General features: G+C 36.5%; 1 protein-coding gene and 3 long non-coding RNA genes across 8 annotated transcripts; 3 read left to right on the top strand and 1 right to left on the bottom strand.

Annotated features, from left to right (window-relative positions):
• Positions 1–2388: 2388 nt before the first annotated feature.
• LOC108194949 (elongator complex protein 3-like) lies at positions 2389–9475 on the bottom strand. 5 transcript variants are annotated; one of them, XM_064082133.1, is made up of 9 exons: positions 8884–9475; positions 6837–6906; positions 6540–6712; positions 4940–5111; positions 4475–4641; positions 3672–3891; positions 3483–3562; positions 2880–3032; positions 2389–2699 (listed from the first exon to the last, which is right to left on the bottom strand). In XM_064082133.1, exons 3-9 carry the CDS (start codon positions 6695–6697, stop codon positions 2681–2683), a joined length of 969 nt encoding a protein of 322 aa, XP_063938203.1. In that variant the 5' UTR covers positions 6698–6712; positions 6837–6906; positions 8884–9475; the 3' UTR covers positions 2389–2680. The 5 variants fall into 5 exon arrangements, with proteins under 5 accessions (XP_063938203.1, XP_063938200.1, XP_063938201.1 ...); XM_064082132.1 differs by having other exon boundaries at positions 2539–2699; positions 4940–5114; XM_064082130.1 differs by lacking the exon at positions 3483–3562 and having other exon boundaries at positions 4940–5114.
• Positions 9476–23858: 14383 nt separating this feature from the next.
• LOC135147656 (uncharacterized) lies at positions 23859–25195 on the top strand. The gene is made up of 3 exons (XR_010285362.1): positions 23859–24172; positions 24379–24424; positions 24963–25195. It is a non-coding gene; the product is annotated as an uncharacterized LOC135147656 (long non-coding RNA).
• Positions 25196–53096: 27901 nt separating this feature from the next.
• LOC135147692 (uncharacterized) lies at positions 53097–55400 on the top strand. The gene is made up of 2 exons (XR_010285431.1): positions 53097–54284; positions 55100–55400. It is a non-coding gene; the product is annotated as an uncharacterized LOC135147692 (long non-coding RNA).
• Positions 55401–59314: 3914 nt separating this feature from the next.
• Positions 59315–61618, top strand: LOC135147708 (uncharacterized). Its single transcript, XR_010285488.1, has 2 exons — positions 59315–60502; positions 61318–61618. It is a non-coding gene; the product is annotated as an uncharacterized LOC135147708 (long non-coding RNA).
• Positions 61619–67859: the final 6241 nt, after the last annotated feature.

Genomic DNA, 67859 nt, shown 5'->3' with positions numbered 1-67859 from the left:
GCACTTGTACAAAAAGATCCAAAGACATGGTGCAAGGCTTTTTTTGAGACTCATTCTTGCACTGATAATGTTGAAAATAATACGTCAGAGTCTTTTAATGCTTGGATTATCAATGAAAGGTATGTTTTGAAGTAATATAATTGATGCACTAAGATGCTTCGACGAAAAAATTGATGCACCGTCTTTTTTTATAGATTTTTACCCCTGCTTGACATGTTGCAAGAGATTCACTACAAGCTGATGGTTAGAATCAGAGAAAATAGGGAGTCCATGGAAGGCAGTGAGTTTCAAATTTGTCCGAGAATTAAAAAAAAGCTAGACATTGCAGTTACACAATCAAGGGAATGGAGGGCTAGTTGGGATGGCATGAGGACATTTGTGGTATGAATCTAGATTTAGACTCCTCAATTTTATGTTTTTTACGTATGTTTTATTGTGAAAAATTAGTACTCTCAATTATTATGTAGGTAAAAAATGGAAGTAGTACTTTGACTATGGACTTGGTTGATAGAAAATGTGATTGTAGAGTGTTTGATTTGACTGGCATACCGTGTGCTCATGCGGTGGCAGAGGATCCACAGGCTTATGTATCCAGGTATTATACTAGAGAAATGTACTTGACATCCTATAATCATCCTCTTGCTGCATTGAAAGGTGAAGAATTTTGGGAAAGTCACTCTACAGAGGAATTGTTGCCACCATACATACTAAAGAAATTAAGAGGAAGACCCAAGAAACAACGAAGAAGAGAAGAGTGGGAAGGTGGAAATAGAAGTAGAAGCAGCCAACCAATAATTCAAAGAGCACCATCAGGAAAGAAACAACATTGCAGCCTTTGCAGGCAGCCAGGACATAGGTGTACCAGATGTCCTCTGAAAAATGCACTTAATGTCAAAGAAGGTGCACCTAATAATGCACCAATTGTTGAAGAAAGTGCATCTAAAAATGCAAGTAATGTTGAAGAGAGTGGTACCACTGCAGAGGTGATTGAAGAACTGGCAGCCAAAACTTCAAAAAATCAACCAGTTAAGAGGCCAAAACTACCAGTAAGGAGAAAGGAGAAGGGAATTTTGATCAAGGAGCCAGAAGTATGCTCACAACATAAACGTCAAGAAACACAGTATGGTAAAGGCAAGGAAAAAGTTGTGGTGCAGCCTAAAGTCAAAACAAGGAGGCCTTATCTTAATCTTCAGAACTCACAGCTATCACAGGGAAGTGTTCGAGCTTCACAGCAATCACAGGTCTAGTGGCAGCAACAAATATGTTTGCCCTTTTGCAGTGGAACATCCACTGATTTCAATTTTCTTTTAAAACAATTATATTTACGTTTATGTTTGGTCAGGGAACCATAATGTTGAACAGACTAGTTTGCTTGTTCTTTTGAAACTGAAGTATTTATGCTTAATTTTAAATTTTATTCAAATTTTGCAACTCTCAATTTTTTCAATTCTGCTAGAAAGTAAATAAATCAAATACAAAAAAAAATCTATTAATAAAACTAGATAGTAAATAAAAAAATAAAATAAAATAAAATAAAAGATTTTCTATTAATAAAACTAGAAAGTAAATAAATTAGATACAAAAAATAAAATAAAAGATTTTCTATTAATAACACTGGAATGTAAATAAATCAAATACAAAATAAAATAAAATAAAAGATTGTCTATTAGTAAAACTAGAAAGTAAATAAATCAAATACAAAAAAATAAAATAAAGATTTTCTATTAATAAAACTAGAAAGTAAATGAATCAAATACAAAAAAATAAAAATAAAGATTTTCTATTAATAAAACTAGAAAGTAAATTTGTTTCAAAAAAAATTAGAAAGTAAATAAATCAAATACAAAAAATAATAAGATAAAAGATTTTATATTAATAACACTAAAAAGTAAATAAATCAAATAAAAAAAAAATAAAGAATTTCTATTAATAAAACTGGAAAGTAAATAAATTAAAAAAAATAAAAGATTTTATGGTAATAACCGTAGAAAGTTATTAAGCCCCTGATGCACACTTAAATCTACTCTGCAATAAATTAAGCGAATGAGAGTACACAGTCAACAGCCAGCTCACCTACCGTTAAGCCACCTCACCTTCCGTTAGCTTTCTTAATTTCATTTAACGGAATGTCACTGTTAGTCTGTTAAGTGGTTCATGTGAGACCAAAATTTTCACAGTGAAGTGATACAGATGATACATGAGGCCGGAATAAGTGATCCACTTTATAATTAACCCATAACAAAACTATCATACACTATACATATGTTGAATTAGAACAATAAGATCAGAGACAGCCCTGCCCTAAAGATAGCTTAGAAAACTTCAGCAATGATCTTGGGCCATTTGGGCAAACTTAAAAAAAGTGATTCCGAGTTTAAAGTAAAGAAGTGGATCAAAAGTCAGAAGTGGATAAGTTAATAAAGTGTTTGGAAAAGAAGCAGAAGCTCTGAGAGAAGCTAGCATGCTCAGCATTTTAAAAGTGCTTCTACTTATTTACACAAACAGGTCAAGAAAAGCAGAAGACAAACAGCCCCCTTATCTTATACAAGATACTTTACCATGTAAGGTCCTTCAAGTTCATAACCCAACTTCCTATAATAGTGCCGCGTTCCTACACCAGAAATAACAGCTATCTTTTTGGTCCTGTGCTCTCTACGAGCAATTCGTTCTGCCTCCTCCATTAGCAGTGTGCCATAACCCTGAGAATTCATCAACAAAGAATAAGCAAACAGGTTTCAGATAGCAATTTCCCGTATAAAATAATGGCAAACCTAGCTATTGGTGCATATCCGAGGGTCATACATGAATTTTGTAACAACCATATCTACTATACATGTATACATATTTTCTTTAACAGTTCCAATTGATAAAGCAATTACCTGATGTTGCAGGTTATTAGCATCACGGCCATGTACTGGAACTGCTGTACCATAAACATGAAGTTCACGAACAATAGAACATTTACCAAGGAGTTCAGGGCAAGTGGTGTTCCTTCCACATTTTCGCAGCCGCAGTAATCCAACAAGAATATCCTAAAATACAGATGCAAAAAGGATTATATCAAATTGAGCTAAGCTTGCTAAGCTACTACACACTAAATACCCTAAATAACCTTGTACTCCCCCTATCCCAAAACAAGTTCCTAAGACGGCAGGTAAAATGCGCAGAAAATATCTTTTTGGCAAAGAATTTGGTAGCTTAAGCATGATAGCACTGATCTTATATTACAAACTGAGTTAATGGAAATGGAAAAGTAATCTCAGGCTAGTACGCTTTTAACAGGTTAAACATAGAGAGAGAATTTTGTACAAGTCGAGTGAAATTTTTTAATTACATGTCATGATCTTTAATATAAGTGTCGTCCATTTTACTTTAATGAAAAGGAAGTAAAGAACTAGAATATACCGAATTGTAATTATCTTAAAACCACCCCCATAAAAGAACTATGGGATGTGGTACCAAGGGGAGACAATCTTGGTTACCTGGCGAGTATCTTCATACGAAAAGTTTCCCAACCCTCGTTCGCAGTATAATCACGGCGAACAAGCTCAACTTCTCCTGGCTTTATATGTGGTGAATGTCTTAAAAGAACAAAAATAGAGAATTGACTATGACAGTTATCACTAACCTACTTCGATGAATCCCAGGGAAGTATTACAGTGTTCATTTACCTGAATACCAGCTTCATGGGTCCGAACATCTCGGCATTTCAACCCCAAATCATCCATCCGAGCTAAAGCTAGTTCCCGAAGATTCCCTTTCTCAACTCCAGAAGTAACTAGTGGCATTGGAATATCCCGTTGGACTCTATAAACACGTGTCCAGGGGGGTACCATTGCTAAAATCCGAGATACAATGTCCACAAGCTGTTCAGGTGGATAGTTTCTATACCTGTATAGTACATATGTTAATTAGCTAACTTTCAGCCTTTTTAATAGATACCAATTAGTGGCAGATTTACTGATTTAGGCAGGGCAGGCGGGCCTACCCCACTAGGTTCAGGGGAAAAAAATTGTAACAAGTGTTAGTGTTATTTATCATCACATAGCTGTTGAATCTGATTGGCATCTTCACAGTCTGCCCCGTGCATGTTCTTTCAGGTACAATTCGACCTTTCTTTTATATAGATTGCCTTCCTTTTTCTCTAGTAGTCATTTATATTGTCTTTTCATTTTCTATCTACCTTGTCTGCCACTCAAAAGTGAACGAGATACTTATTTTTTAACAAGATTGCAAAATATATTCAAATGTCTAATTTATATTCTATGATCCTAAATTTCAATATTTTGTCTCAATTTAGTTTTTGCCTGCAATTTTTTTGTCTGGCAGGGTCGGAGTCTGGCTCCACCACTAATGTCAGTACCTTAAAAAGAGAGTATTTCTTAAAACCAGATATCCATTCATCAGATTATATAAGCAAACAACAAGAACCAAATATATCCTCCAGTAAATCTGAAATGACACAATTACATACCTTCCTGTTTTCCAAAGTTCATAAAGTCCAATTCCACGGATAACAAGTGTGGGGTAGATTTTGAGACCATCTGTTCTGAATAAAGGGCTTTCAAAAAATTCCTTAAAACTTTCCAAGTCCCTCTCAACACCAACATTTGGAAGATCAGGCATCATATGAGCAACAACCTAATACATGACTACTGTTAAATCAGATGCAATCATAACAATGAAAGAATGTTTACATGTAGGCTTGGAAGCTACATAGAAGGGGATATTTGGGGAAATTTCACTTCATAAAGGCCTATATCAACTTTATAGTCCCTTTTTAATGGTATCTTGAGTCCTAATGGATGAACCGTAAGTTGAAATACAAATATTAATGGTGTCTCACCCTAATGGTCGAGGTGCTTTGTATTCCAGAAAGTTAAAGAGTGTAAAACATACTTCTATATGTGATATTTGATAGACATTATAAAAAAAACACCTTAAACCCAGCATCTTTTGCGAGGCAAAAGCAATCAGCCACAGCAGCTACTGTGTGGCCTCTATTAGTGTCACGAGCCACATTTTCATATGTGCTCTGTCCTCCAATTTCCAGACGTGTACAGCCGTAAGAAAGCATCTGCCTTAAATGAGGCCCAAGGCAGTAATCTGGCCTCCAAAATTGACAACAAAATATTAATCATTATTTTGTTGAAAAAATGCTGCAGTTGAAATTAGCACACACAACTACTCTTTTACCTATCGTACTTGTACAGTCCTTAAGAACATATCATTATTATAGTGATTTAACCCCCTTAAGTTTTAACCCTGACCTCATGTTAAACGATCTCAGGCGGAAAAAGCACATGATCTAAATAATAGGTATCCCGAATTCATGCATTCAACACAACGAAAATCCAATTAAACAACCAAACTCACGGTTTTGACAGGCATGTGCAGAAAACTCAAAATGGAAACATACAATTTATAACCGACCAAAATTCTCTCACTGGAGGTTATACGTGTGACACAATGGTTTACATTTGTTTCTTTCCTAATTACTTTAGCCAAAATTAAAATGATCTACTAGGCTAGCATCTACATGTGGACTTGTGTGGAAGTGCTCAATACGTTTGTAAGTGTTGCACTTGACTACAGGATGAAAGAATTTGAACATTTCTGGCCAAAAATTAAGTCTTGAATGCATAACTACGTCCAAATTTGAGTGTAGAGTGTTCAGCGTGGGTACTTTAGGTGAAATAATGAATCGGGTAATAGAAGGCTAGGATTCTGTTCTCCAAAATCGAAAGTGAGAGTGTTGACTTATCTGCTGGGAATTACAATAAAGCCAACTTAAACACACTGAAACAGAAGAGAAATACTGGTACTCAAAATGCTCCAATAGAACTGAAATCCAGATAATGACAGGATATGAGTATATGACTATATTGATGAGCTATATATAACACAAGAACCCCAATACAGCCTCGCCAACCATTGATTGAACTCTCCTACAAGATAATGCTCAAAGACTCAACTTGCCTCTCAAGCTTGTCCTTTACTAAACAAATAATGTTTTCTCCTTTCCCAAACTTACTTCTATTTAAATTCCAACTAAGCCCCTGTATTTACTCTGTTTTCCCTTTATTGCCCTTGTACTTCTAGAGTATGCGAGCAGCAAATGTGGCCTATGTGGGGTCCCTGCATTCTCATCCTAATAATTTCAGTCATGATCTTATTTTCAGCTTGCCATTCTCCTATCCAGAAATATCATCAAGTAGTTCAATCTAGAATGTAGTATAAAACTGTTTCATTTCACCAGCAATTATTGTTGGGAAATAGAAAGCCTTAATACTCTTGCATCCAAAACTATTTCAAAGTCTCGTGAGATTTTATTTAACTTATTGTCATTACAGAAAACTTCAATAAAACAGAAATTCTACATAATTGTATCCCCCCCCCCCCCCCCCCCCCCCAATCCTGTTCTACAATGCTCCATAGTTTGATCACTGGACAAACCATGAAGTATCAATGAAAAATTGAAACTAATACATTTGATTTTATTAAAAATTGAATACATTAAAAAGTATAATTGAACTCACTTCTCAATAGTCATTCCAATACACTTTATTGCACTGTGTTCAGAGTAGGCAACTGCCTCTTCCACATTTGCAGATGTATGTCCTGATAAAGCATCATGAAGATTCCTTGTGAAGTAATCTCGATATTCTGCAGGCAATGACATGAAAGTACCACCCATCAAGATGAACTCGACCTGATCATAACACATCAATAAAATATAAAACCATTATGCTTTCCGATGTATAATCTAAACAAGTTTCACATAGTCGAACGGCTAAAACATAAATATTCTCAATGAATTAGCAGTTATCATATACCTTATCTATACTGTGGCCCAACCGCTTCAGCTGGTCAATCCTGCTTCTAGCTTGTACGTACGGGTTATATCTGGTGACATAAACGTAGACACCAAAATATTATTTATCAAACTAAATATTTCCAGCCTTAACATCCAATCTTAAAGATGTAGATTCAGTATCAGCATGCAAATATTGGGTTGTGCTATTTGCATTTTATCTTATCATCGTAGTAACCCAGGATAACTGTGAGCTAAAATTTTGAGAAAGGACTATTCACCCTTTACAACTTCTTTTGAAATGAATTGTGTTCAGGTTCATATACTGCATTTTCTAAGAGAATAATGGATCTTGAATTTAACTATTAACTGGATCAGCTATGGTAGGGCTGTCAAAATAATTCGAAAAATCCGATATCCGTTCGAAATATCTGTATTCGTATCCGGAAAAAAAAACGGATATTATCCGTATCCGACATCAGCCGGATATTATCCGTATCTGAATCTGAGTATTTAGGATACAGATACGGATATAGGCACATCCGAATCCGTAAATATCCGAATCCGAAAAATAAATAATAAATAAATAAATATTATGTATAATATAATATTTTATTTAGTTTAAAATATATTTATAATAATACTTATATTATAAAATCTACTAAGCATATGCATATTTTATTAAATTTAATTCTAAATTCAACTTTAAAAAGTAGAACATGTTATTTACTATTAAGAATATAACATCTTAATAAATCAAGCCATAGCAATGAGAATTGAAAAATAAAGATTAAAAGACCCCAAGAGGCCAGAACTCAGAAGCCAAACCCTCATCCCTCAGTCTTCGATTCTATCAGTCCCACAAAACCTCCTCACTTCGCCGCCGCAAAGACACAAAATCTTATCTCCCCGCGTTACTCTCAATTCTTATTAGGGTATGTTTGTCATCTGGGTTTCAATTTCTTATTAGTGTTGCTTGTTGCCAGATGGATAACGAACTTAGCATATACTGTATATCATTAGTCTTCTAAAATTGCACAGGATCTTTTGCTTGCTGCTATGTATGTGATCTTGATTAGAGTGTGTTCTTTTAGTATTATTAATTTCAATTTTTTAGCATATTTATTTTTCCCCCTAAAAAATACATTTTCATAAAATTTTAGCAATTTTTGAAAAATGGGTTCGGATTCGGATATTATCCGTATCCGGATAATATCCGCCGGACTCGGATTCGGATATTTTTCTTCCCGATAATTCCGGATTCGGATGCGAATTCGGATACGGTTTTAGGTTCCCGGATTCGGATTCGGATATAGCTGTATCCGTATCCTAAATATCCGTTTGACAGCCCTAAGCTATGGCCTGTACGTCCAAAGTCAAAGCTGCCTAATAGACTAAAACAAAAAATCTCAAGGACAGTAGCCAACAGCCTAACACAAGAATCTGAACCTCTTACATTGGTCATCAAAATGGACTCTTAGTTCTCGAGTCTCGACCAAGTAATGTACATCCAACTAACAAACTACATTAATCACATTATAAAGTTAAATTCATAACTTATTTAAAACCCTATCATTACACAAATAAAAAACAAACAGAATCAAACACAAAAAAGAAATTGCACAATCAATCCATTGAGTAAAAAGCATTACCAAGTGCGAATATCTCACATACTAATATAACTACACTAATTACTCAATGACGATATATTCATTCATAAATCATAATTATTATACAACATGTTGAAATATGTTCACATCTCTGCTATGTTCACATCTATGCTAGACACTAACAGCTATAGTTGGACTATTGCGGCAATATAGTTGGGAGCTTAGCAGATCATCTGTACTAGTAAATAGCACACGCTTTGTTTATGTAACTTAGACTTTCTGTGTATTATCTACTCTATAAAGCTGGCTCTTGAGCATGTAAAGGTCACACAACAGAAATACAAGAGTTCTGCCTTCTTAGATTCTCTTACATTACTCTGCATCACTATACTTTATGAACACACAACACACACAATAGTTGAGTGTTTCTACATGGTATCAGAGCTTTAAGCTCCTTACCTCAATTGCTTCCGCTAATCCTCATCTGTGCCTCATTGTTCTTGTTGCGCCAGTTCATTGAGACATTTTCACAAACAGGTTGTCAGCCAAATTCCTTGAGTTACACAACCACCCCTGTTGTTGGTTCCGTTGCCGGGACACCACAAACACCAGTCACATATAGCTATAGTCAAAACTCAGATTTCACACAGAAACTCGGTCCCAGTCAACTCCGTGAGCCGTCCAAATCCATACATCGAATTGACAAACTCGTCAAACTCCGTCTTGTATAAAATTGAGTCATCAAGTTCCTTCGTCCCTAGTTCCGCTGCACCCCAACGAACAAACTCCAAGTAAACCCAGCCAAGTAACGAGTCGACTCACTGACTCACTCAATTCAATCCTCCACAATTTCAAGTTGCTCCGAGTTGACTCAGTGCTTGTATCTCCCAGTAAAATAGCCGCCTTTTGAATCGTGTGTAATAGCAGCGATTTAAAAATATCAAAGTGATCAATTGTCTCTCGGGTGCTCTTGAATCGCGCTATCCTCGTCTTGGTGAAGTGAAGTGGGTACCCTGATTTAACCACACTAGTTTATCCCGTGCTTTGCACAAGGATAATGTATGTTTTTTATAATCTATATTAGGGGCGGAACCAAGGGGGCTAGCCCCGGCAGTCAGCTCTGGCTGAAAAAAAATAATAATAAGTATAATGTATTTATTTTTAGTTTTTTAGTCCGGGGACAAATTTAAAAATGATTATATATATAAAATAACCCACTTTAACATGGTGGTTTACATCGAAAATGCCATATTTAAAAACATAGGCGATGAAGTTAATCAATTAAGATATGCATATTTACTTTTAATTTTTTTGCTGAAATTTTAATAATAGTTTAGCCCGGGGTCGAAATTAATCCTGATTCCGCCACTGATATCTATTTATCTACTTCTATTCTATATATTATATGCCGACGAATAGGGTTAAAAATGAGGTGGGGAAAATGGGGAACCCGCTCTAACCCGCCCCGAATGGAGCAGCTCCGCCCCGCTAATATGGGAAATGGAGTAATGACGGAGAATAGTTTTCCGCCCCGCAAAAATATGGGGCAAGTATGGTATTTGTTAAATCCCCGCGGAGATTCCCCGCCCCGCCCCGCATATATTTGATTTAAATAAATAATTATATTTAATATAATATATTTATTATATTTTATATAAATATATTTATTATGTTAGTTTATGTCTCTTTTGATATTTTTATATGCAAAGCAATTATTATAAAAAATTGCATGATTATATTGTTATTTTAATTTGACATGCATGCATTATCTAGTTTTTTCTTTTAATATACATGTCTCGTATATTTTTATTAAATTTTGAAGAAAAAAATACTAAATTTTTAAGTAAATATCTAAAATGTAATATTATATATAGCAACGGGGCGGGGCGGGACGGGGCGGAGCGGAATTATATTAAATCCCCGGTGGGGCGGGGATGAGGATTAAAATTAAATACCTGCGGGGAATGGGACAAAAAAATATATATGGGGCGGGCTGGGAAATGAAGTCCCCGCCCCGAACCCGCCCCATTTTTAACCCTACCGACGAAGGGCAAAAAGAGATAAAAAAAAAAAGACACGCGAAATTACCAGCCTATCCCTAAATATTAGGTTATTAGAGCAAGTACAACAGCTGTCATATTTAGTGTCCTAAGTCATAATATAGGGTATTTGATGAAAAACTTGATTCAACAATGTCTTAGTTATGCTCTATATCACTAGGACAACCTATTCAAGCCCTATTTTAAGCCTCTCTCTTCTTGCCTTATCTCATATTTTATAATAAATTCTTACCGACACTCTTTTTCTCTCTCTATTTTATATTATGTTTTAATGATGAAAGTGAACTTTTAATAATAAAATATTAAACATATAGTGAAAATAAGGCACATTGTTGGAGTTGAAGTTAGTAGAATATGTCCTAAACTACTAGGATATAATTTTTTATATTATATTTAGGGCTCCAACTAGGACACTGTTGGACTTGTTGTTAAAAAAAAGGGCAATGCTAGAGACCCCAAATTTTTTCCCCAAAATTTGTTACCAAATGACGTGGATAATAAGTGGCGAAATTTGATTGGGTGATTGATGAATCTGCAGGGGGCCTCATTAATATGGGAATGAATGCAACCAATGAAATTTCGCCACGTCATTTGGGAAAAAAATTTGGGATAAATATTTGGGGTACCTAGCATTTTCCTAAAAAAAATACCATGCCCTGCAGTATAAGCGTAACGGTCCGGATAAATGACAGCTGGGAAAGGAATCGGGCATGCTTGAGAGTTGAGACAATCAAAGGCGTACAGATAATATGATTTCGCTGCTTATTGAATTCAATTGTGGAAAAACACGAGTTACAGAATTTGAGGGGGCAAAATAGGTGCTCAAGGTTTATCAATTTATCATTATAGTTGTGCTCAAGGTTTATCAATTTATCATTATAGTTGATGAATGTATATTCGGCGGTAATGAGTTTCCGTCATTACAAATTTTGTCTTCTCATTGTAATTCAGATTTCTTTTGTTATATTTGTTGCTAAGTAGATTTTGAATTATGTGTTCTATTGTGTATTGCCTATGTTTTTTTTGTGTTATATGTTTGGGAGCTTAGTCTCCACCTCAGTTTTGATGGGTGATGTATACGATAAGTCCAATAGTGGAATGACAGTACCAAAGGGAGGTTCGCGCCCTGCCGAGTGATAGAGTATAACCCGACTAAACCACACCCGGGTCCCGTAAAGGAGCCTCTACCCTGGATAACCACCACCCCCCACAGGGCACCTCCTAGGCTTACCAGGTCATGCAACCCGGACAGGATACCTTACTCGGGTAGGAAAGATTGCTACTCACCCGGGTACATATGTACCAGCCGACACTCGCTGCACAAGGCACAGACTGACACGATAAAGACAAAACATAACGGTCAACTACTGGCGATAGAGACAAGCCAGGGAACATTCCAAAATACTACTCCTACGCTGACACCTGGACACGTGTAGGGGATCAAACCCCTACACGTGTAGGACCAGGATCCAGGTACGCATCCTTGAACCCTAATCCTTGGCCTATAAATAGACCAAGGATCAAGAGTTCAAGGGTAACTTCACTCTCTACACTCACTCTTTGCACACACTCAAGCACTCAGTTTAAATACAAACACATACAGCCACCATACAGCCATCACACAGCCACCATACACCACCTTCACCCACCACACATAGATAGCTTATTTCCCGTTCATTTATTCCGATACCTGCACTCATTCTCACGCCGGAGGCGCCGCGGGGCTCAAACCCCCCTCCGGTGTTGTTTTGCAGACACCCATCCAGCAGCTACACCGCAAGACACCAGTGCACGGCGGAGGAGCTACCGGAACGGGATTCGGAGTTATCATTTGGCGCTAGAAGGAGGGGAAGGTGTCCTCTGTCCTGTGGTCACGGTGCCACTGGACTCATCTTCTACAACAAGCCCCCAAAACGGGGGTCCAAATCACACCTGTAAGCTTTCATAAACACCCAGCTTCCCAAAACCCTCAGCCATGGCTTTTCTTGATATGTGCATGATAGAAAACCTTACCTGAACAAAACCCTAAATTTGTCTGTAGTAGAGCATGATAGCAAACCCTGTCTGAGCAAAACCCTAATCTTGTCTGTAGCACATAAAATCTTTTTGTCTCACACCTGCACACATTTTGTCACTTAACTATTTGTGATGCTTCTGAAAATAGTAAGTTGACTACTTGTGCACACTATTTCTGTCATCCTGTCACCACCTATACTGTCCACGTACACTGTCATCGAAACAGCAACCATATACCCTGTGTGAATTCTGGAAACCATGAAGAAAAGAACCCGCTCCCACCTGGGTCTCCCCCTGAACCCGGATAACCCTCAGACAGACCAGGACAACCCGAACCAGGATCATGCCTCAGGACCCCTTTTCACCACCGTAAACCCGGACAAGAACCAAACAATCAACCCTAATGATGCCCGGGTTACGATCGAAATGAACCAATACAAGTACACCGATGTCCTGGTCACCACCCACCACCTATCCCAGCTCACTAGTGTGGAATTGGCTGAAGCCATCCGACAGTACCATGATCGCCGGGAAAGCAACCGCAGGCTTGAGCACATCGACGAGTCTGAGGACTCCGGGAACAGTCGTCAATCCCGGGGTTCCGTCTTCGACCGGCTCGGAGAAAAAGCAAAGAAAAAGAAACAAAAAGAAAGTGAAGAAACCCGACAGAGAATCCTGGCCGAAAGGAAAGAACAGATCCGAAAAGAAGAGGAGGAGAAGCTAGAACAAAAAATTGCTCTCCGGGAGAAGTTGACAAAAGGATCCGGTCCAAACGATACCGGAAGGAAACAACACCCGAACTCATCTCTGATGACGAGAATGAGGGACCAGGGCAAACCAATCTCAGAGACATGATCAACGAACTCAACAGGAAAATTGGGAATGAGTCTGGGCTCGAAATAGGAGGAACCCTGACTCCCTTCAGCCACTCCTTGGAATCCATTCCCCGACAAAAGGGCATGAAACACTACAACTTTGAATCCTTCAATGGACTAGGTGACCCGGAGGAACACCTGCACTATTTTGAACAGATAGCCCTGATCTACTACTACAATGATCTGACCAAATGCCGCTTCTTCGCGTCCACATTCAAGGGAGGGCCCCAGAGATGGTTCAGCCGGATCCCCTCCCGGAGCATCGGGTCCTGGAAAGACTTCAGGGAAGCCTTCCTCAGAAGGTTCCGAGCAAACAAGACACATGAACTTCATATGTGTCACCTGGAAACGGTTCGCCAATATGACAACGAGGCACTTTCAAACTACATGAAACGTTTCCAGGAAGCAATCAATAAGATTTCCAACCTAGATGAGCGTGAGGCTTTAAGCATCTTCAGGAGAAACCTGGACCCAGAACAAAATGAGAGATACGTGGTCGAGTTAATCAACAAAGAACCCCAGAGCCTAGCAGCTGCCTATGCCATGGCCGCAAAATTCATTAAGGAAACCGACGTTCTCCAAGCCATGAGAATGACCAGACAGGGTAGCTCAAGAGGAAAACAGGTCGAGGACAGACCCAAAAAAGAATATCATCAGGATAAGAAATTCAAGCCAGATAGACAAACCAACTTCATCCAGCATTCAGGTTCTAAGAGAACCAGCCAACCAGGATGCGGGTCCAGAAGTGACCCCGGTCCAAACAAAGCAACCAGAGAGCCAAAACCAAAACCTGATTGGACTCCGTTAAACAGATCTCGTGAGGATATACTCAAAGAAGTCAGAGACAAACCCTTCTACTACCCGCCAAAACCCATGCAGACTCCTCCTGAAAGCAGGCCCACCAACATACACTGTGACTATCACGGCACTCATGGTTTCAAAACTGAAAACTGTATATCCCTCAAGTACTTCATTGAAGAGCAGATCAGTAAAGGAAACATGGGACAATATGTAGCCCGGAACACGGCTGACAATACAGGAGGATCCGGGAAACATAAAAACATTGTCAACGTAGTACTGGGCGGATCCTGTTCCCCTCCTCCCAGCCCGGGTTCCTGTCAAGAAGTCATGTCCATCCAAGCCTTCCCCGAACAAGTCATTTCCTTCAGCAGCAAGGACTTTGAGGGAGTCACCCGGGGTCACAATCAGGCCCTGGTGGTAACCCTGGATATAGCCGAGAACGAGGTCAGACGGATCCTAGTCGACAACGGCTCTTCAGCAAACATCTTGTTCAAACATACCATGGACCGGATGCAACTAGGGAACATCCGGATGAACGACTACAGGGAGGACCCCTTATACGGATTCGGGAACAGCATTGTCCCGGTCCTGGGAACCCTTTACCTCCCGGTTCGTTTTGGTACACCCCCAACCCAGGTCGTCCATATGATCAAATTCTACGTCACAGACACTCCTTCCTCTTACAATGTGATCATTGGCCGTCCGGGTCTAAACAAAATCGAAGCCATCACTTCTGTCACGCACCTGAAATTCAAATTCCCAACTCCGTTTGGGGTAGGGGAAGTCAAAGGAGATTCGGAAACAGCCGGGGTATGTTACAGCCAAGCCTTAGTTATGGCGGAAACCCATATGGACAACAAGAGAAAGGCTACTGTCTTCCAAAAACAGAGAAGTAACAAAAAACATCGACCTTACCCGAGAACAAACCCTAAGGGTGAAGTCCAGGTCATCGACCTAGACCCGGGCAGTCAGAACCCGGGAGCAACCAACCGTGGTCCTGAACAAAGCAACCAGAAAGCAACCATGAGCCCAGCTCAAAATTTCGTTGAAAAGAACACTGATGCCCGGATCCAACAAATGATCTCGGCACAAGAATTGACTAAGGTCGAAGCTGCGGTCGAAACCGAGTCTGTCCTGATCGAGAAAGACAACCCGACAAGAAAGGTCAAGATTGGAAAAGGCCTGGATACCGTTTTTAAAGAAGAACTCATCCAACTACTTCGGAGCTACGCAGATGTTTTTGCCTGGAGCCCGGACGACATGCCCGGGTTGGATGAGTCCCTAGCAATGCACAGCCTGGATGTAGACCCCAAGAAGAAACCGGTCAAACAAAAACGAAGAAATTTCGCCCCAGAAAGGCAGAAGGCGATAGATGAGGAAGTTGGCAAATTAATGGAAGCAGACTTCATCTGCGAGATCAAATACCCGGAGTGGCTAGCTAACGTAGTCATGGTAAAGAAAGCAAACGGCAAGTGGAGGATGTGTGTTGACTACACGGATCTGAATGCGGCATGCCCCAAGGACCCCTATCCTCTACCAAGCATAGACCAGCTCATTGATGCCACATCAGGACACCTGATGTTAAGCTTTATGGATGCATTCTCCGGGTACAATCAGGTTAAGATGAACCCAGCAGACATAGCCAAAACAGCCTTCATAATCCACCGGGCAGTATATGCCTACAAACTGATGCCTTTCGGGTTAAGGAACGCCGGGTCTACGTACCAGAAGGCAATGAATGAAATTTTCAAAGACCAACTTGGAAGGAACTTAGAATGCTATGTTGGCGACATCATCTCCAAATCCACATCGGTCCCGGGTCACATAGCAGATCTCAAAGAATGTTTTGAGAACATGAGAAGGACTAAACTAAAACTCAACCCGGACAAATGCACCTTCGGAGTAGAAGCTGGAAAATTTCTGGGTTTTATGGTAAGCAACCGGGGTATCGAGGCCAACCCGGAGAAGATCAAGGCAGTCCAAGAAATGCAACCACCCCGGACTCAGAGGGAAGTTCAGAAGCTAGCAGGGTCCTTAGCAGCACTTCGAAGGTTTGTCTCAAAACTTGCTGAAAGATGTCTACCATTCTTTGAATTGTTAAAAGGGGCGAAAAATCAGAAGTGAGTAGAATGGAGCCCGGATTGTCAAAAGGCCCTTGAAGAAATCAAAGCATATTTGTCCAAACCCCCAATCCTGACAAAAGCCTTACCCGAAGAACCCCTATACCTATACCTGTCAGCTGGTCCCTTTGCTGTCGGGGCAGCCTTGATCAGGGAAGAAGCCGGACAACAGAAACCTGTCTACTATGTTAGCCAAGTCTTGAAGGATGCGGAGACCAGATATCCCAACTTAGAAAAATTTGCATTTGCGCTGATCACCGCATCCATGAAACTCAGACACTACTTTCAAAGAAGAGAAATCAGGATTGTCACAGACCAACCTTTGAGGAAAATCATTCACAAACCAGACATCTCCGGGAGACTAGTGAACTGGGCAATCGAACTTAGCCAGTTCAGCCTAACATTCCTACCCCGGACAGCAGTCAAAGCCCAGGTCCTAGCAGATTTCGTGGTGGAATGCAACTTCTCAGAAAATCAGACAATACCTATGGAAACTGACCCGGAAGCCCCTGAAGAGCCTAACCCGGAGTCTTGGATACTCCACGTTGATGGCTCCTCAACAACCGAAAGGTCAGGAGCCGGACTCATCCTAAAAAGCCCGGACGGGTTCACCATCAAAACAGCAATCTCTTTCAACTTTGCAGCAACCAACAATCAAGCAGAATATGAAGCCCTATTAGCAGGATTGAGGTTGGTCCGAACCTTGTCAATCCGAAACCTCACCATCTACAGTGATTCCCAGATCGTGGTCAGGCAGACCAATGGAGAATACCTTGCCAAAGACCCGATCCTGACCAAGTATCAAGCCTTGGTGAAAAGCTACCTCACTCTGATCCCCGGGTGCAAGATCTTGCAAGTCAACAGGGAAGAAAATGCTGAAGCAGACAACCTCTCCAGGTTAGTCCAAAATTCAGCAGACCTGGATAGCTCAGTCTATTTCGAAGAATTGCACAAGCCAACAATAGAACATGAAGAAATTTTCGAAATCAACAACGACCCTACCTGGATGACTCCCCTGATCAACTACATAGAAAAAGGAGGGTTACCCGAAGACAAAGGAAAAGCTCAAAGACTAAAGGTTAAGGCAGCAAAAAGAACACACATACGCCCGGGTTTAAACAAACCCCGGGTAAATATTCAAATCCGAGCAGAACTGAATTCAGGTTTACAAAAGATTGTTTCGAAAAACATATTTAGAACAAAGGAAAATAAGAGCTAATTGGGAGGAGGGTCTTTCGCTGGGGAATTGTTGGCCTAAGAATCCGGGTCGACAGGAGCGTCTGAAGCAGTTGGAACAACCGGGTTAGCCGGGGCAATGAAGCTCGGAGAAGGACCCTCGAAAGGTTTAGGTTCACCCTTGCCGGCAGCAACACCATTCTTAGCCTCAATATAAAGGTCGATGAAACTCTTCAGGCTAGCCACCGGGTCAGTCTTGATGTGCTTCTCGGCAACATTCCAGCAACGGACAACCTCAGCGGCAGCTGCTTTAGCCAGGGCACCCTTATACTCATCGGACTCCTTGAAGTCAGCAATCACAGCTCCCGGCTCCTTTTGGTCTTCAAGCTGCTTCTTCAACCCCTCGATCTCCCTCTCAAACCCGGACGCCCTTTCCTCAGCATCAGTGACCCGGGCTTCAGCATCATCAACCTTTCGCTTCCATTCAGCCTGAATCCGGGTCTCAGCATCCTTCACTCGCTTCTCCAACTCGGACTCCAACTTCCCCTTGGCCGACCTCTCCAGGGCCAAGTCCGACTCAGCTTTCCGGGCTCTCGCCCCAAAAGTATCAGCAGTGTCCCTTTCTGACTTTATCAAGTTGAAAGCGATGGTATTAAACCCGGCTAAACGAGACCCCAGCTGCAAACACCGGATTCACAGGGTCAGAAACATACATAATAAGAAGCATACAAAAGACAAGATGAAAGTTAAGACATACTCACCTGACCCCAAAGACTCCCTAGCTCCCTGAAAGTATTCACCATCCCGGAGTCATCCATCTTAACCCAGTCTTCCTCGGTCGGAATCCCCGACATTATCTTAATTATCTCCCTGGCAGAGTACCTCCCGGCACCAAGGGGAACCCGGGCACCTTCCCCGTCATCATCTTCATCATCGTAATCCGAGTCAGAATCCAGCAAAATCCCTTTCCCCCGGCCAGCTTTGGGAACTTTAGCAGGGGCCTTCTGCGCCGAGACCTGTTTCCTCTTCCTCCCCCGGGTCACCAACTCTTGGCTACCGGCTTCCACAACCTCCTCAGTCCCTCCCAAGGCAATTTTCTCCATCACAGCGCTAGATTCCCCGCCGGTTGCCTCTTGCCTAGAGGACCCGGATTCATCATTCTTCCCAGCTCCGGTCTTAGGCTTTGGAGTAGGCTTGGGAATCGAATGGATTCCCCCCAGGTTCCTTAAAGCAGCAGCAAAATGTTCGTCAGCCATACTCTTCCACAGATTTTTGTCGAAATACGGCAAACCTGCAGAGAAACGATACCCGGGTTAGAAAGCGAAGCAGATAAGGATAACGCAGATATATAAGTAACAGACAACCCGGGCTACTTAACAGTTCTGGAAAGCGAAAAAGCGCAAGACAAATACAAGTACACAAAACAAATGAAGACAACCCGGGTGAGAGGATTACCCGAGCTACTTAACGATTCTAGGGAACAAACAAGAGGAAAGAAAAACACAAGTATGGAGGGATTTTAATTAGGCAATCCGGATTGTACTTACATCCCCATTCGTGCAGTTTATCAAATTGCATAAAGGTATCCCGGGTCAACTGCTGCCCGAGACACTCACAGAACTCCCTAAGCTGATCCCGGAACTTCCCAGATGCACCCGGGGCGTCGAAATTCGTCTTAACTAATTTATCATCCGTAACAAGATGTGGCATATAGTGGATATCCAAACCTTTCAACATCAACACTTCACGATTCCAGTTCTTCAAAGAAGACTGGTGCATCACTGGTTTCAGGAACCCGGGTCCAAAACCGCATTCTTTAGACCGGAAGCGAAGCTCATACAGTGGTTTCTCCCCGGACTTCTTGAACTGGAAGAGAATGTGGAACAGCTTGAACGTAGGTTGGTACCCCATCTTGTTACAAGCACACAAAAACCAGGTCATCCACTTAATTGCGTTCGGAGTGATCTGCATCGGGGAGCATTTATACTCGTACTTACAGAGGTGCCTGAAAAACAAGTGCCACCTCGGGTTCCACCCGGACCTCAAATGCTCCATCCACACCGGGATGAATCCGTCAGCGGGCCGGTGGAAAATCCTCTCCCCGGGCTCAGGAAACCTCCACTCGACCGCATCCGGAAGTTGGAAGGCAACCCGGATCAAACGATCCTGAACTTCCCACGGCAACTCCCTAAAAGAACTCTTCACGGCGTAAGGAGCCCGGGAAACAACATACTCCTTAAACCGCCCCTCGAACTCCTCCTTATTATAAGGGCCCAGACGACCATTCGGATGCTTATATTTGTAAAAAGACGCTATTCCCCGGTAGAACTCCCTCTCGTCGACCAGGGGCGCCTTGGCAATGAAATAAGATTTCGTATCCATCCACATACCCTCCGGGGTCATAATCACTTGCTTTCCCTCGGCCGGAGACACCTTCTGAAACTCCGACACCACCCCGGACACGGCTACCTCTCTCTCGGCCATTTTCTCACGAGCACGCTCCGCAAGAGATTGACGTTCGTCTGTCTCACTATCACTTGAGTATTGCCCCGGTACACCAGAGAAAGCAACAATCTCTCTCCTGGCCTTCTTATGGATCCGGACCATAAACCTAAAGGAAAAGGAGAACCCGGGTCAATTCAACATTCAACCAATTTTATTACAAATTTTATATTGGTCCGGATCCCGTCCTAAGTCTACGTGAAAAGCAACAAGTCAAAGAACTACTAGAATACGACTACAGCTACCCGGGTCTCTCCTCCTTCAAAGTTATGCGGGGAAGAGGTTACCTGGGTCCCGAACTTATGACTACATCACAGTGAAAAAAGTTTACAAGTATTGAGAAACAAATACCCACTACAAGAAAAACGCAATCAGACAACACTCATCAGACAACGCTCGGTCGAAAAAGTGTTGCATGAAAAAGACAGACAACTGTTAATTCTCAGCATTCAGAAAGTATTGTCTGAACCATGATTCTTACAAGAGTTTTAAAACCATTGTCTGGAAAATCAAAACAGACAAGTGTTTTTCTAACAGTGGTGTTGTCTAAACCCAACGCTCAGACGACGGTTTACGTTGTATTGAGTGACAATCATTCAGACAATAGTTTCTAACCCGTTGTCTAAATTTTTTGGTCAGACAACTATTTTTAGTAGTGGTGTTGTGTTTGGGTGAACGATTACACAACGGTTTTAGTTAGTATTGTGAGAATCAAAAGGAGACAATGGTTTTGGAAACCGTTGTTGTAATCAGACAAGTGTTTTATGTGTAATGTTGTTGAAGATGAGTTCAAATAACGCTCTATCTTGGTCATCTAGACAAGTTCTTAGTAATAAAACCATTGTGTCCCTATTACTCATGCAACACATGTTTGTTAAAAAGCTCTTGTCTATTAAACACTAGAGGACAAAAAATGACCTTTTTATAATAAGACAAAATTATGATTATGACTAGTTTTGTTATAAAAAGCATATAAATAAGCATAAAGAATTTTGAAACAAATTGTACATAACTAATAATGATATATACTGACATCCATACAAATAGATCATCGAAAAAAATATTTAAAAATTAATACGGAGCAAATCGTATAGATAACAAAAGTTCTATTTAGTACGTCCGATATTGTAAGCGTAAAAGACATACTAATACTCACGTTCGAGTCGCAAAATTATCTTTTTATTACAAATGAATAATACACATTCACGTATATGCATAATGTAAGATATTTCTTAAGACAAATAGTAAGAAAATTAGAATTGATCAAGAAAATGAGTATTTTTAACTCTTGAAAAGGAAAATTAAGCACACAAGGGTTTTTTTCCCATAAATTGTTGTCTATGCTACTTACATACAACAGGTTTTCAACAAACCGTTGTGTGAGCCTATTTTAGACATTGGCTCTCTTACAAGTTCATTATGACGTAACCGTTGTGTCACTTCTACTCATGCAACACGTGTGTGTTAAAAAACCGTTGTCTATTAAACACTTGAGGACAAAAATGACCTTTTTATAATAAGATAAAATTATGATTATGACTAGTTTTGTTAGAAAAAGCATATAAATAAGCATAAAGAATTTTGAAAAAAATTGTACATGACTAATATTGATATATATATTAACATCCGTACGGTTGGATAATCGAAAAATATATTTAAAATTTAATACGGAGCAAATTGTATAGATAACAAAAGTTCTATTCAGCACGTCCTACGTTGTAAGCATAAAAGATATATTAATACTATTGTTCGAGCCGCAAATTTATCTTCTTATTATAAATGAATAATACACATTCACATATATCTATAATGTAGTATATTTCTTAAGACAAATAGTACAAAAATTAGAATTGATCAAGGAAATGAGAATTTTTAACTCTTGAAAAGGAAAATTAAGTATACAACGGTTTCCTTCCCATAAATTGTTGTCTATACTACTTACATACAACAACGGGTTTCCAACAAACCGTTGTGGGAGCCTTTTTTAGACAATGACTCTCTTACAAGTGCATTATAACGTAACAGTTGTGTCAATTCTACTCATGCAACACATGCGTGTTGAAAAACCGTTGTCTATTAAACACTAGAGGACAAAAATGACCTTTTTATAATAAGACGAAATTATGATTATGACTAGTTTTGTTAGAAAAAGCATATAAATAAGCATAAAGAATTTTGAAAAAAATTGTACATGACTAATATTGATATATATTAACATCCGTACGGTTGGATAATCGAAAAAAATATTTAAAATTTAATACGGAGCAAATTGTATAGATAACAAAAGTTCTATTCAGCACTTCCTATGTTGTAAGCATAAAAGATATACTAATACTCATGTTCGAGCCGCAAAATTATCTTCTTATTATAAATGAAGAATACACATTCACATATATCCATAATGTAATATATTTCTTAAGACAAATAGTACAAAAATTAGAATTGATCAAGGAAATGAGAATTTTTAACTCTTGAAAAGGAAAATTAAGTATACAACGGTTTTCCTCCCATAAATTGTTGTCTATGTTACTTACATACGACGGGTTTCCAACAAACTGTTGTGGGAGCCTTTTTTAGACAATGACTCTCTTACAAGTGCATTATGACGTAACAGTTGTGTCAATTCTACTCATGCAACACATGTGTGTTGAAAAACCGTTGTCTATTAAACACTAGAGGACAAAAATGACCTTTTTATAATAAGACGAAAATTATGATCAAACTAGTTTTGTTATAAAAAGCATATAAATAAATATAATGAATTTTAAAAAAATTGTACATGACTAATATTGATATATATTAATATCCGTACAGTTAGATCATCGGAAAAAATATTTAAAAATTAATACGGAACAAATCGTATAGATAACAAAATTTCTATTCATTACTTCCTATATTGTAAGCATAAAAGATATAGAAATAGTCACGTTCGAGCCACAAAATTATCTTCTTATTACAAATGAATTAAAAATATATTGATTACAAAATTACCTTCTTATTACAAATGAATTAAAAAGATCCAACCGTACTGATGTCAAGATATGTTGATTTTAGTGTTGTGAAAAAATAATTAAAAATTTACAAATTTATTTTGCATGACTTTATAAGAGAAATCCATCAAAAGTGCTACTCCCTTAAACGAGCTTAGTTCCCGATTGATAACATAATTTATTAAACAATTTTTTGGACCATTCAACCGTACGGATGTCAAGATATATTAATTTTAATCTTGTTAAAAAATAATTAATAATTTACAAATTTATCTTGAATGACTTTATAAGAGAAATCCAAGAAAAATGCTACTCCCTTAAACGAGATCAGTTTCCAATTAACAACAAAAATATTTTAAATGATTTTTTGAATGATCCAACTGTACGGATGTCAAGATATATTAATTTTAGTCTTGTGAAAAAATAATTAAAAGTCTACAAATTTATAGTGCATAATTTTATAAGGGAAAACCCGATAATCTGGCAAACGTCCCGTTTCATGGTGTACTACTTTTACTAGATTTTTGTTAAAAAGTTTTACAAGAATAATTTTTATTTTTTCAATATTATAACCCAACACTAAAATAAGTATATATTAACATCAGTATGGTCTGATCGTCCAAAAAATTGTTTGAAACTATATTTCAAGTAATCGGTCAGGAGCCCGTCCTAGAGAGTATTATTTTTACTAGATTTTTGTTAAAAAGTCTTACAAACTTAATTTTATTTTTATTTTTTCAATATTTTCACATATCACTAAAATATAATTTAAAAATTATTATATCATAAATTGTTTAAATTTTTTTTAAAAAAATCATTTATCCATGTTCCAACTACTCAAATATTACTCTTAACAGTGCTTTTCGTTTCCCCCTAACTTGATAATCCAAATTTTAGTTTTCCCTCTTCTTCTTCTCTACCCAAAATTTTCGTTTTCCCACTAACCTCTTATCTTATCTCTGCCTCTCTCCCCTGATCTCTCTTTATTCTCTACTTGTCTTCTTTTGTTACTTGAATGGAAGTTTTCATTACACCTTCTTAGTTATCAGAGCTTCAATTTGAAGCTTTAATTATTGGCTTTCCAATCCACTTTCTCTATCTAAACCCTATTCGTTTTTAGGGTTTTTTAGAGACCGCTCATTCTTCTTCAACCCCGTTTATACCCCTCTCTTTTACTCACAGATCCGTGTATCTATCTCATCATATGGGTAAATCTTCTACGAAATCAGCTTTTAAGCTCTGTTTTATTTGTTAATTAGACCATTCTTTTTGTTTCATTTAATTCGATATTTATCTATGTATATATGTATGTGTGTGTGTGTTTTTGTATCTGGGTTTTTGTGTATGTGTATGTATCTATATGGGTTTTGAGTTTGTATGTGTAATTAGGCTGATGGGTTTGGTTTGATTATAGGTGAAAGTAGCTTCACCTGTTGCTGCTACTATGCCATTGAAGAAAGGTGTGATTTTGCCTGTTTTTTGAATTGGTTATGATGAATTATGAGTGATTACATATTTTGTTTGTGTTATATAATGTAAACTAAGTAGATGTTTTGTTGTATGAATTATCAGGCTAAGCCTGTTGCTAAGAAACCTCGGAATACAAATGTGTAATTAAATTAATTATTGATTTTGTATTTTTAAGTGAATCCTTCAAAACCTGATAACAAAAGTATTAGACTTTTGTTAGCTACTTAAATGGCCATCTGGATGTTATTTACTCATATCAAGCCAGATTTTGTTACCCCGGTCTTTTGCTATGTGCTCGTTTGTAAATTGTAACTTGAGAATTGTTTGGAATCAATAGGTAAACATATAAATCGTGGTCCTTGCAGCAGAGGGAAAAAGCTTGCATGTATAAAATATTTCATGTAAAATAATATTTTAGATGTTAAAATTATTAGAGAATTTGACTAGAACCAGATATATTTTCTAAATAAATTTTGGGTGATGGTGATTCTTTGTTAACTCCATGTGCTTTTCCAATTATTTATGCAGATTATTCAAGGAGCAAGTGAAGCACAGCTCAGCCTGGTATAGATGCCAACAAAAAAAAATGCAATATTAACATGCTAAATGAAATACACCGAAAGGTTACAGAGTTTTTTTACAGTACGTATATCTTGTCTAATTTTATCAACTTTATAATCATTAAGATTTGCTCTTCATGCTACATTTAGAAGGTTACAGAGTTTTTTACAGAGTTGATTATTTTCTTTGTTGTAACTATATATTGTTGGTGACCAAGAATTGGATTTGTTATGTGATGTGATATTTTACTTTGGACTTAAGTGACTTGGTAATGCTTTATCTAGTAGGTCTAGTTTAGAAGTTTGATATATGTAGTAGTAGTTGTCCATGAAACCCCCCCCTCTCAAAAAACTCCTCCAGGGAGACTATTAAGATGCTATATGTTTTTATATGATAGGCTTAGCAGTTGCTGTTTTTTTCTTTATGGAATCATGTACTGAACATCGTTTATATGGCCTGTGCAGGAGCTAAGGAAAAAAGCTGTGTCGCGTAGTCCTTGCAGCTTCCTAGTTTTGTTACTAGTCATGTCATAAATATCTTTATTTTCAACGTTCTTGTTCTCATTTTTCTTTCCCTTCTCCTTTTATTTGTTATTTGTATTGTTGTTCTCGGTCTTGGTATTGCTATATTTGTCATGATATTGAGGCTCAAGCAGCTGTTATATATGATTAGAAGTTGTCGGAACTAATAAACTCTTTCACTTGCAGAAAAAACTAAATATAGCTCTGTCGGAGCTAGTACAATTGCTTCTGGTGCAATAAACACATAGGCTTCAATAAGGATTCTTATAAAGCTTGAAACTGATGCTACTGTGGAAGGTCTTTGTGCTGCTGTTACTGGACTTGAGTTGGACCAGGCAACATTTGACAAAATGGTGCAGAACATACATTCCTGGCATAGAGGTTTGGTGGAATAGAAAGCAATGGATGAAGCACGAAAAATTATTTAAAATTATTTAATAGTAGCTTCACATGATCAAACTACTTTTGTGTCTAGTTTTTAGTATTTGGTATTTTGTAAATGCTTTGATATTGTGGACTATTTATATATAAAAATTATGAATTATATATGAGAAATGAAAACCATTGTATTAATGAAGTTGAAATAATGAAAAATTATTGTCTACAACTTATTGACACAACATTTTAAGGAACTTAAGACCATTGTCCAAGATTAGTCACACAAAAGGTTAGGTCCCAATAAACCATTGTCCTACAAGTTCAACCACAATAGGAACAAAATGTGTAAGGTTGAATGCAATAGACTATGACAACATGATTTTAGTTCAAAACCGTTGTCCATAAGACATTAAAACAACAGCCACTACTTAAAAGACCCTTGTACAAAGCCACAAAAAAACAAGCATTTGTTAAACCAAACCGTTGTGCAAACAAGTTTACATCGAGTGTTTTCTTTACGAAAACAGTTGTGTAAATACATTATTACAACGGTTCTTATTTTACAAAACAATTGTTAAAAGGTCTAAAGGACAAGAGTTTCTCATATAAAGAAACTGTTGTCTTCTTCGGCTAACAACAACAGCATGTTTATAAGAAAGGCTTGATACAGAGGTATTGTTACAAGACTTTCTTTCCAATATGTTGTGGTTTCTGGATATCACACAACACGAACTTATAACACGACTGTAGACTGAAGCAGCTTGCACAACGGATTTCGTGCCGTTGTCTGATACGCGTAAGAGACGGCGGCTGGGTAGACAACGGGAAAACAGGGCATTAGACAACGGGCAAAAACCGTTGTCTGATTCGTTTTTCCTCATACCCGGGTCAACACCAACTGCCATACATACCCAACTTACAAACACGCCAGAACAGCTATCTCAAACTACCCAACCCGGGCATAGTGACAACCACAACCACCCGGACTCACCAAGAGAACCTACCCGGGTCCCACTCTCATATCTACGAGGAGAGAAGACTACTAGCCACTGAAACGCTACCCGGGTCCCGAGCCTATAACCACACTATCATGGAAAAGTTTACAAGTGCCAAGAAACAAGAAGACCTCTACCCGAGGACAAAACCCCTACCCGGGCATTGCCCATATCTAAGGAATCATCATACTACCTACCCAACCTGGGCAGGAAAACCTACCCGGGTTCAGTTCAAAACCCCGAGGATCCCCCAAAGCCACAAACAGCTTCTACACAATTTCAAACCAAAATCACGGATCAAAACCACAAACCCCACGAATACACACAAAGATATATACAAACACAAAACCAAGAACATTCATATTCAACCCAGAAAAAACGAAGTCAAAACCCCAAAACCCCCACTCCAAACACAGATCATCAACCCAAAACCCACCAAAAACGCGCATAAACATAAACACGCTTATAAACTAACACTCCACAAACAAATCCAAGCATAAACACAACATCCAGATTCGAAAAATCTACAAGCAATAATGATCAAGCAGGTTCATGCATATATACATTCACAAGGGAGAAGCGGCCGAAAAGAAGAAAGAGAGAGACAAAACGCGGAAACTTACGCGAATAAAAGCCGAGAACAGAAAGCTCCGACAACAACAAGTGCAGCGCCGGTGAAACTCCGGTGAAAACCGCAAACTCAAAAGCACGGATGCAAACTCCAGAGAGAAACAAGCAAAAGAAAAGCAAAGAGAAGGTAAAAAATGAAATGGGAGGTTAGACCCCCTACTTATAGCCAGTACCGCCTACGTGGCAGAAACCCATTGGTTGGACTGCAATTATTACAGCCGTAATAATTCAATTCCTCAAAAGGCGCGACGTTCCAATTCTCGAGAACGGACAGTTGTGAAAACCTTTTCGTATTACAAACACTTCACGTACTCCGAACCCGGGCATCAAAAATCGAACAAGGCACGACCCCCCCCCCCCCCGACAAAGACGAAAGAAAGCAAAAACCCTCGGTCCCTACCCGGGTCTACCCAGGCAACGGAGCAAACACCAATTACCCGGATACACTCAAGGTGGCAAACATTGAAATTTTATCTTTGACCGGGTCTAACCGGACGGGGAGGCAAAACTACTATCCTTACACGGATACCCGGATAGCAAAGCCAAAAACTCCTCTCTACTCCCTCACATAGAGAATCTATATAAGGGAGTGGGGGGCAAATGATAGAGTATAACCCGACTAAACCACACCCGGGTCCCGTAAAGGAGCCTCTACCCCGGATAACCACCACCCCCCACAGGGCACCTCCTAGGCTTACCAGGTCATGCAACCCGGACAGGATACCTTACTCGGGTAGGAGAGATTGCTACTCACCCGGGTACATATGTACCATCCGACACTCGCTGCACAAGGCACAGACTGACACGATAAAGACAAAACATAACGGTCAACTACTGGCGATAGAGACAAGCCAGGGAACATTCCAAAATACTACTCCTACGCTGACACCTGGACACGTGTAGGGGATCAAACCCCTACACGTGTAGGACCAGGATCCAGGTACGCATCCTTGAACCCTAATCCTTGGCCTATAAATAGACCAAGGATCAAGAGTTCAAGGGTAACTTCACTCTCTACACTCACTCTTTGCACACACTCAAGCACTCAGTTTAAATACAAACACATACAGCCACCATACAGCCATCACACAGCCACCATACACCACTTTCACCCACCACACATAGATAGCTTATTTCCCGTTCATTTATTCCGATACCTGCACTCATTCTCACGCCGGAGGCGCCGCGGGGCTCAAACCCCCCTCCGGTGTTGTTTTGCAGACACCCATCCAGCAGCTGCACCGCAAGACACCAGTGCACGGCGGAGGAGCTACCGGAACGGGATTCGGAGTTATCACCGAGTTGATCGGTCCAAACCATATGGCTATTGAAGGGTACAGGTTCAAAGTGAGATGGTGATTGAGGGTTTCGATCGGTTGATCACGGGACGGAAAGAGAGACAAGAATCAAGAGGGTGTGCACCTGAGCCTGAATAGTATGGTAAATGTGCAGTTATATTTTTTAGCAATATGGTTTCCCACTATGTTTGTAGTACTTTGTTTTTAATTTTTGGAGATGGGACTTATGAAGATGTTATTGTGACTGCATTGAAAGATTATATAAATAATGATTATGGGATAAAAACGTTTTTTAGAATCTAAAATGCTTGATTGTGCAGGTTTGTGGTTTCAGACCTCAGGAGCTTCTTTCATTTACAAACCTAAATATGCTGATTAGTGATTACAGTGGCCGGTTAGATGTAATTAGTTTGTGAGTGCACTTTTTGTGTGTCTCAATGTAGTTTGCTTACAGAATTGTCCAAATCTGCTCTCATTCCTCTACCTATTTCATCTTCTTGTATCTAGCATTTTTTCTCATGCTTCCTCCATCCTTAGTTGGATGGAAGATTAGTTCCTATAATCCATTTAAAATATTGCAAACAATTTTAAGAAAGACCTTAAGTTCTAGAATCGTTTGAGCTGAATTTGTTGTGTTTAAAATTATTTTTTATTATTTGTTTGACATTTTAGAACCCTTTGCAGCTTTCATCTCTTGAGTCAATATATATCTAAGATTATTTGAATACAATGGAAAGATAGACAAAATAAAGTAGACATCATTAATTAATACTTCTCGAAGTATGATGCTAGGCACACAATCTGCTCAATGGTGGATATGTGCAAGGCAGGTGGGGGACTGGACCCACTCAAATTCTTGATAATAATTGTATATATTGCAAGTTCATATTTTATAATTTATATGTATATTATTACTATTACAATATAAATCGGCATACTAGGTTAATTTTGTGACCCTTTCTGCATTGAATCTCATAAAAAATACACTTTGTAGCAGTATGGAAGCTATAATATTAAAAGAGGTTTAGTGGCATACGTTAAAATGGAGATCTTCAGAATGATGAAATTTAAACTTTAATCAAGGTAAATATTAGAGTGATATGTAGAATGTGTCAATTTTTAAGGATGCACAGCCTTTCATTTCATACATAATACCTTTGCATTATTTCTCGGATCTATCTTTACATCTCTTCTGGCTCCCCACATGCTTCTGGTGCTAGCAGTTTCCCGAAAGTTCATTTCATTCTTGTCTAAGAACCGAGTCTATTTGTAAGCTAAACATCCTTAGATTTTTCCTATTTTCTTATACAAGTATATGGGTAAAAGGTGTTGTTCTAATATTAAAATCAAATTATTAATCCTAATTTAGTAGATGCCTGTAGTCCTAGCTACAAAAAGAAAAGTAAAATATATCTACTGATTAAAATGTTAAGTTTTAAAGGTCTCGCAAGGACTACTGCAATAGAATCTGAAATGCGGTAGAATCTGACTAGACTGTCGGTGAGTTTCTGCAGCAGTTGTGGGAAAAATATGTAAAGGGTGAAATTGAAGATATATTAGGGGAAGTTGCATGGACTAGGAGTCCAAATGCCATACAGTGAGTTCTTGTTTACTTAAGATTGCAATTAAATACCAAATGACTTGTTTGACCACTTCACTGGTAGGACATTGGACAAAACTATATCAAATTAAGGAGTGGAGCTCGCTGCTGAGCAGCGCAGGAGTCTATTTTAAGTGGTTCTCCTCTATCAGAAGACTTCAATAAGACTGATGATCAGCCACTCGGTAGAAGAAAATACCTTAATGTAGTAGGAATTAATATGAAAGTAATATCCAATTAGTGTATTGTACTGTGATTGGTTAGGTTTTTTGTGGTGTTATGTTCAGATTCAGGGCATTACTAGACTAGTGAATGTTGCATGTTCTGTCAAAAAAAAAGAAAGTGAATGTTGCATGTGATTAGTTTACTAATTTCCTGCTTAACTTTATTTATATGTTCATTTTTGCTTCTTGGCAGGGTTGGGGTTGTGCTTACCGGCACTACAGACCATCATTTCTTGGTTTAGGCTCCAGCATTACACGTCCATTGATGTTCCTTCACACAGGTACTTGAGAGTCCTTTTAACTTTGCTAAAGTGTGCTTTTTTAAAACATCTATAGTAATATATTTGGGTTCATTTTTTCTGTAATTGATATATTCTACATGAACCTGTGCCTTGATCCCAACTACCTTTGTTGTACTCTATAGACGAGCAGTTCTGTAGTTATATGCTGTGTTTTTTGGTTACTTCCTAAATTCTAGATAAATAGTTTTCTTAAGAAATGGAAATATTTATCGAGATATGAAATGCTTTCAATTTATAGATTCCAAAATAAGAGAATTGGTGTAATACCAACAGATTTGATTAGGAAAAAACTAATGTGACTAGAATTGTCTATTGTGAATTACAGATTAATTTTATTACTTGTTCCTATATGAAAACAATAATTTAATGTAGCAAGCTTAAGAAAAATCATTAGATTAACACTGGCAATGGCCACGAGATGCAATTTAATCTTTTAAAACAGATTAAAACATCTTCACACTTTATAAGATATTTAAGGTACAGGAGTAACTGTTAAGTCATAATTACCTTCCGGAATCCATGTCATTCTCCTTCATACTCGACCAAAGCAACAGGTAATCTCTTTTTTCTTTAATGTCAGATGAATTTTACAAGCTTGCTCAGGATTCACAACCTGCCAACAAAATTCACAAACATAACACTTTAAACAAAATAAAAAGTGATGGCTTCTAATTGGTAATTCTGCTTTTTATATGAAGGCATTACATGTAGGATTAATGTATACATTGTCTCAAACAGGTGAGCTGTAAAGTTATAAATGTAGGATCAGGAGATGAAATTCCTGAAAAATGTCGTGAGCTAGCCTTGCCTTTGAAACCCAGGGAACTCCCATAATGATTGGCAAGTCAGATTCAATATCAGCTGGTGTCGCCGTCTGATAACAAGAAAGCAGAATACAAAGATGATGAAATATCAGCTGACGTCAAATATCCAGTGAAGCATGCACTCTCTCGTGAGCTACAGGTATCATGTATTCATGTTGATTGCATCGACATTATGTCCCCTATACCTCCCTTGCTTCTTTACAACTGCAAATGCATTTTTCTGGTTCCCAGGAACCGCATCGGAGAATTTATCGCCAGTATCTCTTTTTGCGAGCCAATCTTAATGCCAAAGATCAACAAATTCAATGTCTTAGCTCTTAGGGTTTGTGACCACACGCTCTTAATTGTTCTATTCGTTTTCTCTCTTTGTATTTCTTGGATGATGATGATTATTAGTCAAATTATATATCTTGGATTCGATTGTATCGTTTTCCATATCTTACGATCATCTTCTTGTAGGCTCTCTGTTGTCTTTGTGTATTGTATATTAAAATTATGCCCATTGCTTTGCTATAATACTCTGTCGTTTTCGTCTTTCGAGTCAGTGTCATAATAATAGCCGCTACTCTCTTGCTTTCTTTAATTTTAGGTTATGACTTTGTTTCTAATACTAGGGAAATAGGTGGACAAATTTTCATTTATATACTTGCTAATGTTGCACACATAATGATAGTAGCAGGATGGTTTCTTTATTAAAAATAAATGATATTATTAATGATTTGCTTGTATTTCCTAGAAAATGTTATAATATATCATCGGTCTTCTTTCATTCATGTCATTGTCCCTTTCATGCTGGCTGTTGTGTAGTCTTTTGCTTTGTTCTTAGTCCACTGATTTTATGATTATTAGGCTGTGTCGAGTATGAATGCCCAGGCTGTGAAGAAATTTGTAGAAGAAAACCAGAAATTGACTATGGAATGCTCAAAACTTACTTTCTCAGTGTAAGAAGTGGGAGCGAGGGTGAATCAGTTTAATCTTTACATAGTAATCTGGTTAAAAGAACTTAGAAACTTTTGAAGTTGATCAAATAATGTGTAATAGATTTACAAGATGGTACTAATTGTGGCCTTTTCTTTTTGTGACATTTGTCAGGTAATGAGTAATTCAAAGAGTTCCCCTCTTTTATTTGCTTTGAAGGGAGGTGGGGGAGTGCCAGTGCTTATTCTGATCAAGATCGAACTGCGGTTGCAGCAACGACAAAGATACATGGGAGGTGGCTAAAACTCCTACGTGATTTGAGTAACTATGCAAGGAAAATGTTAAAAGCTCATACTTTTTTTTTTATGTATATAGAAACCTTGAATTCATAAAGATATTTAGCTTAATTACGTGTGAAATCTTGATCGACACCTTTTCCTTAAATTATAAGCGTTGGTATTTTTCATGACCGACGTAACTAACGTTTATTCCTATATTTATAGTGTCGGCAGTTTAGGTATTCAGCGTTTATGCTCATACCAATGGCGTCGGTATTTCAGGTAACCGATGCTTATACTCATAAAATTTTGTGATTTTTGTGATTTGCAGAATGTCATACTTAGTTTCAAGTTGAACTGGGTGCTTTATGCATTAAAATTTTGTGATTTTTGTGATTTGTAGAATATAATACTTAGTTTTTTTGTAATTGTTAGTATTATGAAGATGCATTAAATTTTGTTTAGCTTCTAATTTTTTATAATTCTTATTCGAACTGAATTTTAGCCATTTTTCAGATTTTTTTTCCGGAGCTGGTGTTCAAATATAATATTGTAGGCAAAACCGTATATATAAAAAAGATGTTATTCATAAGACTCGAACTCACGACCTCCCCGATAGAAATACATCACTCAAACCACATGAACTACACAAACAATTAATTTGTTATACAAAATCATTCACCACATACTTTAAAACGTTTGTATTTATATTCGTTTTAATATCTTATTTATTTGAGATAAGTTATTATTTCATTTAAGTCTCATATATTGTTTACATGATAGATTAATATCTATAAATTAATTATTTACATAAATAAATTTAAAATTGAAAAAGAATATGAATAATCGGGTTCGAGCTATGATTCAGATTACTAAAAATAGATATAATTCATATTCGAATAAAAATGAACGAATTCAAATCTAACTTAATAGTTTAAACGAGTACCGATACAATATTATAGAAAATTTAAGTCATGAATGTGAGAAATAAGCACAAAAACTGAGATTTAAGCGAGCATCTTTGAAAAGAAAAATTGATGGACTTTCAACATGGATTATATCATATTAATTTCTTTTATTATAAAAGGCAATTTATAATGAGATTACAATATTTTGGAGAACACGAAATAAGGTAACTGAAAGAATATTCTTATTTAGAATATTTTTTATTTTAAACTTATGAATTCAGAATTTGATGTGTAACTAAATCTTTTTTTTAAAAAAAATTACAGATGTAGGAATAGTGACAATACATCAAATTTGGTGTTAGAAAAAATATCTAAATAATGTAATTTTGATGATATATGTATTTGAAACACTATAACTTGTGATATGAAGGTGAATTTAAGGAAATTCTATATTGTTAATCAAAAGTCAACCATATAATAATAAAACTTGTTTACAAGAAATACTAAAAAGAATTGAGTTATAAATTTTACTTGGTTAAATAAAATAACACATATAAATAAGTTATATATATTAAAGTCTTAAAATTATAATTTTTAATATGCCATCATTCAATATATAACATACCAGTTAAATAAAATGATTCAAACTATAATTAAATTAATCATATACAAATTAAACTAATAAAATATAATTATTTTTGAACCGGATAATCTGACGCGATACGGTGAAAACTAATATCTGATTAAACAGAATTAGAACAAGAATAGTTTTTTCATAATTCAAAATATTGAATACATGACTTGATCTTTAACAATTGAACATGATATGCTACATTGATCACTCTTAATAAATATGAGTATCAAAATATTTAAAAATGTGAGTTTGCACAAAGCTTAAAAAGTAACTACACGACTAATTGAACTAAATATTTCATGATTTTATGAACTTTATGATGCCTAACTCATATCTACTCTTTTTTTGCTATTTGAAATTCCAAAAAATCATTTGTTTGGGATCTGGTTTATAACGATTACATGAAAAATCATTAAAAGTCTCAATCGACAAGCTCAAAAAACTAATTATAAACAATTAAAATTTTATAACGAGATAATATTATAACATATTGTATCAAAGTAATAATCATCTAATATTTTTAAATTAACAAAAAAATATAATACGTTGAAGTACTATATAATTGGTATGAAAAATAAAAGGATAAGACACATCAAAAGTGTCAGAAATGTTTGGGGTGCAGTTATACGGTTAGTAGTTCAATTGATGCTTTTATAATAAAATAAGGTATGTGTCTTTTTACATACAACATATGTTTCAATTTCTATTAATTTCTGTTTATACAAAATGTGTGCAACATATGCTAAAAAGAATGTGTTGATGATCTGTTCCATCATGTATGACTTTAACAATTATGCAAACATACGCTCAAAAAAGAAGAAATAAATGTAGGATAACGCGGACCACACACCTTCATTTAATCATGATTTAGGATATCGTAATTCACATATGTAGAACAAGTTCAAAATCATGGTTTATTAGATGAAATAATTTAATAATTTCATCAATAAATTACAGATACATTTAATGAGGTATAATATATTTAAAATCTAAAAGTTTCAGTATTAATTTCGAATATAATTTTGAACATAGATAATATGATAATGGTCTCTATATCCTAACGAATTTGAATATAGAAATATCAGTTCAAATGTAGTTTTTGATCCATAATTTTTTTTTTAAAATATACTCCCTTCGTCCCATTTTAAGTTACCATATTTGACTTTCACAGAATTTAAGAAAAAGATAGTAAAAAAGAGTAAATTTAGTTGGAAAGTGGGTAATGTGGTGGAACATATCAAAATTTAATAATAAATTTGAGATAGTTGAGGTAAGTAGTGAGTGTAATAGTGTTTATTTAATAAAAAAAGAGTATAGAATAGAGAAGTAGTGGGTGTAACAATGAAAAGTAGTGTTCAAAAATAGTAAGTATAATAAGTTCATTATTTTAGAGATGTTCCAAAAAAGAATAAGGGTCATATAAGATGGGACGGAGGGAATAGTACTTATTATTACTACTATGCTATTAGGTTGCAAATATTACATTTTTCATATTTACACATTTTGTCAAAAAATAAAACGTGACAGTTACGCTCGAAACAATATAATGACAGATGATATTATTTAAAACACAATACAAACTCAAGGTCAGTACGAGAACAATATGATGACAAATGAATATTACTTAAAACACAGTAAAAACTAGAGGCCCGTGCCTCGCACGGGCGGCACGGGCTTTTATTGTTACGTGTCTTTTTTTCAAACTCTATGATTCCACAATTTTACAAAACGTACATCGCATAGTTGTGTTATTAGATCGACATCTAAATCTTTTTAGGAATTCATCAAAAAAACGCTATCTCAAAAAGACATTGAATCCAAAGACTTCTTATTTTGAAAACTTTAAAACCTGAATACTCCAATCAAATGGAACTTCCTAACAATAATAGAAATTCTTAGACAAACACCGATAAGTTTAATAATATCCATTGAGTAGCGAATAATAATAAAAACTGGAATGCAGAAATAAAAGTGGAGAATTTAAAGGAGAGCTCCTCATGCAAATCGTGAGACGCAGCAAATGAAACCACCTTTTATTAACAGCAGTGTAACTCACGGTTCCTGCAATTTTACAGAGTGGATGTAATCGGCTAAATTTTAAACACAAACACATGCGTGTAATGAATGAGGGAATATTAGGCATCAAGAATAAACTCTGCAAGTAAAATTTTTTGGAAGAAGATTTTCAAGTTGATGGTGTGTCATTCTCTTTTGAAAGCTTGACGGCAGAACTCTGCAAGTAAAATTTTTATCCCAGGAAATCATATTATAATGTCTTGTATGGAGTATTTTGCATATTAAAATGCTTCCTCTAGTTTATCGAAAGCACTTGCATTGCCAATAGAAGATGTTGTGCTGGATACACCGAACAAATAACAAAGACATGAGCACCTGCATCAATGGCATCAACAGCAAAAAACAACCTATTATTCAGCTTAACATTATCTTCATTGATCAATAACTTAAGCTTGAGTTAAAGACCACCAAACACGTGCATAATAAAATTAATAATCTTAACCAAGATTAACAATGTTGAAGTATAATTGACTTATTTAAACATTAAAAATTGATCAAAGTTTCACAAAATGAAGAACACACTTCAGCCGTCACGTGCTTCAAATACTTGTATGCACTTAAATAATTAATTTACCACATATCCTAAGATGATAAAAATAGAAGTCAATAAGAATCCTGAATAAAAAACAAAAGAATATAAACTATAGTTTGAGCCAAAAAAATCTATAATGAAAATTTATTGTTCTTAGTCACTTGTAAAAAAGTCAACCTTTTATTTTTGAAAGTTCGAAACAAAATAAGATCCAAAAAAGTATTATTTAATAATCGGCATTTTGATAAAATAGTTATTTTAATTTCTAATTTCTTGCTAAAATTGTTATTTTAATTTATAATTTATAATTAAATTTAATATTTTTTTTCTAATTTGTTCTGAAGAAAAAACAATAAGTTATAAATTTTAGAGTTGAGAAAATAATTTTTTTTAAATAATGAGAAATTATATTTCTTTTTAGTGACCTTAAATTATGTGTAAGAAAATCAATCTTTTATTTTTTTTTTAAAGTTCGGAACAAAATGTGATCCAAAACGACATTGTATAATTTTTTTTTATAACTTATTGCTTAATGCAATTTTGTGTGTACGACTACGCACATAGATAATTTTTTTCTATACAATAATATTTAAAAAAATTCAAAATTTAATAGCTTCTTAAAATATAAAACACTATCATTTATTATTTGGTATTGCAAATGTTAAAAAAATTTAATAAGACAAAATTAATTTAGACATTTGTAAATTGGATATCTAGCTACATCATATATTAACACCTTTCGTAAATCAAGTAATTTCATGCTTATGGCTAGAAACTTTCAAATAAGAGACAGATTAATTTAAAATGAATAATGCAAGCAACTGAAAATTCTTATAATTATAGCCCAAGCCTGCATTTGAACTGAAGAAATAAACACTCTATAATTTATAACAATATAAAATTACAAATCAGAGATAACCACAACCTCTTTATGCAAAATCTGGTCATTCGTATGACCAAGACAGTTGCAATATACAGTGGTGTGCTACGAATTTCAGTTCAGTGAGCATCCCCAGTGGCATTAGTTTCTGGGGCCGAGCAAGTCATTTCGGCTTGTTCATTTCAGCAAACTTCGATCAGGGATACACCTTCTCTTGCACCACTTTCGGCAGCCCTTGTTTATCCAAGACTGACCGTATATGCCCAGAAGTAATAGAATGTTGGGCAGTTGTGCCAAAAGGATCTGAAGAAGAAGCACATAATGGTCTCAAAGGTTCTGTATTAATTAGAGAGATTTAAGGAAGAACGTAACATGCTCAACTTGGTTGGACTTGCAATATCAAGCCAGTAATTTATAAATCGCCCGAGCCCCTCCAAACATTAATCTTATAGATATGTATAATGTCCTGAATTATGAGAGTTGTAGCCTTTTATGTGTAAAAATAATAATTAAGCCGTAGCTTTATCTATATAAAACAGAAGTGTGTTGTGTATCTTGTTTTCAATCAAAGTTATAGACGGCATACATACGTTTCCAACAAAGTCATACAACCAACTATCTTCTTCCAGGGATAGAAGAATTAACATATAGATCATTACAAAAAGGGAAATAAAATGTTACCTAGATGGTATCCAAGTTGATAGTAAGACTCCTGGCAGTACCAAGTCCATGATATGTAATGTGAGATTCTGCAGACTAACAAAGACAGATAAAAAGTCAGTCATACTCTGAGGAAAATTTATATCACCAAGTTCTAGACTCAATAAAGTTGGAAAATCCCAAGGTCTTTTAGGAATCTTGCAGTCCATGATACAAAAATCTTAAAGCAGGCAGGCTTAAATCACCAAAAGATTCTGGCAAACGGATATTTTTAAAACTCAAAGTTGTTAAAGTAGGTAAACAAATCAAACATGATACCGGAAGTTCACAGGTTTCCATGTGATAATGGATTTTCAGACAGAGAGGCTCTAAAGCAGGTAAATCCCAAGACAGTAATCCCCTTATCTCATCTGTATCAAAGTCCATGGTCAGTTTAAGATTCTTTAAGTACCAGGGTTGAAAAGCGAGAACTCGGCAAACTGACAATTAGCATCCAGCTCTTCCACTGTGGGAACCGGCATGGGCTTATTAATCAAACAAGTTAGGTACTCAACATTCGCTTAGTAAGATCTTGACCACATATTTCTCACATATTGGATGCCTAGCTAAAAAGTGTGAACCAACAAAAAACTTGAATGTCTGAGGCATTTGATTTCCTTTGATATATCAACATATACCTATATGAATATTGTTTGCTAATAGAAATATATTAATGTCAATACATATTTGTTGCCTTTGATATTATACTAGCCTTTAAGCCGTGCGAAGCACGGGCGGGTATATAGTTCGTAATTTATTATTTATAATTTAAAATTTAACATCATTTTATTAGTATTTTAGTATTAACGGATTGAATTTTAATTAAATTATATTATTCAACTGACTATATTTTCACCCGATTACTTGAAAATGGACAAACCGTAATACACACACACACACACAGGATTTTAGTACATTTAATACGAATTTAGTAACATAGATTTAAAAATAAAAAAATCAGAAAATTCAAATCTTTTCCGAACATCGAAGATTTAGTAAATCAATCAAATTTCAACATAATTTTGTAATTTTGGTTTTTTGACAACAATAACTTTTAAGATTAGAGTTAGAAAGAGTTATATAATAGTTCGTGTTTATATTGAGATTAAACACGTTAAAGTTAAAAAGAGTTATATGAAGGTTTTTGTTAAAAGAAGATATTCAAAATTGTATATTTATAATTTTATTTATAGCATCATTATAATTTTTTTAATGAAATATTATATGATAATGGATTGTTATGAGTGTTTTTAGGATTTGAAACTGTTTAACAATATAATACTAATAGACTCCACATTTGTAGACTTGTAGTGCCAAAAGGAGAGTACCAAACCAAAAAAATATAACTAAAACCTTGGACTACAAATTATACTCATGTTGGCTTATTATAGTATAGTATAGATGATATACCAACATATACATATATGAATATTATAGACTGCTAATAGAAATTCAACAAATTACTAAGCAAATAAGTTACTTATTGAATAAGGACGCATCTCAAATTCTCAACTGCTTGCTGTGGAAATAGAACTCCAACAAATCAATAATTAGCCATTGTCTAGTGTCAATATCTGAGTAGTCTCAAACCCTGCAATACAGACACCACACACAATCAAATAGGATATCTAGCTATGTGTTGTATTAGCACCTTTTGTGAATCAAGTAATTTCATGACTATGGCAGTAACTTTCAAATAAAAGACAGATTAATTAATTCAAAGTCACTTTTAAATAACAAACAATTTGATTCAAAAGAATAATGCAAGCAACTGAAGATCCTTGTAATTGGAGCTGAATAAATAAACACTTTGTAATTTATAAAGAAGATATAAAATTGCAGATCAAGATAACTACAACCTCTTTATGCAAAATCTGGTCAGTCATATGACCAAGCCAGTTGCAATGACTTACTGCTGGTTACACGCCCCTCTGGTTACATAATTGAACCATTCAAAATATAAACCAAGAATATTTATCATGTTAGTATCCAATAGAATGTTCAGAACTATCCAAATTGCCTCTTTGACGAAACTCCTCATATAAACTATTTGTATATGTAAACAACACGCATGACCAAATTTGAAAACACTATCCAAATTTGAAATTGAAGGAGGAAGTAGTGGCTGAAATCATGACTCCCGTTACCTATGGTAAGAGTACCGTAAAAAAAAGTCATGACAAAAAGCAATGAATTCGGAAAGAGACAAATACCTTGTGTCTGTGATGGGAGCTTGAATGCATCACTCTGACTAATGGATTTGGACCATGTTTCATGTCTAATGCCAGAATCTAAGATTTCAGTCAAATATAAATAACATCATAGTGAGGAAAGATCCGTCAGAATGTTGTGTATGTGGTGCATTTCGGTGTCCAAACTCCAAATACACCACTTTGTTCAAAGAGAACGTGACAACTGATAGAATACAGGCTTCACAGAGAAGATATTTTAACCTGGCTTATCCTGCTAGCGAAAAGAGTGTTAATGCTATAGTTTCAGTTTCTAGTGTATTATTAGTTCTAGTTAGCTAGCTGGACAGTCAATTTGAAACACTACATGGTCTCACTCAAAGATAAATAAATTATGAGTGAGAAATTCACATGCTAAGAAGCATCAGGAGGCCAGAATCCCCTACAAAAGCTTACAAATGGCTACATGATTGATGCAAACATATTTATCTAAATACGAAAATGTGAAAAGATTATATCACTTAAAAAAGTACACTTCAATTTTTTTATGTTGTACATTCGGTCAAAGGTGTAGTACACCACAAATGGATGGAAGATTCACAATACCATAAGGCTGAATAAATATCCTGTTCTAAGTTCTGTTATATCCGTCAAGTCCTAACCGTCCAATCTCAAACAAAAATTCAACTCTTAAATTAAAAAGTATAGATTAACAGAGTATGGTCGGTACCTGGCGTCTGCACATGACTTTGCTCGTTACAGAGCACGTAGGTGGAAAAATAGTTGGATTCCTGAAACATGTGTTGTCATGCTTTTAAGACACATAATGAGCCAGTGTTGTTCTGCCTACACCTCCATAATATACATGAAATGTGTTTTCATTAAGTAAAAGTGTCAATACATCAACTAATAATTCTTATTTAGATGGAACATACCAATCTGTCCACTGGGAGACTGAATGATATTAGGATCATTGTTTTCACCCGAATGAGAAGTCGGAGACATCCAAACATCTTGTATGCATTCATCCAAACACTATCAAATCAACCAATTGACACATGAGAGTATTTGAGAAAATATCAATATATATTACAAATTACATTAAATAAGTCACTCGGCGTATTTCAGAAATAATACATAGAACTCTGAACCAATCCTATAAAATCAAATTAAATCACGAAGAAAATAAATACCATGAACCTTATTTCCGATACAAATATTGGAAAAAAACATATCTAAGCACTATCGATGTTAAATTTCATATGCACAAATTGACAACCATTGAAACTTCTGATTTCTTATTGGACCGTACCAAAGAAGGAGAAACAGATCTAAAGAAACGTGTTTATGATCTGCTGGACAAAATTAAACACAAATAAAATCACCGTTAAGACAATGATACAAATAAATGACTCACTCAGTGTGAAAGAAAAAAAAACGTACAATACAAACCTATGTTTTCCATTAATTGCAAAGAAAAAATATATGTTTTACTGACAATGATTGTTTTAAAATTCAAAAAGAGGGAGGAAGGGTATTGCAATAGATTTTAGAATCACATAGCAGAAATCATGGCTATAACGAAGGAGAACTGGTATGATTATTGATTGATATGGTTATAACACTTACTTCCAGGGTTAAATGGCGTTTTGGTCACTCAACTGATCGGAAATTTGCAATTGGGTCATCCAACTCAAAAAGCTGTCAGTCACATCACTATAGTCTTAAAAATTTTCATTCAGGTCACTGGCCGTTACACTCCGTTAAAAATTTGACGGAAAGCTGACTAAGCGTCGTGACTTGGCTCAAATAAATCCAACCTGGCATGTACAGTTAGCTGAAGTGGCATTTTGGTCACTCAACTGACTACAAACTTGCAATCAGGTCATCGAACTCAAAAAAATTTCATTTAGGTCACTTATCATAATATCCGTTAAAAATTGAAAAAAGAAAGAATTAAAAGCTATCATGCAACACCTTTTTTTCACTCTTGAAAATTTCGAAACTTATTAACAAATGAAACAAATACACACACATAAAAGCTATAGCTTCACCCACAAAAACTTAATCTTTGTTTATCTCTTATCGTTGTATATATCTTGAGGCCATTTTGAAAAAACTCATTAAATTTATGATGGACTTTTTCACAATGACCAAAAATGACAATAGATTTATAAGTATGAAATTTTTCCAAAATGGCCTTAATATATAAAACGATAAGTGATAAACAAAGATTAAGTTTTTGTGGGTGAAACTATTGATTTTTTTTTGTGTGTCTGTTTCATTTGTTAATAAGTTTTGAAATTTTTAAGAGAGAAAAAAAAGAGTTGCATGATAGCTTTTAATTCTTTCTTTTTTCAATTTTTAACGGATATTATGATAAGTGACCTAAATGAAAGTTTTTTCAGTTTGATGACCCGATTGTAAGTTTGTAGTCAGTTGAGTGATCAAAATGCTACTTTAGGTGACTGTACATGCCACACTGGATTTATTTAAGCCAAGTCACGACGCTTAGTCAGCTTTCCGTCAAATTTTTAACGGAGTGTAACGGTCAGTGACCTAAATGAAAATTTTTAAGAGTATAATGATGTGACTGACAGTTTTTTGAGTTGGATGACCCAATTGCAAGTTTCCGGTCAGTTGAGTGACCAAAATGCCATTTAACCCCTTACTTCCATGGTTTGAAGAAGGCGAGACAGGACAAAGAGCAGATCTTTCCCTACCTGATTGTTAACTACATGTGAATATTATGGAAGACATGAACACAAAGAAACATTGACAAAGTTGTTTAAGCATACCAGATGCATCCATGGAATTTGCTTATCCTCGGACGAAAAGAGATGATGGCTTCAGTTCGAATTGGGTTGGACTTTACAGGTTGCATCACGACTTTACCACGGGTTTGTCTCACGACTTTACAGGTGTTGGACTATGCTATACACAAATACCACAAAGCTATATATAAACTGGTGTACCTCCGGGACTACAGGTTTGCGCTTTCCGAATTGGGTTCTGGTTCTTTTTGCAAAGTATGCTTCCGTTGCCATCGCTGGACTCGTTAGCAGCACAACATCTCCTCTGCCCTGCAAGCACGCAAAATGGTGAGGATTCAAACTATAATTCAAATTGATCACGGATCAAAGATTCTCACTTTCTCGTAGAGAGGATGGTGACAGCGGAGAAAGAGGAGGCCACTTCAAACCTGCGACAATTGGCAAAGATTAGAAAGGGGATGATTCAAAACATGATTTTCATTAGCAGCGGTTAGTACAAACCTAACGGATCCATCACAAAATGATGCTTCACCGATATCACCTTGTCCACAGTAATAGCAATAGTGGGAGGCCATTAACTTCCAAATTTGAAATTTGAAGATAACCAAATCGCACGCCTTATTTCGTGGAATAGATTGTGAACTGATTGTGTAAAACTTTCCCAGGCTGTTCGACCACGTACGCTTGCGTGATTTTGTGCGAACAATTAGACCAGACACATACTTGGGATCTTGTTATTTTACCTCTTGGTAAAACAGCAGTAGGTTGTCGATGGATCTACAAAATTAAAACAAAATCTGATGGTTCTATTGAAAGATATAAAGCTCGTCTAGTTGCTAGAGGCTTTACTCAAGAGTATGGCATTGATTACGAGGAAACTTTCGCACCAGTTGCTCGTCTCACATCTGTTCGAAGTCTACTAGTTGTTGGAGCATTAAAACACTAGGATATGTGTAAAATGGATGTCAAGAATGCCTTTCTCAATGGAGACCTTCACGAAGAAGTTTATCTCAAACCTCCTACAGGTTTCTCGCACTCTCCAAATCAAGTATTCAAGCTTAACAAGGCTCTTTATGGTCTTAAACAATCACCTCGAGCTTGGTTTGAAAAATTCAGCAATTGAGGTTTTCTTCAAGCCTATATGACCATGCCCTTTTTATACGACGGTCTGAACGAGAAAGTGTCTTACTTCTTGTATATGTCGATGACATGATCATTACTGGAGATGACACAAAAGGCATTTCTAAACTTAAACTGTTTCTCAGCCAACAATTTGAAATGAAGGATCTTGTTTCATTGAGCTACATCTTGGGTCTTGAGGTTTCTTCAGTCCCTACTGGCTACACTCTTCCACAAGTAAAGTATGCATATGACCTCTTATTAAAATCTGGAATCAGTGACACCAAGATTGCCTCTACTCCTTTGGAATACGAGGTTAAACTTAATGCAGGAGATGGTGAATTACTTTCCAATGCTACATTGTATCGCCAGTTGGTTGGGAGTTTAATTTATCTCACTGTAACTCGCTCTGATATTGCTCATGTCGTGCACATTGTAAGTCAGTTCATGGCAGCACCTCAAACTCCCCACTTCTCAGCTGTTCTCACATACTTCGTTATATCAAAGGTAGTATATTTCAGGGATTACATTATTCATTTGACTCTTCTCTTGAGTTACATGCCTACTCAGATGTTGGTTGGGGTGGTGATCTTACTACAAGATGCTCTACTACGGGATTTTGTTTCTTTCTTGGAAATTCTCTTATCTCCTGGCGTAGTAAGAAACAATCTCTTTCTTCTCGATCAAGCGCTGAGTTAGAATATCGGGCTCTTGCCGACACCACAAAAGAACTAATTTGGCTACGATGGTTACTTGAAGATATGAGTGTCACCCATTCTCTAACCTCTTCTATTTACTGTGACAGTAAAAGTGCTATAGACATTGCTACACAATGATGTTTTTCACGAGCGCACTAAACATATAGAAATTGATTGTCACTTCACACGTCAACAAGTTGCAAAAGGCATAGTTCGTCTATATGGTGTCCCTAGTGCTGATAATTCTGCAGATTTATTCGCAAAAAGTCATCCTCCTGGAAGTTTTCGTAATTTTGTTTCCAAACTCAAGCTGATTTTACAACCATCTTCATTTTGAGGTAGGGTGAGCAAAAAAACGAATAAATCCGAAACTGAAACCGTTAAAAACCGCTAAAAACCGAACCGAGACCGAAACCGAAAATTTAAACGCCGAATCCGAAACCGATTCTTCGGTTGCGGTTATAGTTAGGAACCGATCCGGAAAAACTGAACCGATCCGATTTTTATAATAAATATTATATATATATATAGGCTCATGATCCAATGGAAACCACTCTTAAAATAAAAACTAGAAACCAGTTTCCCTGCCACTATTTATAACTACGGGTATCACTAAATTATACCGCACTAATCACTGTTTTTATACAGTATGTAAACAGCAATTTTTATTATCAAAATTGAGAAAATCTACTTATCTAAACTATTGATAATCGATTATAGATGATCAGTTTCATCCGTAGAGAGGTTCTTGGTGGTAGGAAGCCGCAAGAGAAGTTGTATGATGATGGTAAGTAGTCGCTAGTTTTGTAAATTATGATGGAAAGTGTATGTGACTATTGGTGATGATAGACATTGGTGGCAAGTCATAGAAACGTCTGGTAATGGTGGTAAGAGTTCTATTATTACGGTTTGGGTGAAGATGATGGTCATATACGTTGCATATATGTGTATATATATGTATTTATATTCGCGAGATATACTATATATAAATTAGTGATATGTTATGTACAAATTAGTGATTTCTGTAGTTAAAAATAGTGATAAAAAACTATCCAGAAACTGGTTATTAGTTTTTAGGCTAATTTGGTTTCTATTGGAGTAGGACTATATATATATATATATATATATATATATATATATATGTATATATATATATATATATATAGTATATTATTGTAATAAGAACTTATACGTTATATGTATATTAATTATTCTAATTAGACTTTCTTTAACTGAATAACTTACATGAGCTAATTCTTAAATAGTTAGAAAATAAGTATGAAAAGTACTTATGATGATTGTTGTTTCTCTACCTTCAAAGCTGTTAGTTTAAGATTCTGAGCTAAATGTCTGAAGATGACCTTGTCAATGTAAAACAATATAAATCATAATCAGGGATGTTTAATCCCACATCCATGTAAACTGCTACTCTTTGTTTTTTTCCTCTTTACACACTTTATTTGTCCAGAAACATATTTGCAATTACAGTCTACAAAGACCACAAATATTGTCTTCCACATTAGTACCAGAATTTTGCAAAAGAGCAAAAAATTAGGCAAGTACTTCGATGAAAAATGGTCACTACATGCATAATTATTCTCTTTTTTTCATGCGGTTTTTTAACCGAAACCGAACCGATAGAAACCGAATCCGAGATTTTGAAACCAAAACCGACGACAGGGTTGCGGTTGAGGTTTTCGATTTTTAAAACCGAGGACATGCGGTTCCGATTACGGTTTTATCCAAAAATTGCACCGAAACTGCATCCGCTCTCCCCTAATTGGGGGGGGGGGGTTTAAAATATGTCCACATCTCTGCTATGTTCACATCTATGCTAGACACTAACAGCTATAGTTGGACTATTGTGGCAATATAGTTGGGAGCTTAGCAGATCATCTGTAATAGTAAATAGCACACGCTTTGTTTATGTAACTTAGACTTTCTTTGTATTACCTACTCTATAAAGCTGGCTCTTGAGCATGTAAAGGTCACACAACAGAAATACAAGAGTTCTACCTTCTTAGATTCTCTTACATAAGAAAATATCGTAAGAAACAAATTAATTCTCATCAGTAGCTTTTAGTACCACCTCTTCCCTGACTTCACGTCTCAGCCGTAAACCAAAAAGGCGTATTGCCAATTACAATGACCCCATTAAAACTTTTGATGAGATTTTTGCCTACTTTGAATTGGTTTAATACTTGTATATATTATGACATAAATTTTTAGTGTTGTAATTTATTTAAAACTTGTATTTATAAGAGATAAATTTTTAGTCTTATAATTGTTTAACACTTGTATCTATTAAGAGATACTCCCTCCGTCGCAGGCATTTGTATACAAATGGTCGGGACACGAAAACTAAGAAATTGCGTAATAAATGAGTAAAGTTAGATGAAAAGTGGGTATAGTGGTGAGACCCATTTATATTTTAACTTCGGGGATAGCTTAATTAAACAAAAATTTTTAAAAAATATCATCAATAAGTAAATCTAGTCTATTTTAATATGTAAATTTCTATTTTCTAAAAAAATAAATAAATATTTTCTATCCGCATCCGAATCCGACAATTCCGGATACGGATACGAATATAGGCATATTCGTATCCGATAATATCCGAGTCCGAAATTAAATATATGTGATATTAAATATTATATATATTATTATTATTATTCAATAACTATATAATGTGTACGTATTTATATATGTATACATAAATTAATATATTTATATAAATTTTGTATAATTTTAAAATATTATAGACATATATCATAATTTTATTTGAGTTTAATATTTTAAAGATAACAAATTTATATTGAAAGATGAATAAGAATTAATTTTTGAATTAATATTGAAAAATTAATTTTTGAATTAATATGAACAAGTTTGTCAGAGAAACAAAGCTGATTTGGCTGCATATCCTGGGTTGCTTCAGCCTTTACCAATCCCAAATGAAGTTTGGACATATATTTCTATGGATTTCATCACAGGATTGCCTAAATCCCAATATAAATCTGTCATATTTGTAGTAGTTGACAGGTTGAGCAAATATGCCCATTTCATGTCACTGGCTCATCCTTACACTGCAGTGGGAGTGGCTCAAGTCTATTTAGACAATGTTTTTAAACTCCATGGGTGGCCTAGGTCTATAGTAAGTGACAGAGACAGTGTTTTCCTCAGCACTTTTTGGCAAACCTTGTTCTCCATTCATGGCACTGAATTTCTACTCTCATCTGCTTATCACCCTGCTATTGATGGTCAAACAGAGGTGGTAAACAGGTGCCTTGAAAATTACTTAAGGTGTATGTGCGGCACAAATGAGAAGGATTGGAGCTCTTGGCTTCCACTATCTGAATGGTGGTACAATACTCACTTCCACAATTCTATTAAGATGACACCTTATGAGGTGGTGTATGGCCAACCCCCTCCATTACATTTGCCTTATCTACCTGGAGAAGTTTTAAATGATGACGTTGATAGAAGTTTGCAAAGGAGGGAACAGATTTTGATTGATCTTAAGGGTCATTTAAATAAGGCTCAGCAAAGGATGAAGAGTCAAGCTGATAAGAAGAGATCAGACAGGAATTTTTCAGTAAATGATTGGGTCTGGTTGAAACTTCAACCTTATAGGCAACATACTGTGCAATCTAGAGCTAATCATAAGCTCTCTGCAAAATTTTATGGTCCATTCCAGATCATTGCTAAGATTGGGAAGGTGGATTACAAATTGAAATTTCCTCCATCTGTTGGTATACATGATGTTTTTCATGTGTCTCAACTCAAAGCTTTTCATGGTGACCTTCCTGTCACTGTTACCTTGCCTACATTTAAAGAATCAGCAACAAAACTTCGAGTGCCTCAAGCTATTTTGGAGAGGAGAGTTCAGAAGGTTCATAATGCTGCTGAGGTCCAGTTTTTGGTGCAATGGGAGGGTTTGCCAGTCACTGAAGCTACTTGGGAAGTGGCTACTGCTTTTGTTCAGCAATTCCAAGAATTTCCTTATTACTAATGACTTGAGGACAAGTCTTCAAGAAGCAGGGAGATATGTTACAGCAAGGCTGTTGTAACAGGGTTATATTAGTAAAAACAGGCCAATTAATTCTGTTAGAGTTTGTTATGCACTTGCTCAAATGTATAAAACTGAGATCATGCTGCACAAGTTGGTTATGAATGAAAATGTTGAAAACAGTCTCTCTTCTCTCATATCTTTCTCTCTAAATTCTCTCCCTAATCTTCTCTGTTAAGTCTTCTTCTTTGTGGAATTAGTTAGTTAGTTCCAGAGAGCTTGATCATAGTTGATAATAGTGATAATAGCTTTATCATTGGTATCGGAACATTCGATCCGGCCAAATTTACAAGTTTCGCATTCAGTTCACTTGTACGCTGGCTAGAACACGGAAGGCATCATCAATGGGAGATCATGTTAAGACGATGGAGAAGAAACTGGAGGCATATAATCAGAAGCACGAATTGCAGAATAAGCGTGTGGAAGATACTCTAGGTCGATTGATGCACTCTCTAGAAGAGTTGCGAACGCAAATGCAAGGAGCGAGTACATCGCATCCACATACAGGAGATCAGGTTTTTGATCCAAACTCTAATCGATCCTTTAAGTTTACTCCTAAGCTTGATTTTCCAAAATTTGATGGAAATAATCCTTGAATGTGGATTAGAAAATGCAGTCGATACTTTGAGTTGTTGATAAGTGGTATTTATACACACTTATAGGCCTTCATTTCCACTTAAATTGGTTGGTTGTACTTAAGTGTTTAGTGTCTTTTGATGTGTTTTTATTGTTTTTCTGTGTAGGTCACGAGTTGAGGTGATGAATTGATTTTCTATCATTTTAGGTTGTTTTTGGTGCATTATTTGCAAGAATGGAGAATTGTGGATTCATCACGACTTGGGATTTTGTGGGTACATCTTCTACAAACCCTCACGAGAACACACTCGTCCACTAGAGCTATTTAGGGGTTTAAAGGGCTTGTTGCATGTGCTAAATGCAACCGTGATCACCTACGGAAGTGGTACTAGAGCGAGGAAGGGCATGCACGCGAGAACGAGCTAAAAACGAAGAAACAGGGCTGCCAGGGCAGACAGTAGCGCGCCCGCGCTAACTTCTAGCGCGCCCGCGCTAGCTACTGTTGCCACTAGCGCGCCTGCGCTAGTTTAGCGCGGTGGCGCCCAGCAGAAGTGCCCCGGGCCGATTTTTGAAGCTTTCTGATGGATTTTCGCAGCGGTCGAGGCCCGGTTGACTTGGTCAATGTATTTTAATTTCTCGTGTGTAAAACCATAGCCGGATAGAAGTAGTTTTAGTAGAGAACAATATCATAGTTTAATTTTTATCGAAGCACATTATCAGTTGTATTGGATCGTTCTTTGCGAGGAAGTGACAGTTTCGAGCGAGATCGTGAACATCAAATCTGTAACGTGTGATCTTTATTATTATTAATTCAAGCATTTTTATTCCATTCAATTCTTGTCTTTTCTTTATAATGTTTTCACTAGAACTCGTGATGTCGATTAGTTCGATTATGAACTAACCGCCTTCATGGGATTCTAATGGAGTTATCAATGTAATCTAGTAACGAATATTAATTACTTGATTTTGTGACGTACGTTGATTTCTTTGCATGAGCCGTGCTTATTCTTCTTAGAAGCGTAGCTAACTTCTAAGTCGTTTGTTAATTCTTTCTGAAGCGAGAGTGGATGATTGAATTTAGAACTATTGTAATAACCCGGATTTTAAAAATATTTTTATTAATATTATAAATGATTTTCTTAAAAAGAAGGGAATAAGATTTAATATTTTATTCCAGTTTAATGAGTTTTCAAGGTTTTATATTTAAACCCCGGGTTATTGTGTTATTGATAAATAATTGTATTTTTAAAACTGATTTTTCATATATTGTTTCGAAAATTCTAGATGATTATTATGTGCATATATGTGTGATGTGAGTAAGTGGTATTGGTGGATTTGTTGGTTAATTAATTATGGTTAATTATGAGTATTATATGATTAAAATATGAATTTTTGTGAATTTCATATTATCTGGTTTATTGCGTTAACTGCTCATATGTGTTCGTATTTGAGAGATTTCAATTTCTATATGTTCAGGGGAAAATATAGTTTATTTGGATATTTTCATATCGATTTATGGAATGTTAGATGATTTTATAATCGATTTACGGATTTAATTGCGTATATTTATATTTATTTATTAATTATTTGACTTCCGTAAAACCGTCCACTCGTAACGGGGTAGCAAATTTTCTTCCCGGAAGTTTCAACAAAACTCACCTTTAGCCTAATTTGAATATTCCGGACACTTTTCGTGTTTTGACTTTTTCGATCCGGACTCCGGAGTACGGTTTTCCCCGTAGTCGGTCCGGCGGAGTTTTTCGGGTATTTTAATTGTTGATAATTATCTGGTTGTCTCGATAAACGTGAAACTAGATATTTTGATTCATCCTTATCTTGTAATAATTGCAGTGGGACCCGCATACTAATGACTGATTAAAAAGCCCCGTTTTGATGATTATCTTGAAAACCAGTACCGATTGGACCCCGCTTTATTAATATAAAGCTATTAAATACGTATTTTCATGTCATAAACGATCCAAAGGGGTACCAATTATTTGTAAATATAAATAGACCTTTCTAGAGCTTATTTTCACCCGTAAAATCATTTCACCAGTTTCTTCTCACGAATACCGAGAGAAACCGAGCTGCGTTCTTCGTGTTCTTCGTAATCAAACGAAGATTTGAAGGTGTTATTGGAGTCAGAATCAAGCGTGCAAATAGTCAGATCGAAGATATCGAAGAGTAGAACCCAAATCAATCATCAAAAACAACATGAGATTCACAGGTAGGGAGTAATTGAAGTTTTAAAATTCGAATTATTATGATTTTAAATAGTGAATTCTTGCAAACGTGATTGTTTGATTGTTTGGATGATTCCATGTTGTAGAACGTGTTTTTCTCGTCGTTTTGGTATATTATATGTTGAATTTCGAGTTCGGAAACATCTAGAAAAGTGGGTTTGATTATTTGGTTGTGTTCTTGGTGTTCTTGAGTTTTTCGCCGGAAAATATTGATTTTTGGCCGGAGATTGCGTTCTGATGGTTCTGGGCAGAAACTAAGGGTCTAGGCGTGTACATAGTGTCCTGGTAGATCATTTTGTGGGTTCAAAACGAGTGGAGGAGGCCTGGAAACGCCGCCGGAATCTGAGAAACTAACGATGCCGGCGGTCGTTCTTCAAGACTTTCCGGCCACCTCGTTGGTCCTTTCTTGAAACTAAAAGCCTGGTTGAACTCCTAGTGTCGTATAGCACCAATCTGGAGGTTCTGGTGAGTCATGGACGCCGGGAAACGATCTGCCGGCGAGTTGGTGGGTGGCCGACGGCTAATTGCCGTTTGGTCACCAGAATTGTGAAGGTGATGAAGTGGAGACACCCAGGTTTCAAAAGTTACATATCACCCCCTGTAACTTCCTAAAGTTACAGTTTAAACCCTGGTTGAAAACTTTCAAAAGTTTACAAAATAAACCTTTTCATTTTAAAAATGTTTTTAATTTTCAAAAATAGTTTTAATTATTTCTTTATTCAAAAATAAATCTAAATTAGTTTGTTAATTAATTTTAATTAGTAATTAATTATTTTAATTAGTCAATTAATTTAAAAATTAATTGATTAATTATTTTAATTAATTATTAATTGATTTTAATTGATTAATTAATTGGATTTAATTAATCCTTTTTGATTTAAAAATTCCGAAAAATAGTTTCGAGTTTTGAAATATTTTTCTAAATAATTTTCAAGGCTCGATAATTGTTTATGAATGATTTCAAGTCCAATTTTGAGTATTTGGGACTTGATTATTTATTCGAAAAGTGATTCTTTTATCGATTTTAATTCCGAAAAATGTTTAAAAATTCCAGAAAATTCCCGAAAAATCATTTTTAACCCAAGACTTGATTTAATATCAATTGGGATGGGAAACCTTATGTGTTGTGTGTTGTCTGCTATTGGTTGGATGTGTTATGTGCCGATAGGAGAGTGAGAAAACTGTTTTGAGCATAACTTTTGATCCGTAAGTCGGAATCAAGTGAAACGAAAGAGAGACAGAAGATTATAACGTCTATTTTAATATGATGTGACTATATGGATGAGTCTATAAGGTGAATAATTGTTGATAAGTATGCATAATGTGATAATATGTGATCTAAGTGCTATCAGGTGATGATTATGTGAAGTACGTGTTAGTTTTGATATTGTGAAGTGATAAATGATTCGTATGATTGATATTGGATAAGAATATATGGATTATAGCTATTGGATTTTGTTGGTTGATTAATGATTGGGATAAGATAATAGGTGGATAGTCTTATACATAGACGAGACGATGTCGGATTTTCGATAAGGATTTATATGATAATTGATTGGTGATAGGTTATGTGGAATATGATTGACTATATGTTAGAGTTAAAGCATGCTTATGTGTTACGTGGTATCTGATAAGTTTAAAGGGATATATAAGTGGGTATTGATATACGTGAGATGTATATGCGATCGATTGTTTAGTGATTATAGTGTTATCTTATTCTCGTAAAGGATTTGGACGAGACGTGTATGCCCGAAGACGTTCAGAAAGTCACGTGGTGTTACAAAGCGGATAAGGGATGAATCGAGTAAGCGAAGCGAAGATATACGGTAGATAGAGTATAGCCAGAGATGGTCTAGAGACTATGAGATGCATAGATTGTGAAAGTGGAAAGATGAGATTGAGATGTGAGACTGGAGTCAGATTTAAGGCAAGTATCCTAAACCCTTCTCTCGGATATATTGCAAATATTCTGATCCATTCCTTTGGTATCTGTTGCAAGAATTCGTACCTTTCCTTTCTATATTTAAAAGTGCATATGTTCGGATCTATTCTTTCTATTCTTCAAGTTTCTAAAGAATTTCCGTTTTATTAATTAATTCGAAGTTCAGATTGTCATTGAAGCATGTGTTGCTCAGTGATAGTTAGAGCTTTGAATGAATTGGGATCTTCTTGATTATTCAACCCACCATTATCAGGCTAGTTAACTTAGCCGATGATGGAGGATACTGAATAGTTAAGAACTTCTTGAATTTTGATTTATAAAAAGATGATTCTTAAAAGTTGATTTGGAATTATTCAGTTGTTGATAATATTTATGATGATGTTCTGTTGATTTACATTGGTTTCTTGAATTGAATTAGAGAATTGGATTATTGTTTTTATATAAACCTGTGGACCAGATTCGTGGTCATGTTAGGCCAATGAGTGCCTTGGATCCAGTGATAGAGCATGGCGGGGCCTGCTCGGGGTTAGTGCGGAACTGATCAGCTGCCTAACCTTGGTTTTAATTAAAATGTGATAGTCCAATTCAATAATTCTTTGGAAAGATTGAATTTCTCAGTTTAAATGCTGCAAGGTATTGTAAATCATTCTATACAATACTATGAACTCATGAACTCAGGTTGAATCCTCTTATATCTTGAACTCGTGAACTTCTGTTACATCATTTCAGAACTATCATTGTTTATTATTACTTGCTGAGCATTGTTGCTCACCCTTGCTATTCCTTTCTAACCATTTCAGAAAGGCTTAAAGATGAGATGATTGGTTGAGATTGTGAGTAAGGCTAATGCTAGGCGAGGAGACAGAGTTGAGGATCCAGTGGTCGAGGAGTGTTCAGGAAAGTTGATGAGGTTGGTGCAAGCTGGAATAGTTGACAGTGAGTCTTCTTATCGAAGATGATCTGATTTGGTAAGAGATGTTGTGTAATAATAGTGGTAGATTCTAATTTCAATACTGTAACCTGGATGCGATCCTGTTGCTTTTAGGGGGTTTAAATGTTCTCTTTCGAATCATTTATTAAAGTTTAAATGTTCTCTTGAAATTCTCCTATTATGGCTTTCAAGATTGAAATTCAGGTTTTGAAATCATTCGATTTATGTTCTCATTCAAATCTTTTATTAAATGTTTTCAGGTTTTAAATTCTTTGATTTCATTATTAAAAAAAAAAAAGATACATGTTTTCAAAAGTGTTTAAAAATGGGTTTTATGTGGTGACGTCAGAATCCAGGCCCCCGGATTCTCGGACTGTCACAGTTGGTATCAGAGCAACAGGTTATAAGTATTTGAAATTAGAATATAGATCATAGTTATAGGTTTTCTAGAGAAGAATGTGGTGTAACCTCACATAGAGGTATGGTCGGATTATTTAGGAATAGTCTAGAGATGTGAGTGAAGCATGGAGTTTAGTTAGATGATCAAGTTAAGTGTGGATATCTAAAGAGATTAGGATTCTTAAGTTTAGACATATGATTTCTAGTATGTTGATTAATTGAGATGGTGAATTGTGGGAAAGGTCAGTATTAGACCTATATAGAAGAGTTTGATAGTGAATGATTGAGTTGAGAATGGTGAAAATGCAGAGTTCAGAGTATTCTGACTATACTGCATATTTGAAACCGGATTATCATATTGATTTGAGGATGATATAAATGCATGGTTCATAGTATGTTGACCATGTCAGATATTTGGAAGATGTATATTGTTTTGAGTGAAGATATGAAGAGTAAGTGTAGAGTATGAGTTGTATTGGATTAGAAGGAGAGATTGGTAGATAGAGGTTGATAGGTGAGAAGTGAATGATAGAGAGTACGTGGAATTGAGTCCAGTCATTAGAGATGATGTCTACGAGTAAGTTAGAACGTTAGTCCTCGACGACAACGCTTCGAGCTAATCGGGATTTCAAATGGCATCAAGGTGGGCCCATAACCCACAGGTTGATGATCCAGACAATCGAAGATACGTTACGTGTTTGTGCTATGGATTTCAAGGCAACTGGGATAAAGTAGAAGAATGTAAACTACATGGACCAGAGTTATTACGGACGATAACGTCTACGATGACATCTTACGAGGATAATACGAGTCAAATAGATTGATCATCAAGAACGTTGAAAAGAAGACATATATCGTAAAATGATTTATTGAAGTAGAGTCGGAATCTGAGAAGACCTTGGCAATACCTCTCTTCAACTAAAGATTCTTTTGATTGTTTTCTCATCAATGAGATATTATCATGATATTCCTTGATATTATTTGATATTCTTTGATATCCCTTGATATTCTTCCATATTCTTTGATATCCCTTAATATTCGTTGATATGCTTTGACACTCTCTGATATTCCTTGATATGTTTTTTTTTCGATATTTCTTAATAGATTCCTCGATAATCCTTAACATTCCTTGATGCTCCTTGAGATTTCTTGGATTCTTTCCATCTGATTGGGATGAACAACCCTATGTATAGGGGACACAAGGTATACCTGTCTGTGTGATAGGAGTTGGATGGGACGCCATCACTTGTGTGTGTTGTGATTACAAGAAGGTTAACAACCTTTAGTAGTGTCTACTGTGGACACGCAACATTAAGTTCATTTGATCGTATTGATCTCCCAGTCACTCTTGTAGTCCAATGTTACCTATTTTGAAAACATCTTGTTCTATTCGAAAATTCCCAAAGATTGATTCTTGGGAAATGAATGTTGCAATCACGAAAGTTTGATTTTCCTTTTCCATTAAAGTTAAAGGTATGCCAAGATCAATCAAAGGTGGATGACGATATGATATTACGAAGTGTGTACGTTTTAGTTTCTTCGGAGGATTCCGAGGACGGAATCCTTATAAGGGGGGTAGAATGTAATATCCCATATTATTAAATTCAGATTTGATTACTATAAATCTATTTGTCTAAATATTATTGTTGGCTTTAGTTGAAAAGTGAATTGATTATGTGAATAGTTTTATATGATTATACTTGTTCTGTGGATTAATATGGATTATACTGATTATGCGTCCTCCTTCTTTCTCTGATTCCGAGGACGGAATCCCTATAAGGAGGGTAGATTGTAATAACCCGGATTTTAAAAATATTTTTATTAATATTATAAATGATTTTCTTAAAAAGAAGGGAATAAGATTTAATATTTTATTCCAGTTTAATGAGTTTTCAAGGTTTTATATTTAAACCCCGGGTTATTGTGTTATTGATAAATAATTGTATTTTTAAAACTGATTTTTCATATATTGTTTCGAAAATTCTAGATGATTATTATGTGCATATATGTGTGATGTGAGTAAGTGGTATTGGTGGATTTGTTGGTTAATTAATTATGGTTAATTATGAGTATTATATGATTAAAATATGAATTTTTGTGAATTTCATATTATCTGGTTTATTGCGTTAACTGCTCATATGTGTTCGTATTTGAGAGATTTCAATTTCTATATGTTCAGGGGAAAATATAGTTTATTTGGATATTTTCATATCGATTTATGGAATGTTAGATGATTTTATAATCGATTTACGGATTTAATTGCGTATATTTATATTTATTTATTAATTATTTGACTTCCGTAAAACCGTCCACTCGTAACGGGGTAGCAAATTTTCTTCCCGGAAGTTTCAACAAAACTCACCTTTAGCCTAATTTGAATATTCCGGACACTTTTCGTGTTTTGACTTTTTCGATCCGGACTCCGGAGTACGGTTTTCCCCGTAGTCGGTCCGGCGGAGTTTTTCGGGTATTTTAATTGTTGATAATTATCTGGTTGTCTCGATAAACGTGAAACTAGATATTTTGATTCATCCTTATCTTGTAATAATTGCAGTGGGACCCGCATACTAATGACTGATTAAAAAGCCCCGTTTTGATGATTATCTTGAAAACCAGTACCGATTGGACCCCGCTTTATTAATATAAAGCTATTAAATACGTATTTTCATGTCATAAACGATCCAAAGGGGTACCAATTATTTGTAAATATAAATAGACCTTTCTAGAGCTTATTTTCACCCGTAAAATCATTTCACCAGTTTCTTCTCACGAATACCGAGAGAAACCGAGCTGCGTTCTTCGTGTTCTTCGTAATCAAACGAAGATTTGAAGGTGTTATTGGAGTCAGAATCAAGCGTGCAAATAGTCAGATCGAAGATATCGAAGAGTAGAACCCAAATCAATCATCAAAAACAACATGAGATTCACAGGTAGGGAGTAATTGAAGTTTTAAAATTCGAATTATTATGATTTTAAATAGTGAATTCTTGCAAACGTGATTGTTTGATTGTTTGGATGATTCCATGTTGTAGAACGTGTTTTTCTCGTCGTTTTGGTATATTATATGTTGAATTTCGAGTTCGGAAACATCTAGAAAAGTGGGTTTGATTATTTGGTTGTGTTCTTGGTGTTCTTGAGTTTTTCGCCGGAAAATATTGATTTTTGGCCGGAGATTGCGTTCTGATGGTTCTGGGCAGAAACTAAGGGTCTAGGCGTGTACATAGTGTCCTGGTAGATCATTTTGTGGGTTCAAAACGAGTGGAGGAGGCCTGGAAACGCCGCCGGAATCTGAGAAACTAACGATGCCGGCGGTCGTTCTTCAAGACTTTCCGGCCACCTCGTTGGTCCTTTCTTGAAACTAAAAGCCTGGTTGAACTCCTAGTGTCGTATAGCACCAATCTGGAGGTTCTGGTGAGTCATGGACGCCGGGAAACGATCTGCCGGCGAGTTGGTGGGTGGCCGACGGCTAATTGCCGTTTGGTCACCAGAATTGTGAAGGTGATGAAGTGGAGACACCCAGGTTTCAAAAGTTACATATCACCCCCTGTAACTTCCTAAAGTTACAGTTTAAACCCTGGTTGAAAACTTTCAAAAGTTTACAAAATAAACCTTTTCATTTTAAAAATGTTTTTAATTTTCAAAAATAGTTTTAATTATTTCTTTATTCAAAAATAAATCTAAATTAGTTTGTTAATTAATTTTAATTAGTAATTAATTATTTTAATTAGTCAATTAATTTAAAAATTAATTGATTAATTATTTTAATTAATTATTAATTGATTTTAATTGATTAATTAATTGGATTTAATTAATCCTTTTTGATTTAAAAATTCCGAAAAATAGTTTCGAGTTTTGAAATATTTTTCTAAATAATTTTCAAGGCTCGATAATTGTTTATGAATGATTTCAAGTCCAATTTTGAGTATTTGGGACTTGATTATTTATTCGAAAAGTGATTCTTTTATCGATTTTAATTCCGAAAAATGTTTAAAAATTCCAGAAAATTCCCGAAAAATCATTTTTAACCCAAGACTTGATTTAATATCAATTGGGATGGGAAACCTTATGTGTTGTGTGTTGTCTGCTATTGGTTGGATGTGTTATGTGCCGATAGGAGAGTGAGAAAACTGTTTTGAGCATAACTTTTGATCCGTAAGTCGGAATCAAGTGAAACGAAAGAGAGACAGAAGATTATAACGTCTATTTTAATATGATGTGACTATATGGATGAGTCTATAAGGTGAATAATTGTTGATAAGTATGCATAATGTGATAATATGTGATCTAAGTGCTATCAGGTGATGATTATGTGAAGTACGTGTTAGTTTTGATATTGTGAAGTGATAAATGATTCGTATGATTGATATTGGATAAGAATATATGGATTATAGCTATTGGATTTTGTTGGTTGATTAATGATTGGGATAAGATAATAGGTGGATAGTCTTATACATAGACGAGACGATGTCGGATTTTCGATAAGGATTTATATGATAATTGATTGGTGATAGGTTATGTGGAATATGATTGACTATATGTTAGAGTTAAAGCATGCTTATGTGTTACGTGGTATCTGATAAGTTTAAAGGGATATATAAGTGGGTATTGATATACGTGAGATGTATATGCGATCGATTGTTTAGTGATTATAGTGTTATCTTATTCTCGTAAAGGATTTGGACGAGACGTGTATGCCCGAAGACGTTCAGAAAGTCACGTGGTGTTACAAAGCGGATAAGGGATGAATCGAGTAAGCGAAGCGAAGATATACGGTAGATAGAGTATAGCCAGAGATGGTCTAGAGACTATGAGATGCATAGATTGTGAAAGTGGAAAGATGAGATTGAGATGTGAGACTGGAGTCAGATTTAAGGCAAGTATCCTAAACCCTTCTCTCGGATATATTGCAAATATTCTGATCCATTCCTTTGGTATCTGTTGCAAGAATTCGTACCTTTCCTTTCTATATTTAAAAGTGCATATGTTCGGATCTATTCTTTCTATTCTTCAAGTTTCTAAAGAATTTCCGTTTTATTAATTAATTCGAAGTTCAGATTGTCATTGAAGCATGTGTTGCTCAGTGATAGTTAGAGCTTTGAATGAATTGGGATCTTCTTGATTATTCAACCCACCATTATCAGGCTAGTTAACTTAGCCGATGATGGAGGATACTGAATAGTTAAGAACTTCTTGAATTTTGATTTATAAAAAGATGATTCTTAAAAGTTGATTTGGAATTATTCAGTTGTTGATAATATTTATGATGATGTTCTGTTGATTTACATTGGTTTCTTGAATTGAATTAGAGAATTGGATTATTGTTTTTATATAAACCTGTGGACCAGATTCGTGGTCATGTTAGGCCAATGAGTGCCTTGGATCCAGTGATAGAGCATGGCGGGGCCTGCTCGGGGTTAGTGCGGAACTGATCAGCTGCCTAACCTTGGTTTTAATTAAAATGTGATAGTCCAATTCAATAATTCTTTGGAAAGATTGAATTTCTCAGTTTAAATGCTGCAAGGTATTGTAAATCATTCTATACAATACTATGAACTCATGAACTCAGGTTGAATCCTCTTATATCTTGAACTCGTGAACTTCTGTTACATCATTTCAGAACTATCATTGTTTATTATTACTTGCTGAGCATTGTTGCTCACCCTTGCTATTCCTTTCTAACCATTTCAGAAAGGCTTAAAGATGAGATGATTGGTTGAGATTGTGAGTAAGGCTAATGCTAGGCGAGGAGACAGAGTTGAGGATCCAGTGGTCGAGGAGTGTTCAGGAAAGTTGATGAGGTTGGTGCAAGCTGGAATAGTTGACAGTGAGTCTTCTTATCGAAGATGATCTGATTTGGTAAGAGATGTTGTGTAATAATAGTGGTAGATTCTAATTTCAATACTGTAACCTGGATGCGATCCTGTTGCTTTTAGGGGGTTTAAATGTTCTCTTTCGAATCATTTATTAAAGTTTAAATGTTCTCTTGAAATTCTCCTATTATGGCTTTCAAGATTGAAATTCAGGTTTTGAAATCATTCGATTTATGTTCTCATTCAAATCTTTTATTAAATGTTTTCAGGTTTTAAATTCTTTGATTTCATTATTAAAAAAAAAAAAGATACATGTTTTCAAAAGTGTTTAAAAATGGGTTTTATGTGGTGACGTCAGAATCCAGGCCCCCGGATTCTCGGACTGTCACAACTATGCCATGTAAACATAGGATTATGTGAATGAAACATAATTTGTGGTAGACTTGAACTATTTTTATCACCCTGTGTAATCACGATAGACGACTTGTTATTAAACCTCTCTGCTTACACTACCGCTATAGAGATATAGGGTCTGAGCTTTGTTGGTGTCCATGAGATTTCTATCTTAATTGTGGATTTTGATTGGTATGATATGTGTGCAACGAGAGTTGGCATGTATTACTTTCGTGTTGTCTGATTAGGATCAACAGTCGCATGTTAATCAGTAATTTCAATTCTAGATGAATTCGATAATGAAATTAGAATCCCATGTGTTTTCATATTCTGAATTTGATTAGTAAAGTTAGTTATTAGTATAAAAGAACCCATCCTTGTTAATTGTCTTGGCAGTGAAAATTGATCATACATTGTTGCATAGGTGCGTATTCTTAATTCACCAGTCTCTGTGGGAACGAACAATTATATTACTTATGATCACGTGCGCTTGCGTGTAGATTTTTGCGAACAAGTTTTTGGCGCCGCTGCCGGGGACTCGGTGTTAATTAATTAGTTTATGTACTTGTCATCAGTGTGCATTAAAATTCACTGACTAGGATTATATTCTCTTCTCACTTTTCTTCTTTCGCTTATTTCAGGTACTTGGATCGCGTTTATGCTAACACATTCTAAAGCTCATAAGGAAGCAATGGATTCATCTTCTTCTTCTGATTCTGGAACAAGAGATTATGCGAGGACAGCAGTTGGTGAGGCGACACGTGGATTTTCTCGGTTGAAAATCAATGATAATCGGGCTGACACAATTGAGCCAGCGATATCAGCCAGTGGTATTCGAATCAAGCCATCAATCATTCTCAAGCTGCAGGATACTATTCAATTTGGGGGATCTGTTCTTGAGGACCCAAACCTGCATCTAAGGAATTTCGAGAAATTCATTACTGCATTGGATTTCAATATCGGACCTAAGGATCTAGTGAAGCTGAGACTCTTTCCATTCACGCTACGTGATGTAGCACGATCGTGGTTTATCTCTCTCTCGGCAAGCACTACTAGTAGCTGGAACAAGTTGGAGAAAATATTCTGTACAAGGTTTTATCCTCTAATCAAAGTATCAGCTATCAAAAACACTGAAGGTAAATTCTCTCAATTCTCGGGAGAATATCTTTGTCTAGCTTGGGACCGATTCAAGAAGATTCTCGAAAATCTCAATGAAGATGACATGCCTCCTGGAATGGCAATTCATTATTTCTACAGAGGTCTTAATGGTCAATGTAGAGCAGTGTTAGACGTTGCAGCTGGAGGAACTCTTTGGAGCAAGAGCTTTGATGATGCTTACGAGCTGATAGAGAACCTGGCCGCTGCTGAGCACAGAGACCTAAAGTGGAAAATTCCAAAAGAGGAAGAATCAGAGGAGGATGAAGCGGTCGAAGTCACTCAGGAAATCCAGATGACTAATTGGCACAGAATTAGAGCTCACTCAGACTCAAATTCTAATGCATGTGGAGACACTTGTCCTCTATTCTCTACCAGTGCGAGTAACCAATCTGTAATTCAATCACCTGCTGATTCAACATTGAATGAAGCACAGTACCGAAGGATAATCAGGCGTATTGACGCGGTGGAAGAACGAATTGGTCGCTTTGCTGATATACTAACGGACTCTCTTGATGAAGCATTCTTAGCACTAGATGTTAATGTTACTTGGGATTCGTTTGGTTATGGAACGAGGTATCCTCCACAGGATACTTCATCGGAATCGGATTAATTCTGGTCTTCACGTCGAGCTAACGACTTTAAACAAGCGCTTCGTGGGAGGCAACCCACGCATTGGAACCACATTGTACCATTGTAAACCTCAAAAACACAAAAATCGAGAAAAATCAGCCCCCGGTGTCAGACACTAGCGCGCCCGCGCTAGTGTCCAGCGCGCCCGCGCTAAGTTGCACAGCGCGCCCGCGCTACACTTAGCGCGGCCGCGCTACTGACTGCCGGGACTGGCGAATTTTCTCCCAAAAATATTTTCTTTTCGTTTTTAAAAGCCCACAATCCTAATTTTGCATGCCTAGCCCGAAATACATCCTATAAAACCCTAACTCAGCTCTCCAATCCTTATATAAACACAAAACCCATCTCCAAATCCCATTATAATTCTCTAAACCCTAATTATATATACACATCCATACACACAACCTTCATCCAATCTCTCAAACCCACTACACATAAACCTCTTGCAACTCTAAATCTCTACCAATGGCACCCAAAAGAGCCCGAAGATCACAAGGACCGAGCACCCAAGCCCCTGCATCTAGCGATTCTTCCTCGATGGGTGAGGTTGAGTTCACCTCCGATGGTGCACGAACCGAGTTTCAACGGCTTATATATGAATAAGTCGTTAGTTAAGGAGAGGGGATTCTTACCCACGGCGGAAGATGGTGAGCTCTTGAACATGATTCAAGAACGGGGTTGGGAGTCTTTCTGCGAGGCTCCGGAGGCGGTTCCCTTGGCTATTATTCGAGAGTTTTATGCTAATGCCAAGGAGAATCGCGATGGATTCACGGTGGTACGGGGAATCCGTGTGGATTATAGTGCGGATGCGATCCGTAGAGTAATTGGGGGGCGTGCCAGGCGCCGTAATGAAGAAGATTGGGTGGTTGAGAGGATTGGGCGTGCCAAACGCCGGTTTGATGATGATCCGGTTGATCTTGAGCGATTGGTGTATGATATGTGTGTGCCGGATACAGCTTGGAAGATGACAGCACCTCCTTTGCCGGCACATGTTTCGTTTCCAGCAGCCGCGTTGAACCGGTATGCGAAGGCGTGGAACGCTTTCATCTGTGCTAACATCATGCCATCTTCACATGGGCATGAGGTGACAGTGGATAGAGCTATTCTGCTCTTTGGGATTGTCTCGGGCAAGTATATTGATCTGGGACATGTTATTCATCAGGGGATTCTGAGGTTCTTACAGGGAGGAACCACTGGTGCCATTCCATATGGCACAATTGTGACGAAACTCTGTCGATCGAGCGGTGTTCGTTGGCCAGCCAACGAGCAATTACAGTTGCCGGCGACACCTATTGATCATTCGGCGATCAGTCGGATGACAGAGTGGGATGGAGGAGTTCCCCACCCTCGAGGCCTCGGGTACTTATATGATGAGATGCCAGGGGGACGTCCAGCGTTTGTTAGGAGGGAGCAGACTAGAGCTTCTGGAGCTGGTACTTCTCAGACGGAGAGGAGCTCCGAACCGATGGGAGATGTTCATTATCGCCGACTAGCGAGACGGATGGACACCATGCATGACATCCACCAGAGGTTTGCGTTTGATTTGACACAGGCTCTAGGTAGTGCTTTTCAGGCACAGGGGGTCACAGTTCAGTGGCCAGTATTCGGAGCGGGGATGCAGTATCCTCCACCTGATTCACCTCCTGCAGAGGAGGGGGAGGACTCGGACTCCGAGTAGGTATGTGGGTGCTCTAGCCTTTTTATCACTTTCAATGGGGACATTGAAAAATTTAAGTTTGGGGGTGGTAATCTAAGGAAGAGCATATTATTATGTAGTTTATTATTGCATGTGTTAGTTAGTTCATGTAGTTCACGTTTATTTTATTTTGCTTTGATTATTTCTCACGTTTTTTTTTATTTCTCACGTTTGTTTTCTATTTTTCTCATATTTTCTTTATTTTTACATATTTAGTGGTAATTGTCGTAGTTAGTATCACGAGCATTTGCATGAATTATGAAGTTAAGCCAAGTTAATTGCCTATGATGAGTTATGTGCGTAGTTCTTGATTAGTAGTTTCAATTGCAATGCTAGGTTAGTACTTGGAAATTGCTTGTGTTGGAAATTGTAATTCACATATGTTCTTGAGATAGGATTTAGACGAAATTCCATGAACTCTAGGATTGAATTGAACACCCTTCAGCTTAGGTCTGTAAATCTTAAGTTTGGGGGAACTGAGGAGTAGATATACCTTTCTAAAAAGAAAAATATAGAAAAAAAAAAAAAGAAAAAAAAAATAGTAGTAAATAAATTCACTAAAAAAAATAAAAATAATAAGTGGTAGAATTAACTAGGTTGAGCTCATTAGTACTCGAGTAATTAAGTCTGAGGGGACTTTGTGCCTAACAACCTAAAGCCCTTTGTGGTTTGGGATTGTTGACCCAACGCTCGCTACATGGGTACTAGTGCATAAATCTTTAGGGATCTCAACCATTGCACGGTTAAATAAACCACTAGAATAGAGTGAATAATTGGTGTGTGAAGTCTTATGGTGTTCGTAACGCATTTACACTGCGAAGCGCTCTGACCTTAGACCGAGCAATTAATCACCAATAAAAAAATATATATATATATATAGTGAATAAAATAGAAGGGTGCGAACATTCTTTGGGACCTTGGCTTTTAGTTGGACTTGAGTGACGGGGTGTTAGTTTTAAACTTTATGATTCTTGATTGGAATTCTGTGGGAGTAGTAGTTTTTGTCTTGTCTCAATGAAAGAACATGCTTGCACACACTGGCACTCCACACTTGTAAATAGAAGGGTAATTGACTTAGTAGCGAGAGAGATGAATTTCGAGAACATTAGCACAATCTGAGGTATAAAAATTGGCAAGGCAATTACTTCATAGTTCACTCATTCATCACGTAGTTGCATTCATGCATTGCATTGTATTATTGTATAGTGTCGTTGACGCTTGAGGACAAGCATCAGTTTAAGTTTGGGGGTGTGATAAGTGGTATTTATACACACTTATAGGCCTTCATTTCCACTTAAATTGGTTGGTTGTACTTAAGTGTTTAGTGTCTTTTGATGTGTTTTTATTGTTTTTCTGTGTAGGTCACGAGTTGAGGTGATGAATTGATTTTCTATCATTTTAGGTTGTTTTTGGTGCATTATTTGCAAGAATGGAGAATTGTGGATTCATCACGACTTGGGATTTTGTGGGTACATCTTCTACAAACCCTCACGAGAACACACTCGTCCACTAGAGCTATCTAGGGGTTTAAAGGGCTTGTTGCATGTGCTAAATGCAACCGTGATCACCTACGGAAGTGGTACTAGAGCGAGGAAGGGCATGCACGCGAGAACGAGCTAAAAACGAAGAAACAGGGCTGCCAGGGCAGACAGTAGCGCGCCCGCGCTAACTTCTAGCGCGCCCGCGCTAGCTACTGTTGCCACTAGCGCGCCTGCGCTAGTTTAGCGCGGTGGCGCCCAGCAGAAGTGCCCCGGGCCGATTTTTGAAGCTTTCTGATGGATTTTCGCAGCGGTCGAGGCCCGGTTGACTTGGTCAATGTATTTTAATTTCTCGTGTGTAAAACCCTAGCCGGATAGAAGTAGTTTTAGTAGAGAACAATATCATAGTTTAATTTTTATCGAAGCACATTATCAGTTGTATTGGATCGTTCTTTGCGAGGAAGTGACAGTTTCGAGCGAGATCGTGAACATCAAATCTGTAACGTGTGATCTTTATTATTATTAATTCAAGCATTTTTATTCCATTCAATTCTTGTCTTTTCTTTATAATGTTTTCACTAGAACTCATGATGTCGATTAGTTCGATTATGAACTAACCGCCTTCATGGGATTCTAATGGAGTTATCAATGTAATCTAGTAACGAATATTAATTACTTGATTTTGTGACGTACGTTGATTTCTTTGCATGAGCCGTGCTTATTCTTCTTAGAAGCGTAGCTAACTTCTAAGTCGTTTGTTAATTCTTTCTGAAGCGAGAGTGGATGATTGAATTTAGAACTATGCCATGTAAACATAGGATTATGTGAATGAAACATAATTTGTGGTAGACTTGAACTATTTTTATCACCCTGTGTAATCACGATAGACGACTTGTTATTAAACCTCTCTGCTTACACTACCGCTATAGAGATATAGGGTCTGAGCTTTGTTGGTGTCCATGAGATTTCTATCTTAATTGTGGATTTTGATTGGTATGATATGTGTGCAACGAGAGTTGGCATGTATTACTTTCGTGTTGTCTGATTAGGATCAACAGTCGCATG

Source organism: Daucus carota, chromosome 7 (genome assembly GCF_001625215.2).
Source record: "Daucus carota subsp. sativus chromosome 7, DH1 v3.0, whole genome shotgun sequence".
Taxonomy (NCBI): Eukaryota; Viridiplantae; Streptophyta; class Magnoliopsida; order Apiales; family Apiaceae; genus Daucus; species Daucus carota.
This window is presented reverse-complemented; position numbering and strand designations above follow the sequence as displayed.

Bases quoted from the DNA above. Each gene is read 5' to 3' on its own strand.
- LOC108194949 (XM_064082130.1), bottom strand. From the start codon at position 6,697: ATGGGTGGTACTTTCATGTCATTGCCTGCAGAATATCGAGATTACTTC. The intron at 4,642-4,939 runs GTGTTTTTTTTA...GTCATGTATTAG, and splicing joins CAAAAGATGCTGGGTTTAAG to GTTGTTGCTCATATGATGCC. The intron at 3,892-4,474 runs GTATGTAATTGT...TGTACTATACAG, and splicing joins GAACTTTGGAAAACAGGAAG to GTATAGAAACTATCCACCTG.